Below are 72,089 nucleotides of genomic sequence, written 5' to 3'. Positions count from 1 at the left end.
ATTTATTTTCTCAAGTTCTGGAGGCAGGAAGCCCAGGATCAGGGTGCCAGCATGGTTGGGTTCTCGTCAAAGCTTGCAGATGGCTGCCTTCTTGCTGTTTGCTCACATGACCTTTTTTGTATGCATATGCATGGGGAGAGAGCGAAAGCACTCTGGTATCCTTTTTAGAAGGGCATTAATCCTTATCAGAGCAGGGCCTTGCCCTCATAACCTAATCACTCCAAATGCCTCATCTCCAAAAACCAACACACTATAGTTGGGGCTTTAACATAGAACTTTTGGGGATATATAAACATTTAGTCCATAATAGGTGGTTTGTGGCACCACACTTTGGAAATACCACTGGCGGACATGGAGACAGTCCGGGGAGGGGGCAGTGACTATAGGAGTAGCCCAGTCGGAAGGCCTCCCTGCTCACTTGTTCTCATGATGGACATCTCTAGAGCCAGGAAACACTGCTCAAGCCATCAGCTGGCCCTGACGATGGCGAGATCATGGTTATTTGAGCCCTGCCTATCAGGGATGTCACCACCCAGTGGTCATCACTTATGCTTTGGCTAAGATGCTTTCCTTTCTCTGAAAAGTCAAATAGACCAGGAAAAAATATCAACCAATCACCTGGTCTAACACCCTGACTTTATAGAGAAAACTTAGGCCTGGAAAGAACATGGCCAAGTTGCACAGGGACTCAGTGGCAGCATTGGAGGAGGACCTGGACAGTGCATGCCAGTGCTGTCTGCAGGAGAAAGCAGATGAAAGGGTGAAGAGGTACTTCGCTGTTTCCTTTAAGGACAGTGGCAAGGGCTATTTCAAATGGTTTTGTCCTGCCTTTCCACAGACGTCTAAGAGAAAATGGGCTCAACTTCTAGCAGAAGGGATGTTGGTAGACAGAACCATGTCCTGGTTCAGCATATGACTAGCAGTGTAACCCTGGGCAAGTCACTCAACCTCTTTGTGCCTATTTGTAAGATTGGGAAAATGGTAGAATCTACTTGATTTTTGTAAAGGTTAAATGAACTAATACATGCAACATACTTAGGAAGGTGCCACATAGCTACCATTTATTAAATGCTCATTGTTATTAATACTGTTATTGTTTTCATTATACTAATTTTTCTAGTGTTTATATGATTTAAAAGTACAATAAGGAAATGGGGGATTTCACGAGATTTGTCTGAAGACACCTTTAAGAATTAGATCAGCATTTATCTTGGTTGATTATATTATTCATCTTCCTTAGATGGAGTTTCTTGGTCTAATTGAATTTTGAAGTCCCCTTGCCCCCATCAATCACTTAAAAAACACTAAACCCCAGGCAGCAATGAAACTGCATGATGGTTAGGAAACAATCTCAGACAAGCTTTTCTACTATCCACATCAACCCCAGGGGATTTCCCTGATGGATGTGTCAATGATAATGGAGGTTAAGTCAAATAGATTGGAGATATGAAATGGGACCCTTGAAACAAGCTCTCTGTGCATCTGCATCTTTGACAGCCCCAGAGTGGGCATGTGTTCAGGTAGCAGCTGCTGCACTGTGTGTTTGTGTTCAGAGCCTGGTGCTAGATGGTGTTTGTAAACAGGCAGGGAAACACCCAGGGTCATATCATGAAGGAGCTGTGCATGGTCAGATGATTATCCTGCAGAGGTGGCCATTCTTTCTCAGAGCTATTGCATTCAGCTCAGGTTGCATTTGTAACTGTGCTCCCCTGAGGGTGTGCAGCTCTGTACATGTATCTAGCACACCCCATGTGTAAAGGGTTCCCAGGCTTAGCAAGGGTCTGAAACATTTGCCCGATAGTAGAGATGTGATGTATTTTGGTCCAGATGAGTGTAGAAACCTCAGTACAAGAGAAACAATTATCTCATAAATAAGTAAATTCATTCTAATAATTGAGCAGGACTCCAAGAGAGAATCTTCATGATCCCACTAAGGAAAACTTTTACAGAGAGCAAGTCTAAGATTGTTGATGTAGAATGCCAATTTGTAGAGATGCCCAGAGCCCAAACTAGGCCTGTCCATCACTGTTAGCTCTGATTAGGGCTGTGTTGAAAAATGAAGTGAGCAGGTTAAGATCATGTAAAGTCCAAGGCCTGTGACTTGGGGACAATGAGCATCATAATTGCATGCAATTACCAAGCACTTGCTCTGTACCAGGCATACACTTTACGTATATTAATTCATTTGATGCTCATCTTGGGTTGATACTGTTAGTGTCCTCATTTTCCAGATAAGGCAACGAGGCACAGAAAGAATGCACTCAGGAAATCTTCGCCACTAAATGGCTAAGTGATGATGTGCACAAATACAGACAGGCACAGAAATGAGTAATAAGGGGGCACACATGCAGCTGCTGTGAAGCCTTGGTTATAAGGAGCAAAACCCCAACTAAGGAAGGAAAGGAAGGTAGATAATAAGGAGAGAAGGGAATCTCTTGAAGGTCCAGGGCAGTAAGTACAGCTGACTCACAGTGCAGCTGGAATGGTCTTTATATCTTGGCCCCTCTCCGATCATAGATTGGAGGTCTTGGAGCTGATTTCTACTTTCCTCAATGTGCCTGCTGGATTCTCTCCACAGGCCAGCTCTCTTAGCCTCTTCACATCTGTCTGTGACTTGCAGTGGTACAGACCACAGCCCTGATTCTGTAGCCCTCTTAGTCCCAGAGTCTCCCCCCACTGGCAGCTAGCTATCTCTTAAATCAAGAGAGAGAACTTGATTGGCTCAACCCAGCCAATCAATTCACTTCCTTGAGTCATGTGACCATAATACAATCTCTGTAACCATCAAGGAGTCAGGGTGGCCAGAGGAAGGTCTGAGAACAGAGATTTCTAAACTTTTTTTTTTTTTTAATGCAGGAAACAGCTTTCGCAGTTTGGTGAAGCCTATAGATCTTTTCTTATTTTTATTTTTTATTGAATCTTTTGGGGTGACATTAGTTAAAAGGTGAGATTAACCAAAAATAAAAACAAACAAGCAAAGCCTCAGAACCTGGCCAGGTAGCTCAGTTGGTTAGAGTGTCATCCTGATATGCCAACGTTGTGGGTTCAATCCCAGTCAGGGCACACACAAGAAGCAACTAGTGAATGCATAAGTAAGTGGAAAAACAAATCTCTCTCTCTCTCAAAATCAATAAAAAAGTGGAACAACTTTATTAAAAACAAACAAACAAAAACAAACAAAAAAAACCTCATAGACATAACTACAGCATGGTGATTTACCAGAGGGAAAGCAGGGTTGGGGAGTTAGAAGAGGGTAAATGAGGGATAATTGATGAGGGAAGGAGTCTTGACTTGGGGTGGTAAACACACAATACAATATACAGATGATATATTATAGTATTGTATACCTGAAACATATAGATCTTTTCTCAGAATGTTTTTAAAATACATGTATGTCATCTTACAAAGGCAGCCAATTTGATTAAATTACAATTATCAGAATACTAAGTAAAACAAAATTTATGATGTGCTTTTTAATTCACATTTTGATGAGATATAGCAGCAAGTCTCATAACTACAATTTTGAAAAACTGGTTAATGTAAAAGGAAAGATATTTTGAGATACCTACAAAACCCATTTTATATAAAAACTAGTCCCGGTGCACAGATTTGTGCACATTGAAAGGAAATTAATTAGAAGGTGGCTGGTGGGGAGGGACTGGGTGAGACAGGCCAGACACACCCTGGAGCCAACCTCCTTTGGTCCCTCCGCTGTGGCTCAAAGGTCGTCTGTGGAGTGAGCGGGGTCCCTCCAGCAGGTGGGGTCCCTCGGCCTGGCCTGTGGGGATCAGGCTGAAACCGGCTCTCCGACATCCTCCAAGGGGTCCCGGATTGTGAGAGGGCGGTTCTCGGGTGACACACCCCAGAATCGGACTCCCTCCTCTCTGGTTCCAGGGTGCTTCACCCAAGAACCGCCTCTGCCAAGTCACTGCAGCTCGGCAACTCCTGTGTAGAGTGTCTGCCCCCTGGTGGTCAGTGTGCGTCATACCTAACAGCCGGTCAGATAGTCAGTTGGGCGCTTAATCTTTTATATACTGTATATAGGTACCTGTGATTTGTACTGGTGACAAAATCACAGGCATGCTCATACAACTATGGTCTGCTGTCTCTATCTGCTATTGAAGGGAACACTAAATTTAAATAGAAGATGTTGAAAACAAATATGCAAAGCTTTTTTTCCCATCCAAGTTCATAGACTCCTGAATTCTGTCCACAGACTCCCTTACTTACTCTGTTGCAGTATTTTTCAAAGCATTTGGCCACCTGCATCAGAATAAATGGAGGGAGGTGACAGGTGGGGGAGGGGGGACATCAGTAAAGGTTTCTTTTTGCAAAGGCAGATTTTTAAAATCCGAAACAACAAACTAATTTTTGTTGCTCTCCTGATGTGAATTTTACATACACTAAATTTTGAGAGCCACTGATGTAAAGTGAATAATTAAAAACCTCTTAGCATCGCCCTAACTGGTTTGGCTCAGTGGATAGAGTGTCAGGCTGCGGATTCAAGGGTCCCAGGTTCGATTCTGGTCAAGGGCATGTACCTTGGTTGCAGGCACATCCCCAGTAGGGGTTGTGCAGGAGGCAGCTGATCAATGTTTCTCTCTCATCGATGTTTCTAACTCTCTATCCCTCTCTCCCTTCCTCTCTGTAAAAAATCAATAAAAAAACAATATATATATATATTAAAAACAAACAAAAACCTCTTAGCATCATTCTCTTTAACCATAAAATGGGCTGGTCTAAGCTGACTCAGTCACATAAAATATATACATAAAATATATTTTAAATGCAGATCAGCTTTTAAAATATTTAGAAATAACCTAGTAATGCTGAAAGCAAACAATATCAAAATCTTTCTTCAAAGATGGTATTTGGTTCATTTAAGAGGAGAGCTTCGGAGTATTTCTGCAGTCAGTGGGGCTAATTGAATTATATCCTGTTGCAGAGAAAATGTTTTTCTGAGAATCCCAAACCCACTGACTACTGGAGTGAGGACCTGGCTTGTTTGTATGTCTGACTGGAAGCCAATGCAGAGGGTGATATGTCCTAGAGGTTAAAGGGGGCACAGGATGATGCAGCCCTAGCCCCAGTGCATCAGGAAAGAAGAGGCTGAATGTTACAACATACTAATCTGTGGGATGCAGTTTGTGGTTGGAGCAACCAGCCTATGGGTAGACAGAATGAGCTCAGAGCTATTGGACTGAAGATTCTAGAAGTCTGCTGAGGTGAACTAAAAGCAAGAAGAGGAGAGAGGAATGTCGACCAAGAGCAGAGGCAGCTGATGCACCTAGCACAGGGAGAGCCCTGGGGCTTCTTGCATAAGGAAAATGATTTCCTTACCTCTGTGGCTTTGGATCTGGGAATACTGTAGAATTTCCTTCTTGGGACTCAGACTGCTTCAGTGATGTCTAGAATATAGGACACAGGAGATTACACAGCTGACATGGAGGGGGCATCTAGGGGAAGTATAGGTTTACTAGGTATGCAAACAACCCTCTATCAGTTTTTCTCTCTTTCTGTTAGTAGCATCATAGTGCAGTGGGTGACCACGCGAGCTCCAGGGCCAGCAGTGGATACCAGCTTTTTCACTTATCAGTCTTGAACAGATACTAATCTCTCTACATCTTCACTTGCCCATTTGTAAAATGAAAAGAATAATATCATCTCCTCATGGGACTCTTTTGAAGTTTGAGCCAATTAACACATGTAAAGTGCTCAGGATTGATACCTGGTATATAGTAACCAATGTATGCTATATACTGTATATAAAGCTCTTGTCACAAGGCCTGGCACAAAGTCAATACTCAAGTAATTGAAGTTACTATTATTGCTATGATCATCATGAGACTTGACTTTCAGAAATCCTTTTTTAAAATTGAATTGGATATCCCTTTATCATTTTACTCTTCTACTCACAGTCTTTCCATTTCTACATTCCTCAATGATTTTCTATTCAAATAAAAATTTCCCAGATGTAAATAGTTAAAAATCACCTGGAAACTAACCCAAATTCTGTATTATTCCATAGAGAACTGGTTTGTTTCAGATTTAAAGAAGAGAATTAGAAGGTGGGTGTGTAGCCAAGGCTTAATTTCTTGAGAGGAGTCCAGCCTCCTTTAGGTCAGCGTGGAAGTTGTTGGGCCAAATGACCTTGCACATGTTTATTTCAACTTCCCCATGAAGAACTATGTGGTCTAGGAGCACAGCCTACAAGCATGGATCTCTTGAACACTTTATGTCCTCCAGGGAATTCCGATTAAATTCTTGATCAGCCACCCATACTATCCAGAAAATCAGGACAGGCTTAGAAGACAGATCTAAAGGAATCTTGACTAATATAGGGAGAAAGGTTTGTGAAAACAAGCATCTTGGCTCTGAGTGCCCAGGGGCATTTAGCTGCTTAAGCAAAGGCTCAAAAGGCAGGGGTTTAGAGGAATGGGATGGGTGGGCTCCTGTGGGTTAGGTTCATCTCCTCAACTATACTAAGTCCTCCATACTCAAAATGCAGTCCATGGACCATCAGCAGCAGCATCACCTGGGAGCTTGTTTAAAATTTAGTCTCAGGCTCCCTCCCCAGATCTTCCATCACACTCTGCACTTATCAAGATGGCCAGGTGATTAGTGTGCACAGTGAAATTTGAGAAGCATTGCTCCAATCTACTTGAGCAGCAATTCTGCTTCCTAAGAACTATAATACAATGTTTTTCATTTTTATGTTACTTTGCAAGTTAGCGAATACAGGAAGTAGCTTTTTTCCTTCTTTGTATAGGACCTGCAGCAGTGTCAAAAATAGACTTGGCTCTCAGAAATCAGATGTGTAAAGGCTGAACTCTGGACATGGCCCCCAAGAGGTGCTTTGTGAGGGAAGGGATTAACAGTTGCTGTGTACCTACTCTGAGTAAGACATCTGTTAGAAAGTTATTTTAGTCCCATGTATAACTGAGATAAATCAGGTAAGAGAGGTCAATTAGCTTGCCTAAGAACTCACAAGCAACAAGCCAGGGTCCAACCCAATTAATAGAATAGGGCAAAGTGGTGACTTCCAAACCCAGGTCCAGCTAACTCCAGAACTCCAGAATATACACAGGGTGGAGCAAAAGTAGGTTTACAGTTATGAATATGTGTGAACACTTTTATTATTATTTATTAACTAGAGGCCTGATGCATGAAATTTGTGCAAGAGTAGGCCTTCGCAGCCGCGGTGGCTGCCTGGATCCCTCCCTCACAGCCATGGCGGTGGCTGCCTCAATCCTGTGGCTGCATCCCTGGCTTCGTCTGGAAGGTCGTCCAGAAGGATGTCTGGTCTAATTAGCATATCACACTTTTATTATTATAGATTATTGTATTATTTTCCATATGAACAACTATAAATGTACTTTTGCCCAACCCTGCTTACTATGCAATTTAATCCCAGGGAAGTAGGGGCTTTTATTTTAAACTAGAGGCCTGGTGCACAAAATTCATGCATGGGGTGGGTGGGGTGCGGGGGCGCTCCCTCAGCCTGGCCTGCATCCTTTTGCAATCCAGGACCCCTTGGGGGATGTCAGACCTAAACTGGCAGTCAGGCATCCCTCTTGCAATCTGGGATGCTGCATGCACCAGTGACCATACTTTTCATACAGGTGAAAGGCATCTTACTATTGTATGGGCAGCTACATTTTTCCCCCTGATTATAAAAAGTAGTACATAACATGATCCTTCTGAAGCAGTAGTACCATTTTTCCCATCTTATGGTTGGAAAAACTGAAGCAGGGAGAAGTTAAGTAATTGGCTTTGTCACACAGTTATAAGTGTCAGAATCAGGACTGACCACAAATTGGGCAAGCCAGAGTCCATGCATGTCATTGCTGGATCATCCTGTTTTTTTCAGTGTTAGAGTAGCCTTGCCAGGTTTTAATTTTTAAATCTAAGAGACTGTTCTCAATATATAGGGTAGGGTCCCTAGGCATGGCCGGTGATCAGGTCCATCTGTGGGGCAACCAGCGGGTAGAGTAATCGAGGGGCCCCCACTGGCACCCAACTTGGCTGGCAGCCTGGCACTGCCCGCTGGCCAGCCCCACCCCCTGATCGCTGCCACCTGTCGCCTCCCTCTCAGGGGGCAGATGCTCAACGCAGGAGATGCCCCTCCCCTTTTACCCCCCCCTCCCGCCCCCTCTCGAGTGTCCGCCCCCTGGAGGTCAGCCCCCTGGAGGTCAGTGTGTGTCATAGCAACCAGTTCTGTTGTTCTTATTATATAAGATAGGAGGAAATTCAGAAGCTAACCCAGCCAGGCCTGTGTGGCTCAGAGGTTGAGCATCAAGATCATGAATTGGGAGCTCATGGTTCAATGCCCAGTCAGGGCACATGCCCAGGTTGTGGGCTCAATCCCTAGTGGGAGGCTGCAGGAAGTAGCCTATCAATGTTTCTATCTCTCTATCTCTCTCCCTTCCTCGCTTTAAAATCAATAAAAATATTTTTTTTTAAAAAAAGAAGAAGCTAAACCAGATTAAGTGGTTTGTCCCAGGTCACATAGCTGGCAAGTAGCAGAAGTGAAATTTGAACTTGAGCAGTTAGGCTTCAGAATATTTCCTTTAAACCCTATACTCCTGCCTCTTATTAGTTGAACATTCTATATCCTATTAGGAATCTCATTTATTTCCCTTTCTATCACTCCAGGGGCAGATAGCTTATATCTTTCAATGAAGTTCATTCCATTGTGAGCATAGTTTCCTTTGGTAGATAATTTTTTGCTCTTAGCAATGGCTTTGCCTTAAAGAGTAAACTGAAATAACCCAATAATTCTAGGTATATATCCAAGAAAATTTAAAACTTACATTAAAAAACCCCCAAACTTATATGTGAATGTTTGTAGCAGCATTATTCAAAATAGCCAAAAAAGTGGAAACAACCCAATGACTGATAAATGGTCTAAAAATATGATCTATCTATACAATGAAATATTATTTAGTCATAAAAAGGAATGAAGTACTGATACATGATGCAGAATGGATGAATATTGAACACATCATGCTGAATGAAAGAAGCCAGTCACAAAAGACCATGTATTATATGAATCCACTTATAAGAAATGCTCATAATAGGCACATCTATGGAGAGATTAGTGGTTTCCAGGGGCTGTGATGAGGAGGATGAGGAATGAGTATGGGGTTTTTTTGGGGGGGTAGTTAAAATGCTCTGGAATTAGGTAGTGGTGATAATTGTACAACCTTTTGAATATAATAAAAACCACTCAATTGTTACACTTTAAAATAGTGATTTTTATGGTATATGAATTATATCTTGTAAAAATAATTTAGATAAGAAAGTAATTACTCATTTTTGATTTTCAAAATAATTATTAAACCAAATGAATCTATAAATATTTGAAGGTACTGGCTTGTCTTTATTGAAGATTCCTTTTCTAAGAAAAATAGCTCTGATTCCTTTAATCATCTGTCTGGTATGGTTTTGAGTCCAGGTCTGAACTGATTTCTTCTTTCCTAAGTGCCCCAGTTTGACCAGCACTATTCTTATGATATCCCTTCCCAAACAAAAACACTGCTTCAAGTGCAGACTCATTGGGTTAGAGTAGAACAAAACCTGCCTCTGCCTCCCTGAAGTGATTGTAAGTTTGCCCTATACTGTTGGTTTTCCTGGATTGAACACTCTCAATTTGGTTTGACTGCAGTCCATGATTCATTAATGTTTTCTGGCAAACATTTAAAAAGTAGATTTTCTTATTCTTTTGGAAAAGGTAATTTGAATGCTTAATTAAAAATGAAAAAAACAATTTCAAAAAGAACAAACCATTGTACTTTTTGTATACGGCAAAAATAAAAAAATTTTAAAAGCTACAATTGTCATCACTTCCATGATGTATGTCATTCCTGTGACTTTGTAGCTCCTTGTATCAAGAAATAAAGTTTATATTCCCATCTCTTGAATCTGAGCTGGACTTGTGACTTGTCTGGCCAGTAGAATTGGAAGATGTGACAGTGTGCCGGTTTTGAGTATAGGCCTCAACAAACCTTTATGTTCTGGCTAGTTTTGCTGCCTACCTGCCATGGGAACAAACTTGAGCTTGCCTGCTGGAGGATGACATAGTGGTGACTCTCTTGCCCACATTGTATCAGCTGATTGACAGCCAACAAGTGAATCTACCAAGCTGACCAATAGTTGGCTACAAATGTGTGAAACCCCAGCTGAGACAAGAAAAGCCATCCAGTTGAACTCAGATCAAATTGCCACCCCACAGACATGTGAGTAAACATATGATTGTTGTTTCAATCCACTAGTTTTTAGAAATGTTTATTATGTAACAAAACCTAAATGAGGTGTTACACCTCCAGCTAGGATATAGGAAGATGTAAAAGATCCTCACCCCTATCAACACAACCTTAAAATCATTAGGAAAATGACGACAACAAAATCATACTTTTCTTCAAAGCCATTAAAGAGCTGTGGTCACAAAGAAATCTAAAAGGACTTAACTTCAGAGGGAGGAGCTATTTCTAGACACAGTGTTTAACATGTAATAAAAATTTAGGGGAGAACCAAGATGGTGGCACAGGTAAATGCCAGTACTCACTGCCTTCCACAGCCACATCAAAATTACAACTAAACTACAGAACAACCATCATTCAGAACCACCTGAAAACTGGCCGAATGTAAGCCCTACAACTAGAGAAGTAAAGGAGAAAGCACATGGAGACTGGTAGGAGGGGTGGAGGTGCGGAATGGGCTGGTCTGACACCCACGTGTCGCGTTTTTTTAAGTCAGGAAAGATATTGTGGCTTTGGATCCTCCCATGAGGAGCAAGGGGTCCTAGCCCCATACCAGACTTCTTAGCACAGGGTTCCTGTGCTCGGAAGAGAAGTCCCTGTCATTTTTGGCTGTAAAAACAAGTGGGGATTGTGGCTGAGTGACATGTGGCTGCTTCATGGAGGCAATTCCTCTTAAAGGGCCAGTGCATGAACTTACAGGGTCTCACTCCCTCTAGGCTATAACCCTGGGCCAGTGGCTTGAAAGGAACCTAGGACATTTGGGGAGGAACTGGATTGTCTGGCATTGGGGCAGGAACTCAGGAGCGACTTTCTCCCAGATGGTGGTGCTTACAGGGGGTCATATATCTGAGTTTCCATCAGCTTGACTCACACTGTTCACTCCATCCTGATTCCCTGAGAACCTGCTCCATCCAATTTGCAGCCTCACCCAAGCTGTTTGCAGAAGCTTTTCCATATGAATTGCCTGTCCTGGTTCAGTCTTCAGACTTTCCTAAAATATATTAAACAAGCAGAAACTAATATCAGCATAACCCATATCTATCAATAAGAGGCCCATGACCTGGTGCTAGCACCAGCCTGCCTTGCTTCACTTCCATGCCCAATACAAGTAGCAACCATCTGCAGATCTCTCTGTAGCTCCTGCCAGGTGGTCCCAGGCAGTGGCTGACTTTGTAAGCCCTGGGAGGCCCCAGAGCCAGTGCACCCAGTGGACAGCCTCAGACCATATAAGATTACAACTCTACACATCCACTAGTGACACACGCAAGGGGCAGCTTCAGTGAGCACCAAAGTACCACTGTAGCAACTCCTGTGCCATAGGGGTGTCTCCTGCACAGCTGCTATTCCACTGTGGTCACAGCTGGTCCTCACAGCCAATTTGCCTGGAGGTCAATTCCTCCCAGTGAGACCAGCAGCAATCAAGGCTCAACTACAAGACTGTGCACACAGCCCACAAAGGGGTTTACCTAGAGGTCCAAGCTCAGGTGACTGGGGAGGCTGAGCCACTGGGCCCTACAGGACATCTGCTACATGAGGCCACTCTACCAATTCTAGAAGACACAGCAGCTCTACCTAATACATAGAAACAAACACAGGGAAGCAGCCAAAATATGGGGCAAAGAAACATTGCACAATGAATGAAATAGAAGCAAGCAAACTACTGGATACAGAGTTCAAAAAAATGGTTATAAGATTGCTCAAGGATCTTCATGAGAGCTTCAGGGGACTTAGAATTTCAAGGATCTTAGTGAGAATTTCAAAGGTATGAGAAAGGACCAGTCAGAAATTAAGTATACACTAACTGAAATAAAGAATAATTTACAGGGATTCAACAGTAGAGTAGAGGATTCTGAGAATCAAATCAAAGATTTGGAATATGAGGAAGCAAAAAACACCCAATCAGAAGAGCAAAAAGAAAAAAAAATCCAAAATATGAAGATACAGTGTGGCCATGACTTATGAGTGTCCCGACTAACGAGTTTTTTGAGATACCAGCTGTCTCTCGGCCGATTTTTTGCATTGAGTTGATAGAGTAATTTGAGTTAACGAGCTCCTTAACGAGCTCGGTCTCGGAACAAATTAAACTCATAAGTCAAGGCCCCACTGTAATGTAAGGCACCTCTGGAACAACTTCAAGCATACCAACATTCACAATGTGGGGGTGCCAGAAGGAGAAGACAGAGAGTAAGATACTGAAAACCTATTTGAAGAAATAATGACAGAAAAGTTCCCTTACATGGTGACAGAAATATACTTACAAGTTCAAGAAGCACAGGGAGTCCCAAATAAGAGTAACACAAAGAAGCCCACAACAAGACACATCATAATTAAAATGCCAAGGGTTAAATACAAAGATACAATATTAAAAGCAGCAAGGTGATGAATAGCAAGGATCTACAACCAAGATTATTCTACCTAGCAAAGCTATCATTTAGAATTAAAGGTCAGATAAAGAGCTTCACAGACAAGAAATAGCTAAAGGAATTCATCATCACCAAAACATTACTACATGAAATGTTGAAGGGTATTCTTTCAGAAGAGGAAGAAGAGAAAGAAGAGAAGGAAGAAAATTAAAAAAAAGGAGAGTAAGGAGGAGCAGGAAGAGGAGGAAAAGGAGGAGGAGCAGGAGGAGGAAGAGGAGGAGGAGAAGAACAACAACAATAACAACAAAAATATGAACAATTAAAATGGCAATACATGTCTATCAACAATTGAAACTAAAAATAAATGAATAAGAAATTTAATGAACAAAATAAACTGATGAATAAAATAGAATCAGAGGCATGGAAACATAGAACAGACTGATGAATCTCAGAGGGAAGGGGGGAGGGGGGCTGGGAAGAGATTAACCAAAGATCTTATATGTATACTAGTGGCCCGGTGCACGAAATTTGTGCACGGGGGGGGGGGGGGATCCTCAGCCCAGCCTGCACCCTCTATAATCTGGGACCCCTTGGGGGATGTCCAACTGCCAGTTTAGGCCCAATCCCTATGGATGGATCTCACAATCTGAAACTGCTGGCTCCTAACCACTCACCTGCCTGCCTGTCTGATCGCCCCTAACCACTCTGCATGCCAGCCTGCTCTCTCCCAACTGCCCCCTGGCCTTCTTGCCCCCAACTGGCCCCCCTTGCCAGCCTGATTGCCCTCAACTGACCCCCACTGGCCTGCTTGCCCCCAACTGCCCCCCCCACCAGCTTGCTCACCCCCAACTGCCCCCCTGCTGGCCTGATCGCCCCCAACTGGGCCCCCCCCCCCGCCAGCCTGCTCATAACCAACTACCCTCCCCTCCTGGCCTGATTTCCCCTAACTGCCTCTGCCTCGGCCCTGCCACCATGGCTTTGTCTGGAAGGATGTCCAGAAGGTCTCCTGGAAGGTCTCCTGGTCTAATTAGCATATTACCCTTTTATTTGTATGGAAGATATACATTACCTATGTAACATAGACCTGGGTAAAGGCAGGAACTGGGTGGAGGGGAAAAATATGGGGGAAAGCAAGGGACATCTGTAATACTCTTAACAATAAAGATTACCTCCCCCCCCCCCAAATAAAAACTTAGAAGACTTGCAAAAAACAGGAAAATGTGAGTAAATTGCCCAGGGGCAACTCAGATACTAAAATTTTCAGGTAAGAATTTTAAAATAACAATATTGGACAAATGTTTAAAAATCTATAGGGAATTTTAGAATGGATTTTGGGACCTACAAAAAAAGATTCAGATGGAAATTCTAGAATTGAAAAAATGCAATTTGGTAGACTTCATGAGAACTGAGCAATGAAAGAATTGGCAAAAAAAAAAAATTGAAAATTTAACAAGTTTAATTAAGCTGCAGTGACCTGTGAGGCAGTATCAGATGGTGAAATGTACATTTTAAAAAAAGTGTTAGTCAGAAAAGAGATACAGATAAATAAGTGAAAAATATTGGCTAAATTTTTCAAATTTGGATCAAACACAGCAACCCATTGCTACAAGAAAAGCTCAGAGAACCTCATGTAGGATAAAACAAACAAATGAACAACAACAACAAAAACCCTTCTAAGGCATTACAGTAAAACTGACAAAGATGAAATTTAAAATATTAAAATCAGACAAAGGAAACATACATATACATTAGATACAAGGGAAAATATAAGAATTGAAACTGACATCAGAAATAGTGAGGACCAGAAGACAATGGAATGGCATCTTTAAAGGGCTGAAATAAAAACTCTCAAATGGAATTTCATATCCCAAATAAATATACTTAAAAATAAAGGCAAAAGTGATGGAAAGCTGGACAAATTTGTTACCAGTAGGTCTACACTATGGTAAGGAAAGTTATTGAAGCTAAATATATAATGAAGCTTGAATAGACTATTGGCTTTTTAAGGCAAAAATTATAGCCATGTGTTGTGAGGTCTATAATATACTAGTAGTTGAAAGGAAAAGATATGTGAATTTAGCAGAGATGGGAAGGGGTAAATGGAATTGTGTTATTGTAGGAGTACTCCATTGTTGTTGTTTTTTGGCTTAAAACAACATAAATTTATTATCTAACTAGAGGCCAGGTGCGTGAAATTCGTGCACTTGTGTGTGTGTGTGTGTGTGTGTGTGTGTGTGTGTGTGTTGGGGGGGGGGTGTCCCTCAGCCTGGCCTATGTCCTCTCGCAGTCCAGGAGCCCTTGGGGGAAGTCTGATTTTGGGCTTAGGCCCACAGGGAGTGGGCCTAAGCCCATCAGTCGGACATCTTTAATGCTGCTGTGGAGGCAGGACAGGCTCCTGCCACTGTCGCTGCACTCTCCAGCCTTGAGCCTGGCTTCTGGCTGAGCAGTGCTCCCACAGAGCACACTGTGACCATCAGGGGGAAGCTCCTGCACTGAGCATCTTCCCCCTGGTGGTCAGTGCGCATCATAGTGACTGACCGGTCGTTCTGGTCAATTTACATATTAGCCTTTTATTATATAGGATATTTCTGAGGTCAGATGTTCAAAACCAGTCTCAGTGAACAAAAATCAAGGTTTCTGTGGGGCTGCATTGCTTCTGGAGGCTCTAGGGAAGAATCTGTATCCTTGCCTTTACCAGGTTCTGGGGCTGGCAGCATTCCTTGGATCATGACCCCTTCCTTTCCCCCATCTTCAAAGCCAGCAGCGTAAAATCTTCAAATCTGTCTCTGACTCAAACCTCTGCTTCTAGGACTACTTCACTGTTAGTGAAGTACCATAGTATTATTTTAGGCTAGACTATGATAAGTTAAATATACATATTATAAATTCTAGAGCTACTCTTTTCAATATAGTAGCCACTGACCACATGTGGCTGCTAAGCACTTCAAATGTGGCTAGTGAAGCCAAGGAAATGAAATTTTAATTTTAGTAATTGCAATTTAGTACTTGTAATTAAAATTTTAGTAATTATAATTTAGTAATTGTAATTAAAATTTAAATGTAAAATTGCAGTGGTGTACATATTCTTCTATGAAACACCATTTTATTGTTCTTGTAGAACTACCTTGGCTTTAACTGTTGTGACATGGTATACTGTAGGTATAAAATTCACATCAAAGACATTATGAAGTAATTTTAGGATGTAAAATATCTCATTAATGCTTTTTATAATTATTACATGTTGTAGTGATAATATTTTGGGTATGTTGGGGTAAATAAAATATATTAAACTTATTTCACCTGTTTAATTTTGTTAATGTGACAATTAAAAAATTGAGGTATTCTGTAATATAACATTATATTTCTATTTGACAGTGCTAATCTAGAGAAATTATAAAAATATAACAAAAAGTGATATAGCTCAAAAGTCAAAGGAGAGAAATTGCAATAGTAAAAAAATACTCAAATTACCCAAATTAATATAAGGAAGAAGGAACAAAGGAGCAGATGGAATAGATGGAAATAGATAGTGGACTTAAACATAACTTTATCAATAATTACATTAAATACAAATGAACAGAACACTTTATTTATAAGGCAGAGTTGTCAGATTAGAAAAAAATAGTAAGACTTAACTGTGCACCATTCATGAGAGGAGCAGTGTGCAAATATAAAGACACAGATTGAAGACAAAAGGATGGAAGGAGATTTACCAGGTTAACAGGAAGCTTAAGAAAGCAGATGTGGCTATATAAATATTAGACAAAGTAGACGTCAAGACAGAGAAGTATTATCAGAGATACGGATATTTCATATGAATTAAATTGTCAGTTTGTCAGGAAGAGTCAACAGACTCAAACATGTCTGCACCTATTAAAAGAGCTTCCTTATATATGAAGCAAACGATGACATAACTAAAGTGATAAATGAAAAAATCCAGAATCATACTGGGATATTTTATTATACTGTTCTCTCAGTAGTTGATAGAAAAATAGAATAAATGAACTTCCAAAATGTGGTGTAATATGTAAGGAAGAGAGATTTGTAAATTGGGATATTCTCCAAAGTCACCAGCCAAAATCCTTAAAAATTTTCAATGACCTATTTTGTTAATCTGACTTTAACATTTTTTAGTTATTGTGATAGCTATATATTGATTTTAAGATTATATGATCAGCCAATACTTCTCATTTCTTTTCCTATGTGCTCTTTTAAAATCACATTTGCATCAATTATATTGGGGGAAACAGCTTGGAGAGAACCAATCTTGTCATAGCATTTTGGATTATACTTAAATATAACTATCTAGAAATAATTTGTAAGTATAATTCCTCAATATCCTTTATAAATTTTATGAATATATTAGAGGTCTTTTTATGTCTGTATGTAAAGATGTATCTCATTCATTTAAGCTGTTCCATAGTATTTCCTGGTATGGATGTTTTCTAATCTACTTAACAATTCATCTGTTATTATACCTTTAGGTTATTTCTAGATTTTCATGGTAACAGACAATGTTGCAATGAAAATCCATTTCCTACTTCTTTTCACAGGTATGTGAGTTTTTCCCGAGGGTTGATACTCAGCAAGGTGGAAGGATATGCATTTTGAAGTTCTTAGGTACACCCAAATTTTTGCAAACTACTTTAACAATTTGCTCTCCTACAAATAGAACGTAGGAGCAACATATGCATTTTCCTGATGATATAGTGAATTTGTGCATTTGTTCATGTGCTTATAAGTCATTTAAATTCCCTTTTCTGTGAATTACTTTTCATATTTTATGTTCATTTTTCTATTGGGTTGTCTTTTTCTTTTTAATTTGAGAGAAAATTTTAATGCATGTGTTTAAATAATATTCTTTTGTTGTATGTATGGCATATGTTTTCTTCATGCCTGTCTTTTGCCCTTAACTTGTTCATCAGAAATTTCTTGTTAGTGATACTTTATTATCCTAGCTTTCTTTTCTGATGACTGCTCACAGATGTTTCTTGTGCCCACAAGTGGGTTTCTCTGGTCTACCTCTTGCTTTTTTGAACTGTGTGCTAAAGGCAAATGTTGGCGGAGTTGAATCAGTGTTTCTACAGTAATGTATACTAATAAAAGGATAATATGCTAATTAGACCAGATAGACCGGACATCTTCAGGACATCCTTCCGGACAAAGCCGCAGTGGCTGCGAGGGCCGAGGGCAGGCACCCATGGTGGCCAGCAGTGGCAGCAGCAGCGGGGTGATGGGGCCGGTGCCTTCCCTGATTGGCCCGGTAGCCTCCTGCAGAGGGAGCCAGGGAGCGGGCCTAAGCCATCAGTAGGATATCCCCTGGGGGCTCCTGAACTGTGAGAGGGGGCAGGCCAGGCTGAGGGACCCTCCACCTCCCGCCCCCCTCCCCAGTGCACGAATTTTCATGCACTGGGCCTCTAGTATTTTAATAAGAGCAATTGGCCTGACTCCACCTGCTGGCATCTGCTGGCTGCTGGCTTGTTGGTAATATCTACCATTGCCTGTGATGGCTATGGATTTACTTTCCTGCCCTGGCAGGGATGAATGAGCCTGTCATCCTAAGTCCGTGTGGTCTCCTTCAATCCTAGTAGTTGGGCTCCTGGCTTCCTCACTAGGTAGAGATTGGGTTTTATCAGCATGTCCTTTTAGAAGAAAGTGACTGGTAGGACTTGGAATCTTGGTGTATCATTTTTGGCTTTTGGCAGAAGACTTTGAATAATCATGCATTAAGACTAGCCTGGGGCCTACTGGGCACTGCACACCCACATAAAACAACTGTTTGTTCAAATAAAAAGCTGGAAAATGCTACAGAATCTCAAATATGCCACCATTTAATTTCTCAAGTAATTCATGAACACATTCTCATGACAAAAGCACAAACAACACAGGAATGGAGTAGAAATCTCCCTTCATGCTTGCCTTACCAACCCTACTCTTATCTTTACAGGTAACCACAGAGAGAGGTTGGGTTGCATCTTTCAGATACAGGTGCTCTTTAAACAGTGCCCATGTTGTACCTGTAATTCTGTAGCTTCATTCCCCCTCACCGCCCTTACCCCCAACACACTTTTTATTTTACATGGCCTTCCGTAAATGTCATATCTTTCCATGCATTAGATCTGCTCCCTGCCTTCACAGAGATGAGTTTAGTCAGGGAACAGACCAGTGACAGTGCCACATACTGTAGTGTGCTCAATGTGCAGGGAAGAGGGGATAATGAGGGCATATAACTTTGAACTGAGAAGGAAAGTGGAACAGTGAAGGCTTCCTATAGCAACTGACATCCAAGGTGACTCCTAGATGTGAAGAAAATGGTTGTGGTAGGCTAATAATGAGCCCCCAGTAAGATATCCAGTTCCTAATCTCCTGGAACCTGAGGATATTACTTATATGGCAAAGGGAGTTTGCAGATGTGATTAAGCCAGGAATTTGAAAAGGGGAGATGATCCAGGTGGACCCTAAATGCAACCACCAGTGTCCTCATAGAAAGGAGGCACAGGGAGATTTGAGGTAGAAGAAGATTTGCTATGTGAGCAATGAAGCAAAACTGCTATGTTGCTTTGAAGCTGGAAGAAGGGAGCAGGAGCCCAGGAGTGAAAGGAATGTAGCTCTAGAAGCTGGAAAAGGCAAGAAAACGGATTCTCCCTTAGAGCCTCTGGAGCAGTGGTTCTCAACCTTCTGGCCCTTTAAATACAGTTCCTCATGTAAACCAACCATAAAATTATTTTCGTTGCTACTTCATAACTGTAATGTTGCTACTGTTATGAATCGTAATGTAAATATCTGACATGCAGGATGGTCTTAGGCAACCCCTATGAAATGGTCATTCGACCGCCAAAGGGGTCGCGACCAACAGGTTGAGAACCGCTACTCTGGAGGGAGCATGGCCCTATAGACACCTTGGTTTCAGCTCAGTAAAACCAATTTGGGCTTCTGGACTCTAGTTGAATTAGTATAAGAAAATACATTTGTGTTGTCTTAAGCCACCAAGTTTATGGTAATTTTTTAGCGAGGTGAAAGGAAACTAATGTAGTAACCAAGCAGAAAAACACACTAGAAAGAGAAAGCTTGTAAGCTTTCTGGCATGACAGCAAGATCCATACTTTAAAACATGTTGGATACCCTCTAGGTCCACCCATGTTGTCACAAATTGCAAGATTTTATTCTTTTTCATGGCTGAATAATATACAATTGTATGTATGTACCACATTTTCTTTATTCATTTGTCTACCGATGGACACTTAGGTGCTTCCATATCTTGGCTATTGTAAGTATTGTTGCAGTGAACCTAGGGATCACTTCATAAGTTATATAAATGTCTAATCACTATGTTGTACACTTGAAACTAATATGATATGTCAACTATAAATGAAAAATAGAAAATTATTAAAAAAAGAAAAAGATGAGGAAAAAAAGACTTGTTGGAGCAAAGTGAAAGGATAAAGCAGAGAATTGAGACTGGGAATGTAAGTAGAGGCCAGATCATACAGAACCTGGAAGGCACACTCATGAAGGTGAAGACAATAGGAAGCCAGAGAAAGCTTTTGAGCAGAGGACAAGTGGATTTTAGTATTAAGATCATCCCTGTACTCTCTTACTTGCTCTTAATTTTCCTACCTTTTTATTCTCATCACACTAAACATTCTTTCTCTCCTCCAGAAGTCTCTATTTTAAAAAGAATTCTTCTCAGACAAAATTAGACAATCACAAGTTAAAGGCTATAGGTAGGTAATTTCTTCTTAGACTCCTGAGGTGGCTGTTCAAGTTATGCCAGGAGCTTACCTGAGCTATGCCATGGCCAAAGTGGGCTAGAAAGAAGTGGACTTGAAAGCACTTTATTTCATCTAATCCAGACCAATGATATCTTGGGGACAGCTGCTGATGGAGAACAAGGTGCCAGAGAGGCGAGTTTCTGTTCCCAAGGCCTGAGAGTGACAATTCATCATTGATACACAGATTCCTTTTCAGGGCTGAGGTCATTAATAGAAAAAGCACTTCAGGTATCCCTATTCTGTAAGGATTGTAGTTTTCCCTCGGCAAATTTCTAAATGTTTATAATGATTAAAGCAGACAGTCATCAAACTACTCAATAGGGAAGAAAATAAAGATAACCTTCAGATTAGGTAAAGGAACAAAAATACACCTCAGCAGGAGGCCTGCCAATATGATAGGAGATTTTTCTTTTCTCCTTTAACAGTGGCTGTTGACTGGCAGAGATAGGACTACCAGAGGTGGGAGGGTTTCTATTACTGGAGCTGCTTTCTGAGTAAAAATAAGCAAGCAGGGCTGTTAATTAGGATGAAGGAGTCAATGATCTTCCCATGCCTACCAACTACTCCATTCCATTTTGCCTTGGACCACCATGTTCCAGGTAAAAAATAATCAAGACTAGTGCTGAATAAACATCAACCTACTGGGTCCATTCCAAAGAGCAATAGCCCACTAGTTATAATTGCTGTTTATTTGTATTGTAGTGGATATAGAGTGAGTTTGTCCATTCAGGATCATGTTCCCATTTCCTCTGGTAATAGCATGCTGAATTTTACTGGGGAACCACTTCTTCACTCTCAATGCCTGTGGTCTGGGTAGTTAGTCTCACAACTTCTAGATCTCATTGTGGGCTTGACATTGAAGTCAGGCCCACTAAGTATATGTTGTCACTCAGGCTTAGAGATTTGTTCAAAGATTGGCAAGTAACTTGAAGTATCCATCCTAAACTGTTGCTGAAACTATTGGGAAAGACGCTTGGTTCTGCTGCTGCAGTTACTGAAAGAATAGGATGTGAATTTGGAACAGCTGCTGGCCATGTCACCCCAATAAGGAGAAAGCCAGGCAAAGAATCAAACCAAGTTCCAAAAAGAGGAACCAAGGAGATCCAGATTCTAGACGAATTCATCTGAGTATGTGGATCTAGCTGTGCCTAAAGCTTGAGACTCCCAATAATCCCTGTTTTATTTAAGACAGTTTCGCCCGAGTTTCTCTCTCTTGCATTTGAAAGAGTTTGATTTCACATTTATTTTCACACCATTATAATTAATGGCTTTCATTTATTGAGCAGCTACTATGTGCAGCCTGTACTAAGCACTTTTGTTTAAAAAGAACATAAATTAGGGAATGTCATGATTTGGAAGGACCCTAGGATCTTCTAGGACCCAAGGACCACTGGGTAGCTCCTGCACATTTCAGGGACCTTTTTAGACCCTGGTTTTTATGTAAAATCTTGAGCACTGTATTATTTCTTGACAAGAGAGTCTATAACTCTTACCTGATTCTCAAATGGTTTATAGCCCTAGATCTTTTTTATACCACGTAGAATCTTTCTGCCTGTGATAAGAAGATTGTATTCCAGTCCTTACTCCTCCACTGAAGAGCTTGGAGTATTGACTTGCTACTTTTTAAAAATGCAGCACAAGGACATGTGGAACTGAGTGTATGGTTCTCATGAAGATTTTATAAATGTAAATGAAGTTGCTTCAATTTCTCCACTGTAGTGGCTGCTTTGGCTTTGCCCCTGTTACTGGCTCCAATTGAAACTTTTTTGAACCTTAAGTCACTCCCATAAAAAAGAAAGTTTAAAATAGCTTCCTTGTGTGTTTTACAAGTGGTCATGGGTTGAGCTGAGGGCAGGACAGTGAAAATGCTCTTGGGTGTTCAGTGCACTGGTATCCTGGCCATGCTTCCACCTGCGCTCTTTCTTGCAAGGTGTTTGCCACTTCCAGGCTGGTTCATGAATCCGGATGTCTGCTTGCTTTCCATATTCCCAGCAGCATCATTGACATCCTGACTGGCTTATGTACACGAGAGCCTGTTCATTAAGTTGGGGAATGTCATTCTTAACAAATAGATTAAGGGAATGTTCTGAATGTTGCTTGCAGAGCAAACGAACAAACATAGATGGGCCATCTGATACAGAGAGGGATCTCTTAGCTGATGGATTTTATTTCCCCTAACACAAGGATAAGGTCTCCAGAACAAGTTTGTTAATTAATGCATTTACTCACTCACTGAGCTCAACACTGTGCAGAGAGGACAGGTGTGTGAGTGACAAACAGTGCCAGATGACTTTCCCGTGATGGGGCAGAGACACCCAGACAAATAATTGCAATCCAATGATGTAGGTGATAAGACAGGTTTCAGAAAAGCATGGTGGGGAGACAAAAGGGGAGAGCAACTAAGTTCTAGGGTGACATCTGGGAAGGCTTCAGAGAAGGGGGTGACATTTGATCTAGGTTTCAAAGGATGAGGAAGAGTTTTCCAGGCAGGAGAGGCAGTAACATTGGGCCCAGAAAGCAGAGTTTTACAGGTGGTGCTGTGAAGGAAGTGGAACTTGCTGGGCTGGGGGCCTGCAGGGCTGGGCGGTAGAACGGGTACACAAAGTTACAGTTGGGAGATGGCTGGGCACTGGTGGCCAAGGGCGGTAATACGATTGCTCAGGAGTGGTTCCTGAATTCTGCAGGCCCATGTCAGTTCTTTTTTTTCCAAGTGAGCAGTGATATGATTAAATGTTTTAAGCAAAAAGAAGGTAATACTGGATGTAGAAGTAAAAAAGAACGAAGGGAGGAATCCAACATGTCCTAAAGCAGTGAATCTCAACTGGGGCTGCATAAAAGAATCACCAGGGGACCTTTCAAAAGGTCTCATGTCTGACCTGTCTTCATGCCCACTTTCTGGGGTAGGGTCCAGGTATTGTTGTTTTGTTTTTTAGTTTTCTAAGTGATTCTGATGAGCAGCCCAGGGTTAAGAACCAGTGCTTTAGGGCTTCTTGGATGTACCTGAAAGTGTTGAATATGTTTACAGGGTACCATGGTCCAGAGTTTCTGATTGAATAGGACTGCACTTTAAGTTTTTTTTTTAATTTTTAGAACAATTTTAGATTTGAGAAAAAAGGCGAAGATGGTACAGAGAATTCCCATATACCCTGCACCCAGTCTCCCCTATTAATAATATTTTACATTTGTCACAATTAGTAAACCAATATTGATACATTCTTCTTATTACTATTTTTTAACCCTCACCCGAGGATATTTTTTCCATTGATTTCTAGAGAGAGTGGAAGGGAGGAAGGAAGGGAAGAGAGAGAAACATCAACGTGAGAGAGACACATTGATTGGTTGCCTCCTTTATGCACCCTTAATGGGGCTGGGAAACCTGCAACCGAGGTATGCCCTTGACTCAGAATCAAACCCACAACCCTTGGGTCCTAGGGCCTACACTCTAACCCCTGAGCAAAACCAGCCAGGGTGATACATTCTTATTAACGAAAGTCCATACTTAATTCAGATTACCTTGGTTTTTAGCTAATGTTCTTTTTCTGTCCCAGGATCCCACATTACATTTAGTTGTCATGTCTCCTGGGCTACTACAGTAAATCAGAGATAAAGGCTAACCCTGATGTCTGACAAAAGACACAAGAAAATGCTCAAATCCCCCATCCTGTGTTGAATAAGTGATCAGTGGATTTCCTTCCTGTGAAAGGGCTGATATGGTTTTCAGACTATATCTGCTGAAACTCTGGTTTCTACAGAGACACTGGGGTAGTCTGTGGAGATGATGGGGAGAGAAAGTGGAGAGGGTCCTGAGCCCTCTTCTTAGCATCAGCCAGTGCAATATTACACTTACCTCTTTTATGTATTAGGATTCTATGTAGGAGGTGTGTTTTCGTGTGTGTGTGTGTGTGTGTGTGTGTGTGTGTGTGTTTGTTTTTAAGTCTCTGCATTGGAAACTATTCAGTTTAGTGGTTTCTAGAGCCCTTTCTTTGATGTCTGGAGTGGAAATGGTATTGGAAGCCCTGCTGACATAAAGATGGAGTATGTTTCATGGGCTGACCAGAGAGCCCACTTAGGATGAAGCTTTTGCACCTGCTCTTTCCACCCTCACTGCCCTGCCCTGTCCCAAGGTCCTCCTCATCCATCATGCAGATGAGAAATGGCTGTGATGGCTTTGCTGGAGGGAAATCTACACAGTGGCTCAGAAACCCTCTGGTTTGGACCGTGCAGTCTTGTCTCCATCCTGGCCCTGTGCACCACACAGGCGCAGCTCGAGAGCATGCCTGGCTCATTATCTGAAAAGAAATGGCCTGAGTGGCAGCCTGCTGAGACTGAGAGAAAAAAGGAGAAATAGTAATGTTGATTTATTTGGGACAGAAGATCCACAGACTAGGGAAACAGGGAAAGAGCGATCATAAAGCTGGCTTGGTTTCTACGACCTGCTGGGGGCAGAGACCATCACAGTGCATGGCAGAGCAGGCAGATGAGGTGGTGCCTCCCTCCCCATCACAGAACAATAAAGCTGGAAGTCAAGGATGAAATAGGTGGGCTCGGAGCCTCCTAGAGCTTGGCTAATGGCAGGCCTGGTGTCTACTTTCTGAAAGGCTGCTGCCGCCTTTGTATTGATGTGCTTGCCGCAGTGCAGTGCTCTGTAGGAGCTGTTTGATAACAAATACTTGGGTAGCGGATAGGCTTGTCCTTCCACATCAGTCTCAGCATTCAGCTATCAGCTCAGCCACTTCCAAGAGGACCAGCTCTTCCTGCTTCTTCTGTGGGCCGCTGGGGCCTGAAGGGGTGGAACTCACCTGCCAGGTGGCTCCTGGGTGGCATTTGTCTCTGAGATCAGGGTCTTCTTAGGGTAGCTCTGGGACCCTGCAGGCGCAGTCCCATATGAGAGGTCAAATGAAGGAGTCCCCTCATAACCAGGTCTACCTGGGGACTCAGGGACCCCACAGCCCTTTCTATTGCATGCCAATTCTGAAAATCACTGCAAACCAGAGTGAGGAGAGGCACTTTTATTGTTTTTCTTTAGTGGTTGGAGAGGTTTTTACTGTACATATGGAAGCATCTCCCCACCTGGTGCTTTACAAGGCTAAAGGACAAGCAGGAATTACACGAACTTTGCTTCCCTGGTAGTTCAGGGGTGTCGTAGGACTATGAGTGATAGAAAATTAATGCCCACATGAAAGAGTCTAAAATATTTTCCTCTGAAAACCTCTGCTTGGAGATATGTGTTTGAGCCATGTTCAGTGACCTAGCCAAAGAGCTGATACCCATACCTGGGCAGCGTTTTGTTCTGTGGATTGAGGCCCTGGGAACATGATTTAAAAATCTGGGTATGGGTGCATGTGGGGGTACAGGGTCACTTGATCTCATCTTGGTTATGGATTATCATTGTGTGCTAGGGCACAGTTGTTTTCTTTTCCCCAATTCTGGAACCTGGAGAGTCCTGGTCATCCTTCCCAGGTTTTTTATTAAAAAAAAAAATATATATATATATATATGTATATATATATATATATTTCTATTAATGTCAGAGAGGAAGGGGATCGAGAGAGAGAGAGAGAGAGAGAGAGAGAGAGAGAGAGAGAGAGAGAATGATGATGATGATGATAGAGAATCAATGATCAGCTGCCTCCTGCACACCCCCCACTTGGGATCGAGCCTGCAACCCGGGCATGTGCCCTGATCAGGAATTGAACCAGCGACCTCTTGGTTAAAAGGTCAATGCAACCACTGAGAAACACTGGCCAGGCCATCCTTCTCAGGTTTTATTGATCATTTCTAGTGATTGGGGTTGGGAAAACACTTGCAACCTATTGGTGGCGGATAAGGGCCAGCAGAACCTGTATTCCAAGCCCAGCTCTGGCCTTCTAGCTGTACATCCTTGGACATGTTCCTTAACTGTTACACATATCAGTTTCCTTATCTGTCAGGAGCAGATGATAATAGTACTACACTGGATATTTTACAGTTGTCCCTCCAGATTTATTCTCCACTTTCTTAATCTTTCTTTGTGCTCTAGAGGTTGACTTATTTGTGCTGCATCTATGGGCTTCCTTGTCCTGTGGTGTCCACATGGGTTCATCTAATGCAGCGGTTCTCAACTTGTGAGTCGCAACCCCTTTGGGGGTCGAATGACCCTTTCACAGGGGTCGCGTAAGACCATTGGAAAAGACATATATAATTACATATTGTTTTTGTGATTAATCACTATGCTTTAATTATGTTCAATTTGTAACAATGAAAATACATCCTGCATATCAGATGTTTACATTACGATTCATAACAGTAGCAAAATTACAGTTATAAAGTAGCAACAAAAATAATTTTATGGTTGGGGGTCACCACAACATGAACTGTATTAAAGGGTCGTGGCATTAGGAAGGTTGAGAATCACTGATCTAATGGGAGTTGTCAGTAGGAAATTGGAGAAAGGGAAGAGAATGAGGTTGGGGAGTTTATTCCCACAGCTCCTTTCTTTCTGAGTCACTGTGAATTGGTTTTTGTCCCCTTTCCTAGCCACAGTTACTACCTTCAGGTACGGGTACCCATCCCTCCCTTGGCAAGTTTTTTCAGACCCAGGTTTGATTCCCTGCTCTTGCTAGCCTTGTGCTTGCTGGTTCCTGGAACACTGCCTATACCTTTGTAAATGGTCCTTTATTAAGCTCTCCTCAATTGCCTCATTTGAATGTGCTATCTGCATCCTGTCAGGACTTTATAGAAACCTCTTGCAATGATACAATTTCATCAAGTGGTGGTGATAACCAAATGAATTTATGCATATAAAAAGCTTAACATCGTGCTCAGGACATAGGATAGGCTTGTTAAATGTTAGCCACTGTATGACTCTTAATTCTTCTTATATTATTATGCTATCTCCGAGGAACAGAAGCACATTGGATGATTTAGACATTTGATTTCACTGACTGTTCTATCATGTTTCTGACAGTTACATGTTCTTTCCTCTCTGAGATTTAGGTTGATGGGTGGGTGAGCATGTGCCACTTCTGAGACCACAAGTCTCTTTCTCACACCATACTTAACTGTAGGCTCATTACATGGTTCTGTTGAACCCTATGTCAAGGTTTAGTCCATTTCTGAGGCCCAAACACAGAGAGATGGGGAAAAATAACCTGTTTATAGTGGTGTTTGCTCAGTCACCTAAGACTCAAGGGTGTGGTTGTGCAACTATCACCACAACCTAGTTTTAAAACATTTCTATTACCCAAAGAGATCCCTTGTGCCCCTGACACCCACTGATTAATTTTCTATATCAATAGATTTTCCTTTTCTGGACATTTCATATAAATGGAATCATATAATATGTGGCCTTTTGTGATCTCTTCTTTCACTTAGCATAATGTTTTTAAGGTTCATTCATGATGTACCATGTTATCAGTACTTCATTTCTTTTTATTACTGAACTAGAGGCCCGATACACGAAATTCATGCAAGAGTAGGCCTTCACAGCTGTAGCTGCCTCAATCCTCCCTCGCATGTGCGGGTGGCTGCCTGGATCCCGCGGCTGCAGCCCTGGCTTCGACCCAGCTAATTAGCATATTTTGACTGAACTAATTAGCATATTATGCTTTTATTATTATAAATGAGATGAATATTTGGATTATTTTCATTTTTCTTGTTATAATATACTAGAGGCTCAGTGCACAAAAATTTATGCACTCGGGAGGGTCCCTCAGCCCGGCCTGTGCCCTCTCACAGTCTGGGACCCCTCAGGGGATGACCACCTGCTGGCTTAGATCTGCTCCCCAGGGAATTGGGCCTAAGCTGGCAGTCACATCCCTCTGGCAGCCCGGGAGCCCTCGGGGGATGTCCACTTGCCAGCGGGGAGTAGGCCTAGCTGCAGTCGGACATCCTTAGAGCTGCTGAGGAGGTGGGAGAGGCTCCCACCACCACCGCTGTACTGGCAGCCGTAAGCCTGGCTTGTGGCTGAGTGGTGCTCCCCCTGTGGGAGTACACAGACCGCCAGGGGGCAGCTCCTGCATTGAGCGCCTGCCCCCTGGTGGTCAGTGTGTGTCATAGTGACCAGTCATTTCCAGTCGCTCTGCTGTTAGGGTCAATTTGCATATTACCCTTTTATTATATAGGATAGAGGCCTGGTGCATGGGTGGGGGCCTGCTAGTTTTCCCTGAAGGGTGTCCCGGATCAGGGTGGGGGTCCCGCTGGAGTGCCTGGACAGCTTGAGTGAGGGGCTGAGGGCCATTTTCAGGCTGGCCACACCCCCTTCAGGGAGGGGGGTCCTGCTGGGGTGCCTGGACAGCTTGAGTGAGGGGCTGAGGGCCATTTTCAGGCTGGCCACACCCCCTTCAGGGAGGGGGGTCCTGCTGGGGTGCCTGGCCAGCCTGGGTGAGAGGCTGATGGCTTTTTGCAGGCTGGCCAGGCCCCCCAGTGGGGACCCTCACCCCATGAGGTTGTGGCCATCCTGGGTGAGGGGCTGATGGCTGTTTGCAGGCTGGCCACAGCCCCCAGCCACCCAAGCTCCCAGTGGAGGCTGGCTGGAAACAGGTATCTGGGATTTATTTAGCTTCTATAATTGAAACTTTGTTGCCTTTTGCTGAGGCCACAGCGGGCCAGAGCAGGTGGGAAGCTTGGCTTCCTCCATTGCTGGGGCAACCAAGCCTCCTGCTTGCTCCAGCTCCATAGCTGCCAGCTGACATCTTGGTTGGGTTAATTTGTATATAGTCGCTCTGATTGGTGGTGGGCGTGGCTTGGGCATAGCGAAGGTATGGTCAATTAGCATATTTGTCTTTTATTAGTGTAGATAATGCTGCTATGAACATTAGCATATATAACAGTTTATTTATTTGTTGACGAGTTGACTTGTCTTCTTAGAATTTAACCTCCATGAAAGCAAAGTTTGTTATAGATCATATATGTAATACAAGTACATATATAATTAGCATACAAATATAATGTTTATGTATATATGACTAATTGTGTTAGGCATTTGGAGGTACTTGAATGTTTTTTAAATGAAAGAATAAATAAATAGTGAAAATACAGGCAGTCCATGGGTTATGTCAGACTCGACATATGTTGTTTCGTGGTTATGTCGCCATCTCCCATTTACGGTATTTATAAAAAAAAAAAAGTTCCGTCATTTCAACATATGTACATATGTGCTTTAAGTTTTTTATTATTTATTTACCACAAGTAAAGGTCAGGAATTGTTATCTTTCTTTTAAAATTTTTTTACTGTTTCACTTCATTACTGCTGTGTATGTACTCCATGTGAGTGCTTATGTAAGTGGGTTCTGACTTACGGCGAAAATTGCATTATGCCATAGGAACAGATCTCCAATGTAACCCAAGGACCTACTGTATAATGAAATCAGGGTGGCTATAAATCCTCCAGCTGTCTAGCTTGGAAATCCAGATTGGTACAGAATACGTCTCAAGGGCATCCTGGAAGCTCTCCCTGAGCATCACTCGAGGGGCGGAGCCAGACTATCTGCATTTTAGCATGCTTTCCAGGGGATTCTGAGCACTCTGATGTTAGAGAAACCACGAGCCATGTGCTTCCTGAAAAAGGCTGCCTGTGGGTGGTGAAACAAGGTAAAGTTACTCATTTATCCCTGCTCAAACATTTCACTTTTACAACTTTGTTTATGAGAGCAGTGGAGTTGCATTCCTTCCCCAGTGATGGTCCCATGTGAGGCATCTCCAGCTAGGTCAGGTTGAGGCTGAAGCATTTTCCAAAAGTAATTTCAGTTTTCTTCTTTTGCCCTGTGTGCTGACTTTCTCACAACTCATCTGTGAGGTACAGGTTTTCCTTTGTTATGAGGATGTTGGACAATTGAAGAGGCAAATAAGGGAGCTTGCAGTTGACTTAGCAAAAGGGAAGCCTAGAGCCATAGATGTGACCTTAGGGAGCCATAGAGGCTCGGGAAGGTAAGCAGCAGGTTGGGTGTGGGAGGACCAGCAGTGTGGATTAGCAGGTACCCCAATAGAGGCTTTGAAAAGCAGCATTCTTATATTTCAACATCCAGGCAGGTTCATAGCTTTCTTGTCTTGTATTGAACCAGACATACTGTTAGCTTGTTTTTTTAGTTTTGCAGATGTATATAGGACTCTCTTTTCTGGAAAAAGTTTCTGCTGATTTTTAGAGGAAAGATTTGCTCTTTACTTTGATCTGACTTCTGAAATAATAGGCATATTATTTTTTTATAGCAAAGAAGACTTCTAAGAAGTTTGAGTATTTAGATTTGAAGTCTCCCCTCTGTGTGTGAAAGCAATATTAGTGTCAGTTAGGTGTAATAGATGAATAGTTAATGTAACAAGAGATGGAAAACCTGAAAAAGGTCCACCAAGTGAAAATGCATGTTTGAGCTAAACTACTGCATTTTTGCTACCTTTTATTTGATAACTAGCATTAACTACATATGGGCACTGAGAGACTCTGTGGGATAAATAAGGTATAAGTCTACCTGAAAATGCATGTACATTCAGCATAGTGCTTAGCCCTTTTCTCTCCTTTAGGATCCTGAAATAGAATGAGCAAGACTGGTATATACCCAAATGTGTATTATACAAAACAGAATAAGATGATTTTCCCCCCTTTATGTTCCAATTTGTGTACCCTCCTCTATTAGCACTTATATCACATTGTAATGTTTTACCCACTTAATATTTATATACTACTTACTAGAGGCCTGGTGCATGAAATTCGTGCACTGGGAAGTGGGGGTTGAAATCCCTCAATCTGGCCTGCGCTCTCTTGCAGTCTGGGACCGCTCAGGGGATTTCCCTACCACTGCGCTCTCCAGCTGTGAGCCCGACTTCTGGCTGAGCGGTGCTCCCATAGGTGAGCACACTGACCACCAGGGGGCAGCTCCTGCATTGAATGTCTTCCCCCTGGTGGTCAGTACATGTAATAGCGACTGGTCATTCTGCCGTTTGGTCAATTTGCATAGTAGGGTTTTATTGTATAGGATTGGATACTTTACTCTGTAGCAGGCACTATGTTGAATCTTTTATATAAAACTAGAGGCCTGATGCATGAAATTCATACAAGAGTAGGCCTTCCTTCTTCCAGCTGCTGGCACTGGCTTCCCTCCAGCACCTGAGACCTGGGCTTCCCTCCTCCGGCCTCTGGCAGGCACCTGGGACCTGGGCTGGCTTCCCTTGGGCCTGGCTTCATCAGGAAGGATATCCGGTCTAATTAGCATATTACCCTTTTATTATTATAGATATTTCATGTGACCCTCACTACAGTCCTACGAGGTAGGACTATCATTAGTCTTATTTTACAGATAAGGCAACTGAGGCTTAGAGAGAGTATGTCACTTGTCCAAGGTCATGCACTTAGCATGTGGAAGACTTTCACTTGGGCCACTTGGACCTTACTTCAAAGCCAACTTAATATCTTAACTACTCACTTGATTCTAGCAGTTCTCAGACTGTGGTCCACGGAATCCTGGGAAGTTCCCTTTTGGAGTGGGGTCCTTGAAGTTAAAACATTTTTCATAATAATATCAATTCATTGTTTGTCTTTTTTTGACATTTGTACTGGTGGAGTAAAAGCAGTGGTGACTAAAATTGTAGGTACCTCAGCATAAATCAAACCAATGTTACCAAACTGCACTGCAAATTATTGAATTCTTCCCTGGTACGTACAATAAACATTTTATTTTTTTATATTTGATATTATATCTAGGAAGAGCTGCATAAACTCATTGATCCAATATATTCCAAATGACAAAAGCATGATATAACAAAATAATGCATGGGTAAAGATCCACTCAAAGTATATTGTGCTTTTTAAAGGAATTAATAAATGTGTTTTTAAATTTCTCAATTTTAATTTATAAACTGTCAAATATTGATAGATATAACCCAACCCTTATATGAAAAAGCTCTTTGGGGTCCTCAATAATTTTTTAAGATTGCAAAGGAGTCCAGAGATCAAAATGGTTGAGAAGCATTGCCATAGGCAGCTGGGAGCCATAGGAGATTCTTGAGCAGAAGAGTTATATTGTCCATATCTGTTAGAGTAACTCAATTCTGTGCCCTTTTCACCATAGAAAATGTCTCTGAAAATATTCACCATTGCCCAAGCCATTATGGCTCAGTGGTTGAGTGTCAACCCATGAACCAGGAGGTCATGGTTTGATTCCCGGTCAGGGTTGCGGGCTCAATCCCCAGTGTGGGTTGTACAGGAAGCACCCTATCAGTGATTCTCTCTCATCATTGATGTTTCTATCTCTCTTTCCCTCTTCCTTTTTCTCTGAAATCAATTAAAATATATTTTTTAAAAATCCACCATTGCCATAGTCATTAGCATTTGTTAAGGCAATGAACCAGGTCAGATGAATCCAGTTGGGTGGACCCAGACTGAAGTATGCGTTTTTGAGAACTGCTATATGTCCAGCAGCATTTAGAAACTAATAGTCCGTGCTGTACACAGCATTACTTGTTTGCTCAAGAGCTGCAGGATCTGAATATCTGGTTCTCAAGAAGTTTGGCTCCAATCAAACAAAGCTATCACCTTCATAGGGGCTTCATTCCCCAGGGATGTGCAGTCCATGTATAACCAGCAAATGAAGGATTATAGTCAGATGTGTGGGCTTGGGCTGGAGAGGTTAATTATAGACAGGTTAACCTCATGGAAGGGAGAGGGCCATGTAAGTTAGATGCTCTGGTGAGACAGGAAAAGAAAATTTCCCTGCTAAACTCCCAGATAATATAAGAAAAAATTGCCAAGAGTGTCATATATCTAAGGCTAGCTTTTGTTATTGAGGTCTCATTCTCTGCCAGATATTGTGTTAAGCTATTTTCATGTATTATCTCATTTAGCCTCCTCAGTAATTCTGTCAAGTAAGTAGTATTACTATTTACTTTTATAGATAAAGAAACTAACACCCAGACAGGTAAGTGGTTGAAATAGGCTTTGACTTTAGTGTTGGTTGTCTCCAGAGCCTCTGTTCTTAACTTATTTGTTGTACTTCTCTCTTAAAGTGAAATGAGAAAGTCAATTGGTTGGATGGCAGCCAGAAAACATTTGAGATATAAAAGAGAATAGGCAAAAGGCATAGAGGCAGCAATGAAGACACTGTAGAAGGGACTGGATACGGAATGGGAGGGGAAGAGAGAAGCTGAGTTTATTGTCGCTGGTGGTGTATATGTGTGCTGAGTGCCTTACTCTATACAGGGAGATACTAACCTGACGCCAGTCCAGCTACTTGGCTGCTCTTCAAGGTGGATGATTGCTCTATGAAAACCTGATGAAATCAACACTCTAGTTTCATGTAGCCAGAAGTTTGGAGGCTGGGTAATGGGCTGGAAGACTCCAGGCATCGTGCTGAAAAGAAGGGTGGGTAGCACAGTACTGTCTGGGAAATATTAGCAGAAGATCATGGCAGAAGCAGAAGGGGACTTGAGTCCTAGCTCTGCCCCATTGGGGAGCATTACTTTCTGCCCAGAGTTCTCATGTCTAAAATGATGGGAATACCACCTTGAAGGACTGTCCTGAGTGTTAAAGGAGGTAGTGGGTGGGAAGTCACAATACATAGTGACCAAATCACACTATGTATTCAAATTCTCCTCCTTCTCTCCCTTCCCAACATGTTGCCAAATGAGCTAATTCTGTCTAAGACCTTGTCTCTACCATCCTTGCTTTCTCCAGATAATAGATTTTTTTTCTGCTAGTCTTTTAAGGACACCATTTATAGAGTGTTTAGGATATCGTTTGGGAACTAGATTACCTGGACTCACCCAATGCTCACTAGCTACATGGTTTAGGCATGACAGCTGACTGTCCTTATCTAATTTACCTTCATTGTAAAGCGGGAGAAGAAGAGCATCTACCTGTAGGATTGCCGCGAGGATTAAATGGCATGAACCATGGGTGGTAGAGCACAAGATTGACCCATTGTATGAGCTCAATAATGATTCTTATCATTGTGACTATTATTTGGTGAGCATTTTTCTAGGTACTTTCTAAGTGCCATGTTGTTGAGTCTTTAAACAGTTTGGTAGGATAGGCTCCAAAATGCTCACTTTACAGATGAGAAAACTCAGCTTAGGAAATAGGGAAGCATGATGCAGATGGAGACCTTTCATCTTTTCTCTGCCCACCACAGTAGACTGTGGGACCCCTCTTTTAACCACTGCTGTTTGTGATTTAGTAATTGGCTGTGGCCTAAGTGACTTGAAAGCCAGCGTACGACTGCTTTTTATTTTCCCATTAATAACCCACCTCAACAGCATTGAAGAGAAGACCCAGCAAGATTATGTATGTAAAAGGACCCTGCAAAACTTGGATGTATTCCACAAAATATTTGTTTTTTATTTCTGTAGGCCCCCATTCTGTTCCAGAAAGGGATTTGAAGTAGCCTATTAGTTGTCATTAGAGTGATGATGATTAATGATTATAATAACAAGACAGGCATAATTGGTTCAAATTGTGCCTTTTGAAATGGCCTCCACAGAGGCCAAGTGGTGGGGAGGGAGACAGCAGCCTCTGCCTGAGGGAGCTGAAAACATGAGCGTAATTGGTTAAAAGCAGCTTTACTAATTGCTTTGGCAAGGGCCTGAGAGAAAGCTTTGGTATGATTATACGGAATGGGGTCCCTTGAAGCCCTGTGATTCTGGGTTAGGTCTGTTCCTCAAAACACAAGCAGAAAAGAGAACAGATGTTCAGCCACTTGACAGAGATTTAATAAGACACTTTGAAAAATCACCATGCTCACTTTGCCCTTCCTGACCTCTGGGTTAGAAGCTGAAGGAAGGCTTTTTCAGGCGGTTCGTGTTTTGAGCTGGAACAGAAAGGGGACCTTGCTAGAGTTTTCCATTTATCTGCGATTCTGCTGTTCTCCCTCTGCCTCTCTCCAAAGGGTTTTTAGTGATGGGAGAAGGAAAGGTAACAACAGAAGGAAGAGGCTTGATTATTAGCAACACAGAGGTTTTGAATTCTGGTTGAGGATTGCATTACTGAAATATTCTATTTGGAGAATGAAGGACTAACATTCAGTTAGTTCAACAGCTGAATGTGGTAAATTGCTGGCTTGAGCTGGAGCACTCAGGAGGGAGGGAAACCCAAAGATAAGATTTTTTCTGAAAAGGAATCCCCCCTTGTAAACAGTGTTAATCACACACAGCACAGAGACTGCTGTCTAGAGTGCATAAGGGGACTCTGCTCTAGTCAGGGGTGACCCAGGAGACTTGTCAGTGGCTACCAGTAGCTATAGGGGGTCAGAGAGTGACTCAATAATTAACTGGTTATGTACTTACTCAAGTCAGGTAACCACCCTAAGCCGCAGTTACCTTACTTGTAAAATCATACCTCATAGGGTTACTGTGATAATTAAATGGTACAAAGCAAAAAAAAAATTTTTTTTTAAATGGCGCAAAGCACCTGTATTCATTTCCTGTAGCCATTGTAACAAATCAACACAAATTTGCAGAAATTTGTTCACTTGCATTTCTAGGGGCCAGAAATCTGAAGTCAAGATTTCAGTAGGTTTGAGCCTAGGGGGAGGGAATCCTTACTTGCTTATTCTTGTGACTCTTAGCAAACTCCAATCTCTGTCTCCATCTTCACAGGTCTTCCTTTTGTGGCTCTGTATCGCCCCCTTCTCTTATATGATGGTTTTATCACAAGGTTGTTAATTACATCTGCAAAGACCCTATTTCCAAATAGGGTCACATTTTAAGGTTCTGAGTGAACATGAATATTTAGGGGATGCTATTCAACCCACTGTTGCAAGTAAGATTAGAATGATGCTGATGACATTAAGTGAGGACTTACTGTACTAGGTCCTAGTTGCTCAGACCCACTTAAAACACAATTATTTTTTAACTGTATGCATCTGCATAAGTATGCTTAAGGGTTAATAAGGATGGGCTAGGATGTGGGGCTATTGATATTAAGTATATCAATATTGATATTAAGTATATCAATAGCATATTAAGTATATCAATATTGATATTAAGTATATCAATAGCATATCACAACTATAAAACTTATAGATTACTGATATTGGGTGTTTGAGCTACTTTGATATCAAGGTTTGTTTCTTACTCATCTTCCCCAGCATTGAGCCCATACAAAAGGGAAGTGGCATTGGATTCAGAGAGCTCCAAAGATTGAATCTGCCAAATTTCTAGGCACTCCGGTTTCTTTTACATTCGTGTAAATTGGAGCTAACAAATTCTTTCTTCCTCACGGGGTTCCTGTGAATGAGGAGAAGACAAGGGGAGTGACTGCAGAGCTGAAGGCTTAGGATAAAAGTTGGAGAGGTACTAAACCAACTAATGAGTGACAACAAATTTAACCATGCAAAGACATGAGCAGAGTCCACACAAAAAAATCCAAGGTGAAGGTGGGCAGGGGAACTTGTGTGTTTCTGACAAATGCTTGGGATGGTGTTCTGGGTTATTCATGTAAGTCCATGCAGATCTGTGTGTCTCCTGTGGTCTAGGTACTGTGCTAACTGTAGGGAATTCACAGCGGGGAGTCAAGAGTACAGCCTTTACTCTCCTGGAGCTCACAGTTTAGAGGGGAGACAGATGTTCTTCAGAAAATCAACCAGAGATATAAAAAACAATTGTGTTCATTGCTGGGAAAAACAGCACAGGGAGTAGCTATGAGAAACCATCTATAAGGCGCATTCTGAGCTAGTCTGGAGGAAGGGGAGGCCAAGGAAGGTTCCCTGAAGAAGAAGGGCTCAAAGAGATGTGGGATGGGGTGGAGTGGAGGGAGACGGGCAGGAGCAAGTTGACTGAGAGTGAAACGTTGCCAACATCTTTGATTACAGCCCTGCTAGGCCTATATGTCCCTGGCAGAAGGAGTTGCCTTCTCTCCAGCCCCAATAAAGATAGTCAATCTGTCTGCTCCAGTTCATCATTTTGGCAGCACAGGGCTACAGATATGTGTAGCTCACAGAGAGTTTTAATTTTGTGGGAAAGAGTTGCTACCATTTAATCCTTGGAAAAGTCAGATACAGTTTTGGAGTTTCAACTTCACTTGCAGAATCTGAAGCTCTGGCAACACTGGCCTTTATGTCCTCAAGGCAACCCCCACAGGGAGCTGTGTAACAGCTTTATACAGAGGCCCCATTGGCCCCTTTTCTCTGTAAACTTTCTGTCTATTCCCTGTAGACACTTGAGTTTGAGACCCCTGATCTCTGCCCTACTGAGGATGGTCAAATGGGAGAGAAAAAAACCCTCCTTTGTTCTTTGGAAGAGAGAGATTCAAATTTAAGTCCTGACACCCAATTAGGAAAACTTTTTATATCTGTCCCCCAGGAAAGACATGTCCATCTCTCCATGGAAGGATTCTCTTCAAATGGGGCAGATCTAAATGGCTTTAAGTGGGTTTCCTTTATTCTTTCTTTTACTCCTTTTCATATTTTTAAAAATAGCAATGTAATAACCCTTTTGGAAAAGAATATCTTATGCAAAAACCCAGTGTAAGGTACACATTAAAGTGAGTTTGCCCAGATTGAATCTGGAATACACACCCTGGGACACTGGCTGCTCCTCTACCTCTTGTTCTCCCTGAGGTAGCCTGGGGCATCTCTAGAGAAACCCAGGTCTCTCCAGAATACAGTTGAGAGCCCTTGCCTAGTTGAGGGAGAGGTTGCTGCCAGTTGGAGAAACAGGGTGTGAGGCTGAAAAAAACCTCAAACTTAAAGCAACAACAACAAAAAACAAAGGTACTGCTGAGTTCCTCAGTCTGTAACATGGGGCCATCCTGAAACTGGATATCACGGGTCCAATCCTCGGACCCGTGATGTAGACAGTGCCAGACAGTTCATGTACAGCTGGTGAGCATTGGAGTCTGCAAGCGTGCAAGGTCTGCCTCGTCATTGTGGCATGGAGGAGATGTGTAGTTGTACCCTTCTTAGAAATGTGTGACTTCCTGTGGCATGCAGCATGGAAAACCGGGCACTGTCCTACTGTAGCTTTGAAGTACGCCCAGTTCTCCTAAGCCTGGTAAGGTGCTGGTCCATAGAACTCTGGAGCTGGGGCCTTGACTATGCTCTGCAGGAAATGCCTTGAGAGTATTCCCAGCAATGAGAGGGAGGTTTCTGAGCTTCCTGGGCTTAGCCTAGCAGCTGTACTGTTATGTTATTAAGGATGCTTGTCACTGAAGCATCACTGTCTGCAACCTTGACATGCATCGTTTCAGATTCATTTTTCAAATTTGCTTTGAAAGCCCAGGGCCCATCCCATCCATTAGTGGAACACCTCTGTGACAGGTGCCGGGAGTGATGGAGGTGGCAGAGAGCTCCCTGTATGTATACTGCTGATTCACGGGCCAAGCCTCCTTGGAAGTTTGCAGGAGGCTTCCTCCTTCTCAGTAAAGAGCATTCTGCTTCTAGGGCCATGTGACCTCTACCTGCAGAAGCATCTTTCTGTATAAGCCCATAAGGACCAGCCTCTTTATTTTTATGAGAAGGGGAGGGGGGAGAGATAGAAACATCAGTGATAAGAGAGAATCATTGATTGGCTGCCTCCTGCACACCTCTCCCCACCATGGGGGAGCAAGCCCTCAACTAGGGCATGTGCCCTGACTGGGAATCAAACTGTGACCTCCTGGTTCATAGGTCAACGCTCAACCACTGAGCCACGCTGGCTGGGCAGGGCCAACCTCTTTAGAGCCGATAGCTTCACCTATCAAAGCTACTGGTATATGCTCTTAGGCAAACATCTAAGACTCTAGGTTTTTGTTTCCTCCTCTTCATAAAGAGATAATAATACCCACCTCTCAACCTCACCTGTGTAATAGAAACCATAATACCCACCTCTCAATATCGGCTGCATAATAAAAATAGTAATACCCTCCTTCCCATTCTGTTGTGAGAATTAGAAATAATACACCTAAAACGCCAAGCAGTGAAATTAATACATAATAGGCACAGGAACTCTTTTTAGCTTTCTAGAGGCCCCAGCTAATTCACATTGTTGAGCCTCCCAGAATGTTTAAAAAATAAAGAAATCCCAAAATTACTGCAAATTGCTACATTTTAAATGTTTACTTTGGACAGATGCATAATTTTAATAAACATACAAGAATTGAAGGACTGTGTAAATAGCCTTATTCGGGTGTGACCTCAAAAGTCTAAATCTATAGCTCTTGAAGAGATGGTCTGGGCCACATGTGCACTGCCCCATGCCCATTACAGGCCCTACATAGCCCTTAATAAATGATAGTCATTATAGCATGATATAGTAGCATTATCTCTATCTTTTGATATTATAACAATGTTTCCTCTCCCTTTTCAACATGAAAACACTTTGTGAGGGGGCCAGGGAGCTATGGTGGGGGAAGCTGGCATGGCTGACTCCAGCTGTTGGCAGCTGCTGAGAGTTGCTGTTGCTCGAGAGGGATCCTATCTGTGGCTTTGGATTTTTTTGTACTGAATGATACAGGTTGACTCACAGACCAGATTCAGTTTGTACTCTGGAGAGTGGGGTGATTTCCGGTAAGGCAATCTCTGCTGGCTGTAAAATGCCCAGGCTGGATGGGGTCAGACTGAAATTCTTTCAGCTTTTTCCTCAGCAAGAGGGCGACTTCCTCGGGAACATCTGTAGGGACTCCAGGTGATGGTCCTATCAAAACAGCCTTTTCCTTATTGGGACCATTAATCCCATACTTTGGCCACTGGTGAAGGGACTCATGCCTTACTGGGGTGGGGATAAGAGAGTTACCCTTCTTGGACTTTGTGGAGATGGAACATCCAGGTCTCCAAATGCTAACCCGAGGGAGGATTACCAACCAAGGAGAGCATCAAAGTATCTACTTCTTATGACAGGAACCTGTCCTGGTCTGGCTGGGGAAGAGAAGGTTTCTAAGACAACTGGACCGCTGTGACTTGTAAGCTCTCAAGCCTCCTAAAGTCTGAATATCAACCCACATTAATTGAGTGTGGTGATCATACTCCTGAACTGAAAAGTGGGAATCATGGTTTGGCCAGTATTTGAATGGCAGCAGCAAGGATGAGGTATTTTAAACTGGGGATCCTCTGAGAAAATCCAGGAAACATGACCACAACATGTATAAGCGAATGCTCAGAGCCTGTCTATCTGAGGCGTGGGGCCACCATGAAAGAGCATGCTTGTTATAAATTAATTTTGAAACCACTCAGTACTTTGTAATCACTCCTTGGACACGTCTGGAATTTACTGTTATAATCAAATGGAGCTTACTTCAAAGATAATTTGAGATTATATTTAGTGATATGCTTTATCATTGTTGTAGCAAATGGTAATTAGGAATAAAATGGGAAACAATTCCCATGAAATATTGTGATTAGCACTGATTATGCAGACAACCCAAGTTTTCCTACTTACACCTTGTTGCTTCTGCCTTCTCAATAATTAGCATTAATTTTGCCTCCTGCCTTGCTATGAAACACAGATCTTGGTTCTAATTCCACAGCTAGGCTTCCTTGGCCTCTCTTTCCCTGTTGGTGGCTCTGGGATGATGACCAGAACACTTTTTGGTGCCCTTGAATATCTCCTATCTGCCCCTCCCCTGTCCTTCGCCGGATGGTGCAGGGGAGGCTGCTTAGCGGAGGTAGCTAGTGATCCTGATGTTGGTTAGGAGTGAGAGGTGTCTTGGGAACAATGCTGGGGAGGGGAGGTTAGTTTAGGGGAGGAAGAGCAGTAGCCATCAGCTGCGGGGGCGGGGGGGGGTCTCTCTGACAAGAACATTGAGAACATTGGTAGTGTTGTCTCTTAACAGGTCATCTAAGAGGCAAAAGGGACAGCCCTTCCTCCCTCTGTCTGCAAACCTCTCCACTTCAGATTTCCGATGGCCTGGAATTCCTACTGGAGACAGACATTTCATTGCACACTAAGGGAGCAAGTTGAAGCTTAAACTGTAAAAACAGATTGTTCATACACTGATGAGAAGAGTTTCAGGCTCCAGGGTACTTGCCACTATCCTTATACTTTTGAGTCAAGGTGGGGGCTAAAGAACAGAGGAACACTGAATATTGGCGGGCTGGGTCAAAGTGCTGAGTGGAGAAGTGACCCAGCATAGAGATGCCTGGAGCTAATGAGAACAGAACTCTGAAGTCTAGAATTTATCCTGAGAAAATGCCAGTGTGCTGTAGTTTGCCTTGTCCAGCTTGACCACTGGGAACTATACCTGAAACCAGGGCCCTGGGCTGCCTTCAAGGCTCTCCAAGGGTACAGTGTCTTTCTGGGAAGATTCAAGTTAGAGCAGTGCTGGTCCCTTCCATCTGACACACATAGTGGAAAGGTTGGGGGTGGGGTGAGGAGGGAGCTGGTATGATTCCTCTGCCCCAAGGAAAAAACCACCCTCACTGGAACACTGCTCAACTCTGCCCTTTAAGTCAGTCTTCCACTTGAGCTCTGAAAATGCAAATGAAATCACACCTTGCTCAGCTAAGAACCATCCAGCGTTTCCTAATCCTATTTGAATCAAATCCTATCTCCTTATTTCAAAGCCCAATCTTGTTTGGTTCTTGCCTCTCTTTTGATATCATCTCCTACCCCTCACTTAATTCATCTGTCCTTCCTTCCTTTTTTCCTCCCTTCCATGCAGCCTCCCTCCCTCCCTCCCTCCCTCCCTCCCTCCCTCCCTCCCTCCCTCCCTCCCTCCCTCCTTTCCCTCCTTTTCCTATTTGTCCATCCATTTACCTATCCACCTATTTATGCATCTATCTGCTCTGGCTTAGACACAGTTGCTTTCTTGCTATTCCTTAAATGCCTTTAGTTTATTCATTCTCTGCACTTATTTTTCCTTCTGTCCAGAATACTTTTTTTCTCAATACTCACATGGCTCACTTCTTCCCTTCCTTTATTTGGGTCTCTGTTCTGATGTCAATTTATCTATGAGAACTTTTCATCACCACCCAGGGTTGTATTCTGGAGGGGGTCTGCAGGAGCTTCTGAAGTATGGTCTCTGTTTCTTGATCTGGCTGCTTATAACATTTTTGTTTTTAGAGTGTTATCATTCAGTCAGCCATAATATTTGACTTGTGCACTTCTCTATGAGCATGTTATATTTCAACAGAAACTTGAAAATAAATACCCTCATTCCTCTCTTACTCTGCTTCTTAATTTGGTTCATATTTCTTCATGGCCCTTATCAGTACCTGACATTGTCTTATATCCTTATTTGCATTGTCTGTCATCCCCACACCACATGTAAGTTTCATGAGACCAGGGACTCCATCTAGTTTCCTGCTCTCTACCCAGTGCTTAACACAGTGTCTGGTGTGTGGGAGGAAACAAATCATTGTTGAATGAATAACTGGTTGGGCACCGTAAGCAACTAGAATGTTTAACAGAAACTAGGGAGTTTCTGGCAATCTAATTCATCCTGTGCTTTTAAGTTGTAAGGGTCTCAGGCCCTCGCTTCCACAAGATCTCCTTTCTTTCAAGACATTTGTTTTCATCTGTCCTTCCCTCTTGACTGTCTGTGGCTCAGAGCTTAGTTATTTTCCTCTGGTTATCTCTCAACACATTGGTCTCATACATGAACCTCATCACCAAAGACCCAGCTTAGAGCACCCATGGGGAGCTGAGTCAGTTACCAAATAATAAGATGTCTTAGAAAGGAGTTGGGCCAATGAGTCATTTCCCCCAAATTCTCTTTCATCCACAGTGAGTAAAGTGGGTAAGAGCACACCAGCTTTGAGTCCACAGACCTGGGTTTGAATCTTGTTTCTACCTTGTTCTGATTATATGATATTTGACAATTTACTTAGCTAGCTGAGCCTCAGTTCTTCATCCAGATAATTGTTATAACACCCACCCACCCACCCACCTACGGTTGTTCTGAGAATTAAGTGATGTGTTGTTATATGTCAAGCTGTTGGCACAATTCTTGACATTCCACTAATTGTTAAAAATGCTTGACATTTTTAAGCATCTACTGACTATCCATTCCCACAATGTTAATACTAATTGCATTGATATCCATGGCCTTCCTATAATGTTATGACACTACATCTCTTTCTACCTTGTACCTTTAGATATCACCACTGAATCCCTCACCATGCATCTATCTTCACATGAAATATGATATTTCGAGAAATGAACTTCTGTTTTATTTTCCCATATCTTAAATAAGACAGTGTGCATGAAAGTACTTGGAAAACCATATAATGCTTTAAAGATGTACTTGTGCACTCAATGGCTTGTGTTTGTGAGTTAGCTTCTTTTGGAGATGGCGTGATAGAATAGGTCTCCTGTGGAAGTTGGTTGGAATGACAACAAACATTTAACTTCCTGAAGGCTCAGTTTCCTCATTTGAGCAATGGGGGTAATAACAGGTCCCACCTACAGAGTGATTTCCTATCTACCACTGTCAGTTTGAAGGTGGTAGATAGGAAATCACTTGCAAGAAATATGGTCATGCATCACTTAATGAAAGGGATATCATCGGGAAATGAGTCATTAGGTGATTTTGTTGTGTGAACTTCAGAGAGTGCACTTAACACAAACCTTGATGGTATAGCTTTCAGTCTGTATGATATAGCCGGTTGTTCTTAGGCTACAAATCTGTACAGCATGTTATTGTATTGAATACTATAGACAGTTGTAACATGATGGCAAGTATATATGTGTCTATATATACCATACATAGAAAAGGTATAGTAAAATACAGTATAAAAGATAAAAATAGTACACTTGTATAGGGCACTTACCATGAATGAAGCTTACAGTCCTGAAGTTGCTTTGGAAGTCAATAAGTGAGTGGTGAATGAATGTGAAGGCCTAGGTCATTACTGTATACTACTGTAGATTTTATAAACACTGACCCATAAGCCCTCCCCCTGATTCCTTCTAGTAAGGTCAGAAATAAAACATTAAAGCTGTCAATACTGCTCCATGGCTAGATTGATTGGAAATATCCAGGAGAAACTGGCTGGTAAGGTGTAAATCACCATAATAGTGACTGTCAGGAGGGAGTGAAAGGTGGCCTGAGGATTAGTAGGAATAAGAAATCAAGATGGAGAGAAATAGGAGCAGAGAAGATTGTCATGGCAATGTGGTTTTGGCTGTTGCATAGTGGAACAGTGGTCAGATTAAGGAACTTTGTGGTTTTCTTAAAAAAAGGTTGTGGAACTTAGGACTCAATATTTTGATTTTGGAATTTTTTTTTCATTTCATTGACCCTATCTGGCACCAAAAAGCTCTCTTTGGCATTGAACTGAAAAAGCTTTTACTAACGTGGCAGTGGCACTTTGTACCTATTAAGGTAAGTTCCTATGAACCTGCATTCTTGTGCAGGAGTTTAGATCCTCAACAAAGAATTTACAGCCATGCACTTTGAAGACCAGCAAGCTAGACCTGGGAGAGCTGTAGCACCCTCTGGATAAGTAGTTCTGTGATGTGGGATAGGCTCCTCCGTGGAGAAAAAGGTCAGTGGCTGACAGATTGGGATGTAATCTGTGCACTGAAGTTGTGCTATGAGTGATGTGGAATCTCCCACCAAGCTCCGCAGATATTGCTGCCATCAGAAAAATAAATTCTCCTGAACCATACATCCTTTCATTTCTTACAGGAAGGTCAGCTTGATTATAATCTATAGGACCATGTCATGTAGGTATGCAGTCTATAGCTGACCAAAAATGCATCACATGACTGTATGACAGAAGTTCTCCCCTTTTTCTTCACCATTTCATTTGTGGTGTAGTTATATCTCAGGAGAGCTTTTAATCTCCTTATCTAAACTTTTTTCCATATTTTTATTGCCATAGAGAATTTTTTAAAGTTTTTCTGCCTTGTCCACTGTCCCTCTTATCAGCCTTTGTCCTGAGGACGATGCAGGAGGCTCAATGGGATGGGCAATTCCCTGCAAAGATCCCACTCTGAGAGGTGAGCTGCACTACAGGTACATTCTCTTGTTTGTATCCTGATTCCTTTCAGCTCTAGTTTTTCCACACATACTACTTTGGGTTATTATAATTATAATAGCCGACTGATTTTAAACCATGGGTCCTCCATTGCTCAGAAAACATCCAGTAAGCACTATTTGATCACAAATTCATGTGTCTGGAAAGCAAGCGAAAAGGGGTATGTTGTGTTTTTGGTTTTGATTTTTGTATTTTTAGTTGTATAGAGAAATATATTTATTTTTACCACTTCAAATATCTTGATGGAGTTGATTCTCCTCCTTTATAGACAGTGGACCTCCACAACCTTCATGATCAAACTGTGTTCCCACACTGGCAGGATCAACAGCAGCTGGGAGTTTATTAGAAAAGCAGAATCACTTATGGTGTCCCCCCAAAAATGTATATATGCATTTTGATTAATTATAAAGGCAGTGTTTATTAAAATGCATTTATACATTTTAGGGCACACCCTGTAGATCCCAGGCCAGGCCTACTGAATCATGAGTCAGAACCCGCATCAGCACCTACCCCATGATTGCTCTGCACTGGAAAGATGGAAAGTGCTCTTTTATAGTACTGTGGTCTTGGCTGGGCCCTCCAGGCTTGGGACCCAGCATTAGCCTTTTAAGGCACTGGGCAGCTCTGGCCTCTGGGGTTACATGCAAAGGAGAAATAATGCAACTCTGTAGAAGACCACCCACTAAGAGGTAGCTCTCTATGTCTACACACCTTCCACCTATTTGCCTGGGGCCAGTTGCCTTTGACCTGAACCCATTGTCCTAGCTAAGTAAGGGCGAAAGAGGCAAGAAGTGGAAGGATTGGGCAAAGAGAAGTTTGTTGTGTCAAGGAAAATTTGGTTTCCTTTGCAAGACCCTGGCCTGTCAATTTTCCACTTATTCCAACTCATTTTGCCTCCATTGTTACGCAGGGACTAAAATATTCATTTCATGAAGAAATTTTCAAACTTTAGTGATTTTTAAATAATTGACACATTTCATCAGCTCACCAAATTGAGAGAATGACTCTACAGAGGTCTGCTATCAGGCAGTCTTAGTTGAGAATTCTTTCATAACAGTCACATGAAGATACTCCTTAGAGATGGTGGTAAATAGCCTAGTAATCAGGACAGGTTGAAGAATGCACACTCGCAGAACCAGGCAGGGAACAAAGGGTGAATTTTGTGCCTAGGAAACACTCTCACAGGAGAGTTGTCAGTCCCAGGCTCTGCCACTGATTGGAAAAGCAATCACTTGGCTGTGTTTAGCTGTGTCCAGTAAGAGGCCATTGGCGGTGATGCTCCATTAACTAAAAATCTCTTCTACAATCAAATTAAACACGGCCACAGCTTCTTTATGATTCATGCTGGTTATCACAGAGACATTTCATTGCAGAAATGCTTTCAAAACATTAATTATGCTGCACATAATACCACACAGATAAAATGTGGGTGTATTATGACCTGTCTGTAGCATTGGGGTGTGCTATTTAATCCTCAGAAAGGGCTATAGGAAGAAAGTGGATCACACCTTTTGTTTTGGCTTTTCATTTCTGAGGCATTCTGGGTCTAAACTCCAAAGGTGTTGCAAGAAGGTTTAAGTTTTGATTGCTCATCCTCAATGAGATGTGTTATTCCTGCATACCCCCATGTCTCTCAGAGGGACCACAAAGGCCCTGAGATTGACCTGGGGACCAACTAATGACCCTCTGCTTATGCCAGGCATAACCATCCTCTGTCTTCTGTAAAGTTGACAACAGTGCTGCCTATGCTACACCATTTGTTAAATATTGTTAATATTATCTCTAAATGTAGGCATCATCCTCATTTTATACATAGAGAAACTGAAGCTCAGAAAACATATGTGACTTGGCCAAACTTTCACTGTTACAAGCAGTAGCTCTAGATTCCAGTCCATTTCTTGTTATCTCTATGACCTTTCCTCAATGATTTTAAAACTTATCTAAAGCAGTGGAAATCTTTCTTTAGAGGCAATCTTATATGAAAGTTCAAAGAGATAAAAATAAATGCTAATGGAGCTACCCTGAATGAAGGAGTGGGTTCCCCTTGAGTCCTGCACATATAGCCTCCTCCCATCAGCTGCTCTCAGTGTAAACAACTGCCCTTTACTGCACTGCCTCCTAGAGAGCCTTGAGACAAATGAATCCATCTGCTGTTCTTTATTGTGAAGCCCATTCTCCATCCTGGTATTTTCCTACATGCTGGAGAAATGTCTGTGGCCCAAATTGACAGTAGTCTCTGCCTTCTGGAAGCGGGCCTTCTTGCTAAACAAATGGAGACTCCCCTGCCCCCCAAAAAGCAGAAAGTAATTGAGAAAAGTGTACTCTACATTATGAACTAGAGCAAAACAGAACTGGGCAATAAGGTCTGTGGGAGAGGCAGTAGCACAGTTTTCAACAGGGTGACCAAAAAAGGCCTCACTGGAAGATGATATTTGCCTAAAGGGGGAATGGTAGTTCCAGGCCATGAGAAGAGCAAGTGGAGCGGCTGGTGCAATGGAGAGCACACCAGAAATGTTTGGGGGAAGGGGACAAGGGGACTGAATCCCAATTTGGTGGGGAGCAGAGTAGGAGAACAAGTCAGGGATGTAGCAGGGACAGGTCGGAAGGACCCCATGGGCAAATAATTCCCGAGTGAGTTGTGAAGCCATTGAAGGTTTGAAACTGGAGAGAGACAAAATGTGACACATCTTCACAAGGTCTATGTGTAGAACAGGCTAAAGTTGGTGCAGAAAGAATCCTGGCAAAAATCAGGTTTGCTTTGAGAATGATGTCTTGGGTCAGACAGCCCCATATATCAGATTCCTTTTGTCTCAGTAGCCTCATCATCTTTGGGGTCCATTTCAGCTTGAATATGAGGTTGAAGGGAAAAATAAAAGCACAAGTATGTACATTTGAGTGTACACTCACGAATGTGTGTGAGAGTGTGAGTTCATGAGCATGTGAGCATATGCATATGTGAGTTCATGAATGTGAGTACATGTTTGAGAGAGAGAGAGAGAGAGAGAGAGAGAGAGAGAGAGAGAGAGAGAGGAGAGAGGAGAGAGGAGAGAGAAAGGAGAGAAAAGAGAGAAGAGTGTTTGGGGAAAATGGGAGTATAGCCTCATCGCCCAGGACTATCTCGGCCAGATCACATGATGGCAGGAACATCCTGGCATGTAATGCATAGTGGTGAGGGCCCCAGAGGGGACTGTGAGATACAGGAAATTATGAGGCCACTTAGCCCAAGCTTTGGGTCTATCCCAGCATTCTTCTCTGCCTGACAGCATCTGCTTCAAGGTCAATTATCCAACTTTCCAGGGTGGGAAGCTGGGTGGTTCTCTCCTGGTCTCCCTTGGCACTGTGTCCCATGGCGAGTTTCTTGTTTCTCAATATTTTGAACTGTTTGTTATGAGGTGTTTCTGTTGCCTCTGTGACATGATGGCCTTTTTGAGGATTTCAACAATATCTCGTTAATTTTGTTAACCCCAGGGCTCAGCCAGTGCCCAAGACTTGGAAGAAACTCAATATTTACAAGATAAATGAGGATCTTTCTTCTTCTTGCATGTGTTTTTTCCAAAGCATATCTACTATGCCCCAAAGCTTGACTGTGCCCACCAAATAGATTTTTCTTTAAAGCTTTCTTAATGATCAATCACTAACCAGTTGGTCACATCAATTTTCCTGGTCTAATTTGATTGTAAATTTAGATGGTGGAAAGAGACGGCTTTGTGCTTCAGTAATTGGGCTTTCTTAATAGCGATGTCAGATCTGAGCTAAGTGACAATGAAACAGTCAAGGGTCATTGCTTAGGCCTGGTCTGAGCCTTAGATGATAGTGTCTGATCAATGGGGAGACTGTCTAATGCTCAGGATTGAATAAACGTTATGGGAGAGCTGAGTAAATGTCCCTGAAGAGGAAGTAAAAAAAAAAGTCATTTACTTATCACAGATTTGGGAGAGGAAACATGATAACCTCAGGGAGTCAGTGTGATAGAGCAGCTGGGTGGCAGGTGGAGCCTTGGTCATATCGGGCTGAGACTCTCACAAATCCTGAACCGCTCTTCCAGAGTGGCTGTTCCAGGCATCTTGGGCTCCTGAGGGGATCATTTGGGCTGTGGATTTCTAGAGCGCTTGTGCACTGCCTCAGGAGCCATTTGGAAGAAGGATGCTCTGTGCACATGACATAGCAGAGAGGATGATCCCCATGCGACTCACAATGGAATCTGAACCACTGGAGGAATTGCATTAATGAGATTCAAGACTGGAGAGAAATTGGGTCACATGCTATTATTCCAGGAAGTGGGAACTGAACTGTCTGGCTTGGCCATGATGCGTGGGCAGAGGAGAGAGGAATCCCTGCCATGGAAGGAAAGGAGGCAGTGTGGGTGGTCCATTGTGGGGAGGTGGTTGTCATGTCTGGGGTTTTCTTGGGGTAGATGGGAGCACAGTGAAGTGGGATGGATGTTGTTTGGAGTCAGGAGACTCACATTCAAATTATAGCTCTGCCACATGCTTGCTATCTGTTATGGGCTGAAAAATTATATGTTGAAGAGCCCCCCATACCTCAGAATGTGACTTTATTGGGACATGGGGCCTTTTTGGAGATAATGAAGGTAAAATGAGGTTATACGTGTGGGCCCTCATCCAATCTTGCTGGTGTACTTAAAAGGAGAGGAATTGGACACGGGTACACATGGAGGGAAGATTATGTGCAATCCAGAGGGAGAAGCCTGGAAAAGATCTTTCCCTCCTGGGCCACAGAAGGCACCAACCTCACCAACACCTTGGTCTTATACTTCTAGTCTCCAGAATTATGAGGAAATAAATTTCTGTTACTTAAGCCTTTTTGTTTGTGGTTCTTTGTAATGGTGACTGTAGAAAACTAACTACCTAAATGACCTTGGACAAGCCATTTCACCTCTCTGGACCTCAATATCTTCATTTGTAAAATGAATATAGCATTATTAATCTCACAGAGTTCTTTAGAGGAACTAGTGAAATAGTGTATGCACATGTCCTCTGATTGCTGTGACTTACTGTTTTTCTCAGGATTGCACCATTTATTTGTCATTCATTCCTCAAATATTATTGAATACCTACAATGTGCCAGACACTGTTATTAGGGCTGGATTGCAACTACAGAAAAGAAAAACAAACATATCTCTGCCCTCCTGGGACTTTGTATTCCAGAGGATATTGGGCGGAGATGTGGAAGAGTGAGAAACAGTAAATAAGACAAGTGAAATATAGGGCAAGAAAAAGATAAATGCAATGGAAAAATAAAAGCAGGAAAAGGGGTAGGGGGTGATGAGGTGTGAGTGGCAGTAGTCAAGTAGTGTGGTTGTAGAAGTCATCCTGAGAAGGGGAAATCTGAGCAAAGACAGGATGTAAATGATGAATTGAGTCAGGTGGACATCTGGGAGAAGAGTGTTTTGAAAAGAGAACAGCATGTGCTAAGGACCTGGGGCCTAGATTGAAAAAGTTTCAGGTACTTGTAACCCACAGAGCCCTGATTTAGATGGTCTGGAGAGTGTTGGTCAGAAGATGTGCAATAAACACCTTTCTTTACCACATATGTTAACCCATATAGTATCAAGGATGGTACTGATAGGCCATGTACCTGATTGGGAGGTTGGTTTGGGGAGACGATCTTCTTGTTTGTTGAGGAGGGGATTCAAAGAGGAAACAGAACCAGCCCAGAAAATCTGTAGTTATCAGTGGGCCTCCATTCTGGGCCTGCAATCATATGGTAAATAGCATCTCTCTGGGCTGAGAAGCAGAAAGAGCAGAAGGCCCACATGACCTGAGGAGATTATAATGAACAGGGTTTGCAATTTAAGAGAAAGCAGAGAGCCTGTATTAGTTTGTAAGCTCAGTGAGAGAATACTATTATAAGTGGATCCTCTCAGGGAAATTGCACCTCATGCATATGTATTAAAAAAAATTGTGAATCACAGACAAGTAGGAAGTAAAAGAAAATAAAAGTCATCACCTAGGTGCAGGCCCAAGTAAGTATTTACTAAGTGTTATATGGTAGGAAGAGTAAATGATTGTTTAGTGGGAATCATGACCATGAAACAAAACATAAACTACTACGTGCTAGTATCTTTTCTAGCTATTTTTCCCTGTTACATGTTTAGAAAACTTTTGATCCTATATTTTATATACTGATTTTTAATCGTAATAAAATAAGAACTTCTTTTGTTATTATGTAAATTTCCATAACTATTGCAGCATTATATTTTATTGAGTGAATCATATAATAAAAGCCTGAGCAGCCGTTACAGCAGAACAACCAGAACGACTGGAGAGAGGACCAGAGGGAGAGAGAGAGATACAAACATCAAAGATGAGAGAGAATCACTGATCGGCTACTTCCTGCATGCCTCACACTGGGAACTAAGCCCACAACCCGGGCCTGTGCCCTGACCAGGAATCGAACCAGTGACCTCTTGGTTCATAGGTTGACGCTCAACCACTGAGACACGCCAGCCAGGCTCCAATTATCTTGTTTAGAGAGGGCTGCCTAAGAATAGCCATTGATGTCTAAGTGTGCAGTGTATGTTTTCCTAGAAATGAGAATTTCTAAGCTTGGTGTATTTAAAGAGAGATTTAAAGGAGCATTTAGCACTGGTATCAGATTTATTTAGTTTTAATTGTTTGATGTGAGCTGAATTGGTATGAGTAGATTTGTGATGTTCTTTGCAAAATTCATCCCTTTTTTTAGCAGGACACATTTTACAAAATAATCTCTAAATGGCTAGACATCCTTATCTTTTTAAATAGTTTTTAGCTCCTATTAACCATAATGGGATTTCCACAAATAAATTGCTGCATTTTGTTGAGGATACCAGAACCCCAGATGACACTCCCCCAATCTTGGGGGCATTTTGGTCCATGCTCTCATATGCACCATTTTTCTTTTCCTCAATAGAGCACAATTTTAAAACTCTATGAAAGAGCAGGAACATATTTACTGGACAACAATGTGATTCTGATTTTTGAAGGCTGACAGTGTGCTTCCATCATGCATTCGGTTGACCGAGAAAAACAATTCTTTAAAAGCTCCCAGTAAATGACATAAATAAACCAGTGAGGAGCCAGGGGCCTGCTCAGACTCGGCTAAATTATATGTCCTGATGAAATCCTGTTATTTGAGGCCAATGACAAACATTTCAGACCATCCACAGAAGCCACTGGGGGAACTTTTGTTTCTCTCTAATAGCCCCTGAAGCCTTTATAGTTAATAGTGTGTATAATGAGAAAGAGACTGGGTTGCTTTAGTGTGGGCAGGGAAGGCCTCTGCAGGTTTGCCTGGCAGTGATGGAATCTGATCCTTTGTAAGAGAGGCACACAACCTCCACAGCTGGGGAAGCTGGAGAGAGAGGGAAGTAAGGTGAGGGTCATAATGCCAGGCTAGAGCCTCAAATATGGAGCCTCAGTCAGAATCAGGTGTGAGGTTTATTCAGAGCCTCAGAGCCTGAGAATGGAGAACAAATGCAGAACCAGGATACTAACTCAGGTAAAAGAGGGAGCTTGCCGATAGAACACTCGGACCTCTAGAGATCACTCCAGTCATCTTCTCTTCCTTGTCCCACTTGGGGATTCCTATGCACCTGGAGGTCTGGGTGAGATTTCAGATCTTCATTTTTATTTTTCTTGATTAAATTCATTGGGGTGACACTGTTTAATAGGGTCATTTAGGTTTCAGGTTTACATTACTATGATCCATGATTTGTATATCACATTATGTACCCAACAAGCTCCTTAGGCAATTCTGTCATTCTGTTCACAGCCAAGTGAGATGACTACTGCTCAGGTTTGGCCTGCCTTGGAGTGGGATGGTGGCATCTGTTCCCATTTCTGCATGGATCTCTAAACTAGGAATTGGGAGGCCAGAATCCTAGTGCCAGACCCCAATATCTGTCCTTGGAACTTTGACATGTCACAGTTCTTTCTGAGTCTTGGTCTCTTTATTTGTGAAATTAGGGGGCCATTGGCTGTCAACTATGGTTACATAACCAAGGAGGCTTTGAGAAAATGGCAATGCCTGGGTTTCTTCCCAGCTCTATGAAGCCAGAACCTGGGCATTAGATTATTTCTTCTAGCCCTGAGACCCAGAGAAGTAAAAGCATTTGATGAATTCTTCCCAGATAATTTATACTTTTGAGTTTGAACTGAGACCTCTTATCTGGAAGAGCACTTATTAATAACAATAATTGCAATAAAATAAAAGCAACTTAGCAGTGCAGGCACCAGAATCAGGTCAGCAGCCTGAAATCTATGCTTCTAGGAGTAGAGAAAGGTACAGAGGGTTGGAATACTATCCTGTTGGCTTGGTTACTACATAGGACCTCAGTATTGGGGCTGCAGGGCAAGAAGAGAGCCAGGAATGGGTGGGATAAGGACTAAGGGAATTTAACCCAATTCTAGGGCAGACACTGAGGCAGTAGCAATAACTAAGTTACCGTGTCCCAGAAGGTATGGAGGATTAGTCTTTTTCAAAGTTGATAATGAAGTGATATTTAAGTAGAAGTCTCACAGTGAACCAACAGGAGTCTTGAAGCAAAATTAGGCTAATCCCTGTGTCATGATCTTTCTGTTTTGGCCAACTGGGATTAAGACCAAGGTCCAAGGAGGAAGAAGGTACCAACCAATAAGACTGGGATTCAAGAAAAGGCTCAAGGAGAACTCTAGAGTTGTGCTTCTCAAAGGATGGCCCTCAGGCCAGCACTACCTGGCAATCAGTTGCAAAGCAAATTTTACTAAATCAGAACCTTTGAGAGTAGGGCTGGTAATCTTTGATATGAGAAGTCCTCAAGGTGATTCTGATACATCTGAAGGCTGAGAACCATGGTATAGATTTTAAATAAAGAGGAAAGACAAAGCTAGTGAGGCTGGGGAGGAGCTTGGGGGAACATATGGTGCAATAGGCCCATCTTACCTGATTATTGAATTTGAGAAACAGGAGGAAACTTGTATCCCCTTGTTGGATATAGACCTCCATTGCTGTAGTTGAGGGTCACCAGAGTCCACAGCAAACCAGAGCTGTGAGTATCAGAGACTACAATAGGCAGGGGAGGGAATGCCTACATCCAGGGATGCAACTAGGGATATTAAAGTGACAACTCCTCCTGCGGAGCCAGGACTGAACTCTGGTCACTATATCATCTGTCTCGCTCACTGGTCCTGCTAGATCCAAGTAGAGAATAAAACCAAATATTTCCAAAAGGTTCTGTGTCCAATCATGCTTAGATGATTGTCCTGCCACACAGATAACATCTTCCTTGTGGTCAATAAAAATGATGCACAGCAGACCATGGAGTTATTTACCACACAGTTTTCAAAGATCTCTTTTATTGCCTGTGTATAAAACCAAGCAGAGACTCCTTTTCTGAGAGGGCGGTAATGATACACTCACAGTGATTTGTTAGAAATAAATGAGGGAGAGGCAGATATATGTCAGGCTCCGGGGCCCTCCCTTCATGTGGATTATTTTGCTGCTTAGAAAGACCTGGGCTTAAATCAGGCATCTTTCACCACCACACAAAGAATCCTTGAATGCATTATTCTAATGTGATTCTGATGGCTAATTTTACATGTAAATTTTTCTGGACTAAGAGATGCTCAGATTGTTGGTAAAACATTATTTCTGGGTGTGTCTGTGAGGGTGTTTCTAGAAGAGATTAACCTTTGAATCAGTAGATTGTGTAAAGATCATCCTCATGAAAGCAGGTGGACATCATCTAATCCAGCGGTTCTCAACCTGTGGGTCGCAACCCCTTTGGTGGTCAAACAACCCTTTCACAGGGGTCGCCTAAGACCACCCTGCATATCAGATATTTACATTATGATTCATAACAGTAGCAACATTACAGTTATGAAGTAGCAACGAAAATAATTTTATGGTTGGGTCACAACATGAGGAACTGTATTTAAAGGGCCAGAAGGTTGAGAACCACTGGTCTAATCTGTTGAGGGCTTGAATAGAACAGAAAGGTAGAGAAAGGGCAAATTCACTCTTTCTGCTTGAGCTGAAACATTTATCTTCTTCTGCCCTAGGACATCAGTACTCCATGGTTCTTGGGCAGTTGGACTCAGACCAGGATTTACAACATCACCCCCATTATCAAACTTGTGGGATTAGACTGAACTACACCACCAGTTTTCCTGCTTTTCCAAGCTTGCCGATGGCAGATCATGGGACTTCTTGACCTCCATAACTGAGTAAGCCAATTCCTATAATGAATCTCCTCTCTCCTCTCTTTCTCGCTCTCACTCTCACTCACTCTCGTCTCCTACTGGTTCAGTTTCTCTAGAGAATCCTGACTAATACAATGATGAATATGTTTGAAGTAGTAATATTAGAGAAGTGTTTGGTGGCATTGAAAGCCCACATTATGAATATCAAGTTTAAACTGCCCACTTGAGAAGGATTCGAGTAATTCCTAAAGTTTTTATGGTCATTGGATGGATTTAAGGTGCCTGTCTTTCTGCCTCTAATTAGAAACCACACCCTTTCTTTGACTCCAGTTGGTGAAGATATAGTGGTTTGACTTGAGCTGGGATGTTACTAAAATTTTTGTTTAGTTTGAATATAAAGAAACATTTTCTGGATCTTTGTGGTTTGATGGATCATCACTTCGTCTAGCTTGCCTTTGCATGATGTACAGAGCTTAACTTTCTTGTATATTTTTGATGGAACTAGATATTTTAAAATAGTTTCCACTGCACAACTAAGTTTCCTGCATCTGGGAAATGCTAATGTAGATATATCCACTTGCTTACAGTGAGGAGACTCTAGAACCCAGCCTCCTGAGATGTCTGAAATTATTTTTTATTATGAAAATGTTCAAGTATAGACAGAAGTGGAAATAATAGTACTATAAAACCCCATGTAACATTAGCTAGCTTCAACAATTTTCAGCAGATGTGTTTTATCTTTATTCCACCTACTTCTCTCCACCTCTCAGCTTGACTGGTTTATTTTGAAGCAAATCTCAGTCTTCATATCATTTCATCCACACATACGTTAGTATGTATTGCTAAAAGATAAGAACTCTTTAAAAAGCACAATACCAATATCACATGCAAAAAAATGACAATATACACTTATTAACATCAAATATCAAGTCATTATTCAGTTCCCTGATTGGATCATAGATGGTGTTTTTATTTTGGGTTTGTTTGAATCCAGATACAAACAAGTTCTACACATCATGCTTAGATGGTATGTTTTTTTTTTTAAATATATTTTATTGATTTTTTACAGAGAGGAAGGGAGAGAGATAGATAGTTAGAAACATCGATGGGAGAGAAACATCGATCAGCTGCCTCCTGCACATCTCCCACTGGGGATGTGCCCGCAACCCAGGTACATGCCCTTGACCGGAATCGAACCTGGGACCTTTCAGTCCGCAGGCCGACGCTCTATCCACTGAGCCAAACCGGTTTCGGCGATGGTATGTTTTGAGAAGGTGACTTTAAATCATTCCCCATACTTAGCAAGCTTTGTCTTCTGTTTGGGCTCAGAAGTCTCAAATAAGTGCTGATGGGCCAAAGCTGTAAGTCATCCTTCCACAGCCCAGTGATTGGCCCAGCAAGCACTTCATCTGCCAGATTCTGGAAGCAAAGGCCAGAGAGGCAGGTGGCAAAAAAACAAAATGAGCACAGGTTGCCAGGACTCCTAACCTGTGTTCATCCTAAAGTCTGCACATGCTTTAGGCACTACTGGGGAAAGACCACCATGGAGTGCGCTAGATGGGAATCTTAGGAACTATTTTGGAAAAGACTCAGATGAAGGGTGAAAGAGTTGCTCCAAAGAATGGGTCACAGGATGGAGCTGGTTATCACTTGGTACAATGACATGACCCCATTTACCTCCTGGAAGTATGCAGTGTGACCCAGTTCACATCCTGGATGTGTGCAATGTTATGGTGCTGGATTTGAAGGCTGGTGGAGGACAGTGCCTACATTATGTCCCTTTTCCTGCTCAAGGGGCTCACTAAAATCTCCATGGGACTTTGAGAATTCAAGTTGTTAGTACTTGGAAACCAAGTCAAAGTATGAATTTGATTAGAGCCCATGTTCTTTAAGTGGTGTATCAAATTAGAAAGAGACACATTTATGCTTTGGGACACAGTTTTTGGCACCTCTTAAAGAAAGGTAGGGGAGAGCTCATTCATCTACCATCTATCCATCCTCTCATCCATTCATCTGCCCATCTGTTCTTCATCTATTCATCCACCCATACCCTTTCTGTTCTCTCTGCTTGTTTCTGATTCTCCTCATTCAGCAGGTACGTTCTTTCCATGAGTCTGGTGACAATGGATATTAGCAGCTCCAGATTATTCATACTAACATAAAGGGAAATTCTTCCATCATCTGTATGTCAATTCCAGTGAAGAAACCTGATTGGCCTTTCTTAGATCACATGCTCTCAATCACTGTTATCAGAAAAACAGGACATCCCAATAGGTAAGCTCATGTCAGGTGTCCATCCAAACCTGTGGCCAGAGGAGAAGGGAAAAAGAGAAGAATATGTAAAGCAGGAAACAAACAAACAAACCACAATAACTATCTCACTCTACTCATTACTCCCTCCCACTCCCCAGTGACATGAGTACAATTCCAAGTTAAAGACTCCAAAATTGATGAAAAGGCAATAGAGATAGGGATCATTTCCACTTTTCAAGTTTTGAATTTTATTGTTCAGCTTATTCAATTTTATTTTGTGTGACTATCTCATTGCCCATCATATTGATTTATTTATTGGGTCTGTCTCTAGTAGAGAGGAAGTAGGAGGTAGAGAAAAATACTGTAGTCAACTGGTACAAAAATAGTTATATCCACATAATCAGCCAATACCAGCCACCTTTTCTTTATCCTTTGCTCTGCAAGCTATCCCCAAGTTAAAGCAAGTACCCTTCTCCTCTTCACATTTCTCTATGTAGGACTTGCACTACTGTGACATTAAGACATAGAGGAGTGAGGAGTTGGGTGGGTGGGTTATGGTGAGTGTGGAGGAGTAGGCAGGGAAATCTGAAGAGGAGAAAGTGAACTTCTTGTTTTCCTATGTGTGTGCACACACATGCACATACATATACATGCACACTAATTAGTTGATTCAATGCTTTGTTGTAAAGAAACAGTTCTGGAGTTGAGAGTAGTTTAATGATAATTGATATGTTTCTGAACATTATCCTTTGCTCTAGGAATCTTACGAGAGGGGGTAGGGAGGGAATGGCATTTGGTCAACAGTTCCTAAGATACTTTAAACACAAAATAGACCATTCACAACTTTTGAAAAAAAGTCTTTCTAAATCTAAAGAAACAAGTCCAATTGTTAACAAATATCCAATATATTGACTTATATTGAACGCAATCATAATCCATATATGTGGCATGTTTATGTTCATTTTATGGAACAAGTATAATTTCTCGAAAAGTTTTTAATTATCCAGAAGAGTTTATGGTCAATCTATTCTTTTACGACATATTTGTTATAACTATAACTTTTCTGATGCTAATCATTGGTCAGAACTTTACCCCTTTACAAAAATGTTTTCAAGAGAAAAGGAGTATTTTTGTGCAATGATCCATTTAAAAACAATTTGCAGAAGCATTCTGTAGCAGACAATTGGAAAATGCCAGTACTCTTCTTTAGATTCTAATATAAACATGGTCAAAAGTCTGGGCATGAGTTAGAAACAACTGAATATTAAAAATGCAAATGGTACAGCTGAACTCAAGGGAAATGCTTTACAGGCAAAGTGCCATAAAAAAGGCTGTAGTGGTGTTATGAAATTTTAATTTATGATCAAAACATCTTCTCCCAAGTCCCAATACTTCTTTTCAATATATCTTTCAAATTATACTGGGACCTAGTGGATAACTTTTTAAATATCCCTCAAAATTGCAAGTAAATGAACATTTGGCCCAAATACTTTAAAATTCTGACTCTGGCTACGCTTGGGGATCCAGTAGGAAAAGTTACATCAGCATAGAGCCACCCTGCCACTTATATCTTACATCTTCTAGCAACCAGAATGTATTTCAGGCAGGCATTCTGAAGTCATGTTTAACAATCCTGAGACATCATCTCTATTCAGACTCACAGACTCTGGTGGAGATGAACTGAATATTAAATAACCTGTGGAATCCTGCTGTACCCAGGTGAAGTTCAGCATTAGGATGACTTTTTTTTTTTTACTGTATTTGCATCTTGTTTTAGAAATTATATGCTTTAAACTCTTAAAATGAGCATTACTGGGTGATTAGGGTTAGGCACAACCTTGAGTATTAATGGAGTGTTAAAGGAAAGTGTGGTTTAACTCTGTAAAAAGTAAATTCCTTTGGTTTTATGCTGAAATAAATTAATTCAGGTGTGACCGAGCTTGCAAGACCTCAGGTAAATCATCCATACTTACCGGGGGGTGGAAAGAAAGTGGGGATAAGTGGAAAGTAAATATTTGGTATTATCAAAGGGCTGAGGTGTTTGCTCTGACTAGAGGCCTATTCATGGTTGTATTACTTTACTGCGGCTGTGTAACAAATGAACACAAATTTAGCAGCTTAAACAACACCCATTTATTAGCTTAGTGTTCAGAAGTCCAGTCCATAGGGTCTCACAGGGCTGAAATCAAGTTGTTGGCTGGACTACGTTCTCATCTGGAGGCTCTAGGGATGAATCTGCTTCCAATCTCATCCTTGTTGTTAGCAGAATTCAGCTCCTTGTGGTTATAGGACTGAGGTTCCCATTTTCTTCCTGTCATCTAGAGTACACCCAAATTCCTTGCCACATGGGCCCTTCTTCAAATCAGCAATGGCATGTCAAATCCTTCTTGTGCTTTGAAGCTCTGCTTTTCTCTGTTACTGACCTATAGACCCAGATTCAAAGGGTTCCTGTGACCAGGTCAGGCCCACCCACTGATTTAAGGCAAAATTACATATGTAAAATCTCTTTATAGTGTAACATAAGCATGGGAGTGATCTCTTATTATACTTACAGTCACAGGGATTATACAGGGCATGCATCCCAGTGGATGGAAAGCCTGTGGGGAGTCAGACTTCTGCCTACTACCATGGTGTTTGTCAAGATCCTCACCCTGCAACAACAGACATTGCCTCTTAGAAGGACCGGAGCTTTCTGGTGAGGCTATTGGAAGGTGGAGGACAGAAATGATGCTTAGAAGCTAATTACCCACTATTCACATGTCCAAACTTATAGAGAGTTTTTATGACTTTGAGCCAAACTGATGACATGCCAGGATACTCTGGAGAATGAGTTTCTTCTATTCATGTGGAATTAAGGAGGGAAAGTAAGGAAGTTTACATAAAGGTGAGAGAAAGCAAGGTACAGGATAGTTAGGATTATGTGCTCCCTTGAGGGTGGTTACACCTCTGATGGTTCTGGAAAAGAGAATTACTTCTGGGATTTTGAAAGGTGTGTTAACATAGGCGTAGAGCTTGCTTAGGGCAAAGAAAAACCTTTTCTAGCTCTGAGGCATGACTACCCACCATGACCTACCCAGTTAGAAATTTATGATCAGAATACTTTGTGAGGTTACTTTCATTCACTAACTTGTAAATAACCCCTTTTTATCCATACACACGTGCCATCTACCAGGTCTGTACACTAATACAACAGGTCATCATGCCCTTCTTAAGACCTCAAAGGATAGCATGAACTATCTAGAAACCTTAAAAATAAATATAAACTTAGCCACGCATGCAGGAAAGAGCCTGGCTTCCTCTTCTGCCACTGCTGGGAATCCATGAGAATGGGGAAAGGACCCTCTGTGTTTGGACCAGTTCCGCAGGCACTCCTGATCAGTGTGACCCAAGTTAGCCCACTCACCCCTCTACTGGACACACTTTGTGCACAGTTGTGTGTAGCATCCCTGTATATACTATGTTTCCAAGCCAGGTGGGACCAGGCTAGTTTGGGCCTGGGCAGCAAACTGAGCATTTTGTTGCATCTAATGGAGGAGAGAAATATGTCCACTGTGAATTCACATAACAAGGGGCTCACCTTAGCACCATTGACATTTAGAGCCAAATAATTCTTTATAGTGGGGGCTGTCCTGTGTATTATTAGATGTTAGCACCCCCGGCCTCAGTAGTGTACCTCCTAAGTTATGACAATGAAAAGTGTTTCTAGACATGGCCAAATGTCTGGCTGAGAACTACTGCCATAGATGTATAATTCTGTAACACATAAGGAGTAAAGAATTTTGAAAGCCATCCAATATACCAAAAAGACTATCTTTTAGGACTGGAAGTGAGAAGATAGAAATATTGGAGAAATGACAAGCATTTATGAGATTGTAAGGCAAAATGGGGTAGGGGAAGATCTTTTTTATGAAGTTCTAATCAAGTAGTACCTAAATACCAGAAGTCAGTAGTCAGTGCTATCCATGGGCTTTTCATTTACATGAGCCAATAGGTTTCTTTTTATGTTAAGCCAATTTATGTCATTACCTTAGCTTTCTGTCTCTTACAACCTAAAGAGTTCTAACTGATACCAGGGTATTGCAGAGAGAGAGAAAAAGGATTAATGATCATGACACACAAGTACCTTGTATGTCATTCATGCATGAGAGGGATGAAACTGGGGAGGCTAGCTGGGATTAGGTATTCAAAGAACCAGTCTTGCATGCCAGGCTGAGAGGTTGGAGCTTTGTCCTCTATTCACCACAAAGACTTGGCCGAATAAAGCCTTTCAGCATTCCTGAGATTCAGAGCCTGACTTTTATAGCCAAAAGTATATTGGAAAACACTCCTATTCTCATTGTTTTAGATGTCTCACTTCCATTGTAGTAAAACAATGGGACTGGTACTAGGAATGAAAATCCATAAACATCAAGAAGAATGTGAATCCATGACCCATAAACCTGATTTATAAAGAAAAATTTGCCACGAAAACTTGATTGCTTTTATTGATAGAATGGCTAAATTAAAAGATGAAAGGATCAGAGTAGAAGTCATAGATCTTATTTAAGTAATGCAGCTGATATATTATCTCAAAAAATTTTCCTTGACAAATTAATTCAAACTGTGTTGGCAGAGGAGCTGCCAGCATAGATTGAGAGCTGGCTGAAGACTCATAAAGCCAAGGCCATGGACAGAGCTGCTATAAGCTGCCTGATGTGCTACTAGAGGGGTGATCTGGCTCTGGCTTCACTGATCTCTTAATTCCTTATTGAGAAAAAGGGACCAGTAAAAGCAGGGTAGTCAGCCTTGGCTGCCATATCACTTACTGGATAGGCTGGGGAGGTCACTAAGAATGGAGGAGGGCATGGAAGAGGAATAGGACAAATTGAGACTTTTTAGGTTGAAGCTTCATGGGGATATCAGCAAGCTGAGTTCATGGTGCAGCTGTGGAACAAGCTGGGAATCTTGGCTGGAGTGGTCAGAGCATGGAACATGCTTATAGTGGTAATTATTTCTCTGTATCAGGGGAGCCTATGTCCTGATATAAAAGCACAAATGCAGATGCGTATAATAGGACTAGGTAGACAGAAGACATAGAGTGAAATTGAAGAGTGCATGACCCACACAGCAATGAAAAGAAATGGAATCTGTCAACCCTGGTGAATCTCCTAGCCATGATGTTGAGTAAAAGTAGCTAGGCCCAAAGGAAGACATTTGATACAAATTTGTGTACATACAGTTCTCCCATCTTTGTAGTTTGGGGATACATACCAGCATGGTAAAATATAATTAAAAGCAAGAAAATGATTATGGCAAAGATCTGCATGGTGGTGACTCCAGAGAGAGGTGGAGGCTGTGATTGGAAGGACATATGGGTTTTCTGGGGGTGCCAGCCAGGACTTGGTTACATAGATGTTAGTCTTATAATTACTCTTTAAATTGTGTGTATATTTTATGTACTCTTCTGAATATATGACATATATCACAATGAAAAGGGAGAAGAAAAAAGGGTTCAGGAACCCTCCAAAGGGAGTGCCACTGGATTGTTGCCATATGGGAATAGGGCCAATGCTGTCAGATCAATAAAGAACCAAGGTACATGGTTTTTTTAAAATGTGAACTAAGTTTGTAATTAATCCTGAATTATTTAGACAATGTTCAAGCCAACAGCATGGGCCAAATAAAATAGGTATAAAGGTGAGATTGAGCCCATGATTGCCAGTTTGTGACCTCTTCCCTAAGCCAATGGATGGGGAGAAGAAAAATATTTTCACCTGGCTATATTTACCAGTGTTTTTTGCATTGCTTTTAAACTAGGGAAACTTATGATAATTACTAACAAGTTAGTGGGTCATTACCAAGCACTCCCCTTATCTTTATTCTCACAACTATTCCATTTCAACTGAAACTCAGAAAACTTAAGAAAATTTCCCAGTATTATATAATTAGTAAGGGATGAGATTTTAACCTAGGCATATTTAGCTTGTGCCTTTCATGGATTTTGTAGCGTCTGTGAGTAGGCAGCAAGCTTGGTGCCTCTTTTCAAACCCCTTGCCCCTGGCAGACATCATTAATTGATTAGTGCTCTTCCTGCTGAACTGAGACCTATCTTCTAGTTTATTTCACCCAGAACTCCAGGAGCTCACTCATAATTGATTGGAGTTGACGACTTAGATGAAATGCATTTACTCTTCGACATCATGCTGTGCTACTCCCCTGGTGGTTCAGGGTCAGGGTGGACTGTTCCTAAAGAGAGTTGCTAGAAGCAAGTATTGCAGCTACACTCTGGCTCTTCTTTGATAAAGAATAAGAACTAGTCAACCTGGATTATTAACCTGGTTATATTGGATTATTTCTGCTGTTGATGTTGGCCTCATGCATCTACCTGCTGCAGAACAGGATGCTAGCTGGGTTCTCTCTAGAGCTTGACATGCCCTCTGATACAGAGAAATCACCATGGAAGCTGTTCTTTCTGTACCTTTGGAAAGAAGAGCATTATCAAGGGGACTAACGGGGTGTCAAATGATCATTAGAAAAAAGGGAGAGATAATGATATGCATGATAGCAGGAGGTTAGCATGGAAAAGAAAAAGACTATGTTCATACATGCTAACCAGCATCTGTCTTCCATATCATGGTTAAAGAGGGACCCAACCAGAGCACGGCTCCATGAAACTGCAGACCATTAGGTCCTGATGGAGCCTGAGGGAGCACATTTCACAAATGAGGGCCAGGGATGTGACGCAGTTAATCCAAGGAGCATCTCAGTAATTCTCACCATGATAAGAACGAAATGTAATGCAGTAATTGAGAAAACAATCCTTGGGTTTACATCCCAACTTTGTTATATTCTAGCTATGTTAACTTGGGAAAATTTCTTTTTTTAAAAAATACATTTTTTATTGATTTTTTACAGAGAGGAAGGGAGAGGGATAGAGAGTTAGAAACATCAATGAGAGAAACATCGATCAGCTGCCTCCTGCACATCTTCCACTGGGGATGTGCCCACAACCAAGGTACATGCCCTTGACCGGAATCGAACCTGGGACCCTTTAGACCACAGGCTGACACTCTATCCACTGAGCCAAACCGGTTAGGGCTTGGGAAAATTTCTTAACCTCTCATGTATATGCAGATAAAAGCAGGACATATTTATAGAGCTGTCAAGATTATAGAAGGAAATGCAGGTAAAAGTATGTATGTCTAATGCCTAGTATGAGGCAAGGACTCAAAATTTATATATTTTAATATGCACATGTGTATACATTTAGATATAATCTTCATATCTAATATTTTGTTAAATAATATGTTGTAAGATATATTTCTTAGGGCTTCAATAGTTAAAATCTATTCTTTTATAAAGTTGAATTTCAGTCCTGGTATGTGATCCTAGAAGGACAGCACAGTATCTTGTAGAAAGAAATATTGCTTAATTGTTGCTGTGAGAGGTAACATATCTCAACAGACTGCTTGACCTTGTGCTGGCACCATTCTCTAGAATGCCATGCTTCTTAGTACCAGAATGGTGACTATAAGTGACAGTCTCCTGCTTTTTGTATCTCCTATTAATAGTGGAAAGAGTTGTTTGAAATCAGGTCTTTATAAAGAGAAAAGATTCATTGAGAACAAAATTGAACCTATTTATAGAGGTAAATGAACTGTGTCTTGATGACTTTCTGGGGTCTTTCTCAGACAGTCGTGACCTTGGAATACTGGTCGCTGGTTAGGGTGACTGAGCCTGAACTAGTTAAGGATGGGGTAATGGGTACTTACCTCTTGGGTAGAGTTGAGCATCCTGGAGTGGTCAGGACCCAAGGGCTGAACAGACTATTTGAATGAAGGTCAAGCAGAGGGCAGAAGCTAGCTGTGATTCTATAGGAAGAGACAGGGATACCAGGACAAGTGCAGATCAAAGAGGTTCTCACAGCCTAAGGAGTTACCATCTAGGCTTTCTGTTGATTGCCACAGCCTTACCTAGAAGGAAAGTATGTGTGTTTGGGTCAGGGATAGAAGGTCAGGGAGAGAAGGCTGTTATTAAGGGAACTGAGCCAATTCAGGTAACAAAGTAGATGGTTGGATGGATAGATAGATAGATATATAGATAGGTAATAGGTAAATAATAAATCCTATATAATAAAACCCTAATATGCAAATTGACTGAACAACGGATGACCGGAGGAACAACCGGTCACTATGACATGCACTGACCACCAGGGGGCTGACGCTCAACTCAGGAGCTTCCCCCTGGTGGTCAGTGCGCTTCCACAGGGGGAGCTCCTGCATTGAGCACATCTGCCCCCTCCCCCACCCCCGAGAAAAAGGCAACCAGTGGTGGCGATCGGGGGGGGGGGGGGGCAGGGGGGGCCCAGTCGGTGAGCGCCCTGCCAGTCTCCTCCTGCAAACCGGCAGTCAGACATCCCCTGAGGGCACAGGCCGGGCTGAGGGACTCCCCCTCCCCCGTGCACAAATTTTGTGCACCGGGCCTCTAGTAATATATAAGTGATAGAAAATAGCAAACATAAGTGATAGGTTGATAGATAATTAAGTGTTAGAAAAATAATAAATAATAATAGATATGTTATAGCTAAATAGGTAGCTAATAAATTGATGTATGATGTATTGGTTTTCTATTGTTGCTGTTACAAGTTACCACAAACGTAGTGGCTTAAAACAACACGTATTTTTATCTTATAGTTCTGTGGTCAGAAGTCTTGTCAGCTAGTTTGGTTTCTCTGCTCCCAGTTTCATGAGTCCAAAGTCAGACTGTGTCCCTTGCTGGAGGCTCTGTAGCTGAATCCCTTTTCAAGCTCATTCAGCTTTTGGTTGAATTCAGTTTTTTGTGGTTGTAAGACTCTATGTTCCCTGCAAACAAGGGTCAGTCAAGTCTCTCTTACTCCTGGAATCTCTCCTGTTTCCTCTTCTGACTCATATCTTCTGATTCCTCTTCTGCTTTTTAGGATCTTGTGATTACATTGGGCCCACCAGAATAATCCTCTCCCTATTTTAAGAGCAACTGATTAGAAACTTAATTACATCTGCAAATTCCCTTACAGAAGTACCTAGAATTGTGTGTGATTAAATAACCAGGGGATGGAAATCTTGAGAGATATCTTTAGAATTTTGCTTACCAGGCTGGCTGGCTGGCTGGATAAATGTATGGATGCATAGATAGCTAAACAGGCAGACTATTGATAGATAATAAATGGATAAATAGCTGGCTAGATAATGGGTAGCTAGATAGATTTATGGACAGATGAATAGGTGGATAGATAAGTTAGGTATACACCAGTTCACGGTTGTTATGCAATTACCAAAGCCTCCATCAATAGAGTTTGATTAGTGTTCTTATCCAGTATGAGTGTGACGACATCATCATGATTTGGACCTGTTATTTCCTTTTTCACAGTTCTATTTTTTGGACTCAGTTATATAACCACTTACTACATCACATCCTGGTCTTGTGACATTCTATAATTGGAGCTGATATCAGAATTAAATAGATTTTGTTTTTGTTTTTGTAAGCAATCATCCCATCTTCAATCTATGTTTATTAATTCTTAATACTCAAAAACATTTATTGAGCAACTACTTTTGTTAGGAATTGTGAGACATACTAGTGATTTGATGTATAAGACTTGCTCCTACCTCTCACAAAGCCTACAGTCTACGGAAAGACTGAAAAGTAAATTGATAATACTGTTTCAGGCAGGAAATGCTATGAGAATGAGATATACAAGGTGAAATTCATCAGATGAGGACATGGCCTAGACTTTGGGTCTGGGAAAACTTTGTTGAAAGAGCAACATCTAATCTGAAACCCCAAGAATGTATAGGGATTAGTCATATAAAGGAAATGCTGCCTCGAACATTAAAACCTCATCAACTCTAATTCAGTTGCACTGGTTATTTCTGTTCCTAATTGCTATTGCACAGATCTATGCATATGCTGCACATTTAGGATGTGTTGGTACTTTCAAATGCAAATGTGTTCTGCAAAATGTCTTCTGCTTGTACAAGTCAGCAAAAGTTCTCTGTGGCTTTGGTGGTGGTGTGGGCTTTTTAGGTTTTCATTTTATTTTTTGCTATAGGTAGGGAAAGGATTTAGTGTTTGTTAGGCAAGGGACTGCCCAGATGACTCCTCTCCATTAATAAGAGGGTCTTGCATTCTTCCTTCCATTGTCATGTTACCCAAGTACAGAGGCTGCTGTTAAAGCCATACTCATAAGAAAAATGCTGAAGCAACAGAGGTTTTTGTTTAGTTCTTCTCTGCTTCCTAAATGTGGGGTCACACTCTGGAGGGCAGAGCTGAAGAAACTAAGCAAATAACTACAAATTCAAGCTCTCATTCCTTCTCTCTCTATCCCTCATACGCTAGTTTGCAATCACTTCCTACTCGACCCTACCTCCCCCATCAGAATTCCAATGGTTTCCAAGGGAAAGTGGACCTTGAGAAAGAAGCAGAGATGATTAGAAGCCATCTTTTCCTCAGATGCTATGTCATCTGGTGGGTGATCTAGGTTCTTGCAATTAACAGTGAATGTGAGCTTGCATAAACCACTCACCTCTCTGCACCACCATGTCCTTATTCTTAACTCAAGGGAAAGATTTAAAAAAATACATAAAGGAGGAAATGTTGCTCTGGTTAAGATCATTTATTGGAGTTTAGTATTATTTGAATCACAGCTTTGCTCCTTATTGATTGTGTAGCCTTGGGCACATTACTTAACCTCTGTGAACTTAGTTTCCTCATTTGTAAAAGGAGGCAATGTTATACCTTTCAGAACTAAAGGAAACAATGTGCACAAGTAATTAGGCTAGTGCTTACTAAAAGCCTTATAGTTTTAATTATTGTCAAGTGTTCTGCATAGTTCTGATTCCCTAATACAACCTCTTGCTCTAAAGAATCCCCCATCATGATCTTGTTTTATAGACCATGAAGAAATGGTGAGCCATAAAAGAATGTAAAACATAAAGAGCTGGTAAGAGGAATTAATAACAAGCAAACATAAGAATGTGTTCTAGAGATTGGACTTCTGGTTAACTCAAGTGGTATTAACCCAAGATGAAGATTAAATTTAGATAGGCATGTTGGTATTATTTAATTTTGACAATAAATTTAAAAATGGGGAGAAAAGGCATGCTTCTAAATTATTTTTGCCACAGACTTTAGCCCATCAAACTTAATTTTATTTTTAAATTACAGTTTACATTCAATATTATTTAGTTTTAGTCTTAGTTGTACAGCATAAGGATTAGGCAGTCATATACTTTACATAGTGATATCCCTGATATTTCAGGTACCCACCTGCCACCTATACATAGTCATATTATTGACTATATTCCTATGCTGTACTTTACATCCCCATGACTATTCTGTAACTACCAATTTGAACTTCTTAATCCCTTTACCTTTTTTACTCAATCCCCCAACCTTCAGCCCCTTTATCAACCCACCAGTTTGTTTTCTGTATCTATGAGTCTGTTTCTATTTTGCTTATTTATTTATTTTATTCTTTAGATTCAGCATATAAGTGAAATCATATGGTATTTATCTTTATCTGTCTGACTTATTTCACTTAGCATAATACTCTGTTTCCTTCCATGCTGTAACAAATGTTAAGATTTTATTCTTTTTTTATAGCCCAGTAATATTCCATTATATATATGTACCATTACTTTTTAATTTTTTTATGGATTTCAGAGAGGAAGGGAAAGGGAGAGAAAGATAGAAACATCAATGATAGAGAGGATCATTGATCAGCTGTCTTCTGCACGTCCCCCACTGGGGACTGAGCCTGCAACCCAGGCATGTGCCCTTACTGGGAATTGAACCATGACCTCCTGGTTCATAGATCGACGCTCCACCATGGAGCCACGCTGGCTGGGCTGTACCACTATTTTTTTGTCCACTCGTCTATTGATGCGCACTTGGGTTGCTATTGTAAATTAAGCTGCAATGAACTTAGGGGTCCATATATTCTTTTAAATTAGTAATTTGGATTTCTTCAGATATATATCCAGAAATGAAATTGCTGGGTCATAAAGCAATTCCAATTTTAATTTTTTGAGGAACCCCCATACTGCTTTCCATAGTGGCTGCACTAATCTGTATTCCCACCAATAGTGTACAAAGGTTCCCTTTTCTCCCAATACTTACTTGTTGAATTGATGACAGTCATTCTGACAGGTGTGAGGTGATATCTCATTGTGGTTTTAATTTGAATTTATCTGATTAATGACATTGAGCATCTTTTCATATCTGTTGTCCATCTGTATGTCCTCTTTGGGGAAGTGTCTATTCATGTCCTCTGCCCACTTTTTAATTGGAGTATTTTTGATGATGAGTTGTATGAGTTCTTTATACATTTTGGATATTAACACCCTATCGGATGTATCACTGGCAAATACCTTTTCCCATTCGGTAAGTTATCTTTTCATTTTGTTGATTGTTTCCTTTGCTGTGAAAAAAAACAACAACAACTTTTGGTTTGATGTAGTCCCATTTGTTTATTTTTCCTTTGTTTCCCTTGCCTGAGAAGATATATCAGAATACATACAATATTGCTAAGAGAGATGTCAGAGATTTTACTGCTTGTGTTTTGTTCTAGGAGTTGTATGGTTTTGAGTCTTACATTTAAGTTTTTATTTTATTTTCAGTTTATTCTTTTATATGATGCAAGAAGGTGGTCTGGTTTTATTTTTTTGCATGTATCTGTCCAATTTTCCAACACCATTTATTGCATAGACTGATTTTACCCCATTTTATGTTCTTTTCTCCATCATATATTAATTGACTGCATATGTGTAGGTTTATTTCTGGGCTCTCTGTTGTGTTCATTGATATATGCATCTGTTTTTATGCCAGAACCATGCTGTTTTGATTATTATAGCCTTGTAGTATAGTTTGATATCATTTAGCGTGATTCTTCCAATTGTTCTTCTTTCTCAAGATTGCTGTGGCCACTCAGAGTCTGTTGTGGTTCCTTATACTTTTTAGATTACTTGTTCTAGTTCTATTAAAGAACAAACAAATGGAAGTGGTATTTTGATAGGGATTGCATTGAATCTATAGATTGTTTTGGCTAGTATGGACATTTTAGTGACGATAATTCTTGTCTATGAGCATAGCACATACTTCCATTTCTTTCTTCAATGGCTTAGACTTTTCTGAGTACAGGCCTTATACCTCCGTGGTTAAAATTATTTCTAGGTATTTTATTTGATGTAATTTTAAATGGGATTGTTTTTTATAGTTTTTCTTTCTGATAGTTTATTATTTGTGTATAAAAATGCAACCATTTCTGAATATCTATTTTGTATCCTGCTACTTTACTAAATTCATTTGTAAGTCCTAGTAGTTTTTTAGTGGAATCTTTAGAGTTTCCTATATGTAGTGTCATGTCATTGCCTTGTGTGTTTTTGTAAAAAATGTATTCATGGATGGATAAGCTTAATTCCAATGTTTGCATAAATATGAGATGATGTCAAACAGTAAATGGGCTCACACTTGCTTATTAGGCAATAGGACTTGTTTTTGCCTGTCAGTTTGTCTCTGAATTCAGTTGATGGATACCTTATTATTAGTAATCCACTCTCAATCATTTTTTTTATTACATATAGGATCTAAAATCTTCAGGTAGCGCTTCACATTTTTCACCTGTGTGTTTTCTTAATTATTAATGAAATATTGATAATTTTATAAAAGAGACATAAAATGATTACATATATTGGCAGTGATGAAATGTGGCAGCCTATTTAGGAGAAGGAAGGAAGACAGTTAAAGTATATTGATAAATTGAAAGCTGTCTGTAAAGACATTACAGATAGATTAAAAAATAACTGATAGAGGAGTGGAAGGGAGAACATTAGTGATGGCATTAGCATTAAAGAGAAATGAGGCTTTTTTTCTTTGAAAAAGTAAAGGAAGTAAAGATGGTATAAACATGGAGAAGGAAGAAATTACTGAATGGATTTCCTGTTCTTTGGTGAGTTGAGGTGAGATTATTTAACAGAGAAGTTTGAATTTAATTGGCTAAGGATTAGAAGAGAGCAGTCAAATTTGTTTGTCAATGGAAATGAAAAAAAAATGTAGAAAACTAGAGATGACGAATAGAGTCTTACATTTATTCTTTGAACTATTACTTATTACCTATGGTATACTGGATGCTAGAGATAAAGGACTGAACAAAACAGAGGACCCCTGATCTCCTGGAGCTTATTAAATGCAGTTGGTATATTTTGCCTAGAAGTAAAACCTATAGAGAGTACCAAGGATATATCCAAATATTTGATGAGTTACCAGGTATGTACTGGGTGAGAATTCCCTGTCCTGTCTGCTACCAAAACACAGAGTTAAGACAATAGGTAGAATTTATATGAAACAAGTTCTTAACTCAAAATAAGAAAGAAATATCTTTAGAAAG

This window comes from Myotis lucifugus, unplaced genomic scaffold, assembly GCF_000147115.1.
Source record: "Myotis lucifugus unplaced genomic scaffold, Myoluc2.0 scaffold_35, whole genome shotgun sequence".
In the NCBI taxonomy this organism is placed as follows: Eukaryota; Metazoa; Chordata; class Mammalia; order Chiroptera; family Vespertilionidae; genus Myotis; species Myotis lucifugus.
Note: the sequence above shows the minus strand (reverse complement) of the source record.